Source organism: Amblyomma maculatum, chromosome 3 (genome assembly GCF_055883805.1).
Source record: "Amblyomma maculatum isolate TAMU_Amacu chromosome 3, ASM5588380v1, whole genome shotgun sequence".
NCBI lineage: Eukaryota > Metazoa > Arthropoda > Arachnida > Ixodida > Ixodidae > Amblyomma > Amblyomma maculatum.
This window is the reverse complement of record NC_139346.1, coordinates 205,342,397-205,393,744: the sequence shown is the minus strand read 5'-3', so window position 1 is coordinate 205,393,744 and position 51,348 is coordinate 205,342,397. Positions and strand designations below refer to the sequence as shown.

General features: G+C 44.6%; 2 protein-coding genes across 2 annotated transcripts in view; both read right to left on the bottom strand.

Moving 5' to 3' along the window:
* LOC146197502 (uncharacterized) overlaps positions 1-3,656 on the bottom strand; it is an 8,965-nt gene extending 5,309 nt beyond the window's left edge. Inside the window, exon 1 of the mRNA XM_084596486.1 lies at positions 3,038-3,656. Within this exon, the coding sequence (XP_084452612.1) occupies positions 3,038-3,656 (619 nt within the window). The remainder of the gene's footprint in view (positions 1-3,037) is intronic.
* A 16,984-nt stretch (positions 3,657-20,640) lies between these two features.
* Positions 20,641-41,016, bottom strand: LOC146197501 (uncharacterized). The gene is made up of 4 exons (XM_084597192.1): positions 40,901-41,016; positions 35,397-35,539; positions 27,673-27,823; positions 20,641-20,896 (listed from the first exon to the last, which is right to left on the bottom strand). Exons 1-4 carry the CDS (start codon positions 40,999-41,001, stop codon positions 20,641-20,643), a joined length of 651 nt encoding a protein of 216 aa, XP_084453318.1. The 5' UTR covers positions 41,002-41,016.
* Between the last annotated feature and the right edge of the window lie 10,332 nt (positions 41,017-51,348).

The window sequence follows — 51,348 nt, the reverse complement described above, 5'->3', positions numbered from 1 at the left end:
CAAAAAAAAAAAAAAATTGTATTCGCATGTCTTGTAGGCTGCCCATAACTACATAGCCTGTCGAGATTTGCTCAAGTGTCTCACTGGAGGGGCTGATGTAACTAGTTCAGCACTGGCATAACGCAACATTATTTTGACGGTTATGAACGTTGATATAAATAATGAAGAATACGTCACCAAAAAATATATACAGTTAATCTTTATCACACGTTTTTGTTCTGTTTCGTTGACGTTTCCACGACCGCATCTCACTATGTAAAAACAATATTACGCTGAAAATCTTCAGGAGTATAGATATGCTTGTAACACAATGTATAATTATGACAATTCTGGTATACTCCTTTTTATATTTAAAGACGCTCAAAGTAGCGAAAAAATATTGCTTGTACCAAGTTATATATATTATATATATATATATATATATATATATATATATATATATATATATATATATATATATATATATATATATATATATATATATATATATATATATATATATATATATATATATATATATATATATATATATATAAGCAGAAAAATAAACATTAACATATACCGAAGCAGACAAAGAATTAAGAATAACAACGCGCGGATTGCAGCTTTAGTAGTAGTAACTTTACACTAGAAATTTTCACATACACTGCATTAAGTTTTAATCTCTTGTCAACCAAATTTGGCAAAAAGAGCTGAGTGTGTAAGCGTGCCATTCTACGCCTTTGTGAGCAATATTTTCTGTGCTTTGGAAAAAAAAAAGCATTTTGTGCAAAACGAATTTCAGAATTCTTTATTATAGTCATCAGGCGGTGACCTACGACGGTATCAAGTACAGATTAAGACGTCGACCAGCCATTATTTGGGTGACCTTATGTGGAATAACCTGAAGGAGACTTCGTGCCGTTTTGTAACTACTTACAATGTTTCATCAAGATTTTAACCTATCAGGGGGAGCCGCTAGATCAGCTGAACAAAGGTAGAACAATTAGAAGAGCCTCAATCTCAGAACTTCTACCACAGGATGTGAGAAAGTGACAGCGCAACCCAACCACCCATCCTGCATTCCTTAAAGAGCTTGGAAGGGACAATGAACGCCCCCTCCCCTTTACCTGACCTTCGGGTTCGCCTGTTACTTCGCCGTGTTTGGGAGACCATAGCTACAGCTGGGCTATAGAACTAAAAGGTGCTCCGTCGAATGCGAAAACTTACTGTTATATTATGTTCCCCCTCGTAAATCACTATTTTCGTGCTACTACAGGGAGGAGTTCGCACATGACTTCACAGCATTAATGGTTAGCTGCAGTCAACATAGTATCTCTTCACCACAATTTTTCGTGTTCTTAAAAAGCGCGGACGTAGGCTAAAATGGTGGTGCTGATATTCTTTTTTTTTTTTTGTGTGTGTGTGTGAAGAACCTTACTGACCTCAGGTTTTCGGAGGGCACTAACGAGATCTTTTTGTTTTGAGAAGGGGCAAGTTTCGGGTTTCTTGAGATTGTCTAATTCGTTCACTCTGTAGGAAATAGCCTGTGATGCGCCGAATATATTCTGTGCTACCAGCCGGATTCGCATAACAAAGGAAACAGCACAGATATGACAAGAACACAACCACATGATCGGGCAACCATGCTTGAGGTGCGAAAATGGCGCAAAAAGGATATATTGACTGCTGAAATACACACGGATCAATAGGAGCGTTTCTGTTTCTTTATTTTATACCAATGTGACAAAAATGTCTAACTGCTCTCATGGATTATGGACGCCGCGGTGCGCATGCATATGATAAATAAATTTCCACCAGGAATGCGGGTATGAGAATGTATTAAATTTTTGCTCTTGTTATTGTGTCCTCGCAAATTTTTGCTTGGTTTTCGCAGTTCCTCGCTCTATCTTCGTTCTTCTCTTCTCTTTTTTTTTTCCCTGCGAAAGACGAACGCTCCTCAACTGGAGCAAATGTATCTGAGGTTAGACTAAATGGAGTACTTATCGCGCGGTTATAGCGCTTTATTTAATTAAGTATTTATTTATTTAGTCATACTAAGGCCTGTCATTTGGCCCTAAGAAGGAGGGGCAGGGCATAAAAATGCAGATGTAATAAGCGAAGGGCTCGAGAACAATATCGAACTGAACAATTAAAACAGGATTCTGTTTGAACCCACAATTCGCAGAAATTGCTTTCCAGCACTTCCATAAAAGCGTCAGAATCAAATATACCAACGGGGACAGAATTCCAGACTGCAACTGTTCACACAGAAAAAAACAAACTGCACTTATAAGCGTTTGTTCTGAGAAAAAATAGGGCTAATGAGTGCTGAATGAGCAGGGCGGGCTCTTCTGGTGCTAAGTGCCTTCACGCAGCCGGCTAATTGGATAATAACTTTGCCCCATAGGCTGTTGTGAAGGAACGCAAGACGGCTGAGTTTTCTTTTTACCCGTATCGTTTGGATATCTTTATATCTTAGCGTTTACATAGCTGGTGAATCATCCTTTTTATATCTACCGCAAATATATTGTACCGCCTTTCTTTGTATTTTCTATAATTCGCTAATGTCGTTTTTTAATAGGGGGGGGGTCCCACACTAGTACGGTATAATTATATTGATTCGAATATAGCATTCGCGTGTGTAACATAGGTGTATTAGCTACGAGTTGTAGTTATCGTTTGAGACTGGTTTGCGATTAGTTTAATTATACGTTGGAGCGCTAGGAAACACTTGCTGAACTTAATGGGAAGGTAACAGTCATCTGAGGAAGATATCATATTATTTATTTATTTTTTAAAGAAATACTGCAGGCATATTACATGCCCAAGCAGGAGAGGTCGTTTACATCAGATGTCATGTAGTTAGAAAACAAAACAAAGAATTTTACACAGCGATGAATTGATAACACAAAGAATACAGTGCACAGTAGAGCATATGACACTTCAATTGGGAGGCGATAAAAACGGCGAGTCAATCGGTAGGGCGTCCCAGTCTGCGATTGTTCGTGAAAAAAATAAAAATAAAAAGCAGCGGCGGTACGCCATGTATACTTACCCAGCATAAAGAACCAGCGAATGAAGGCGTCCAGGCGCAGAAATCCAGCCCTGATGGGGTCCAGATCCGGCGTGAACGTTCCGTTGGGGAAAGATGAACCCGAGAAGAAAGCGTATATCTTCTCCTCTTCTTGGATGCCGTTGGCGGCAAAGTCGAATGCGTTGGCCAGGATGAATGCCCAGATGACCACTATGATCAGGGTAGACTTGACCCTGGCTACCGTCTTGGCGCGCGTCCTCCACGGTATGAAGTTGGTGCGATAGAAGGCCGCGATCTGCCTGACGCTGGAACCCCTGGCGATGACTGTGACTGCCGTCAGTGCAGCGGTGACCGCGGCCACCAGCCACTTAGTGTAGACCCACCCCGAGAGGCCGTACAGGTAGCTGACCAGGTGTTCCAAGAGGAAAAGGTTGGTCATGAGTACAGTCATCACCGAGAGGGCAATGTGCAGCACTCTGATGGGGAGTGAGACAGTGAAGGTGCTCGTGTCTTCTATGTGTACACCGAACACAGTGAGACAGAACGATGCCACACGGAAAGGGTCGGAGCTGGTGTTACGTAGTCTAGCTGGTGGGTTCATGCCATTGGCGGCGGTGCGCTTGAAGAGGTCGGTAGTCATGGCCTGTTGTCTACTGGTAGGCGCCCCGAATGGCGCCTCTCGTTTGTCGGCTTTTCTGCACCTTCCACTTCTCCAGCGGGTCAGGATTTGTGAGTTTCACCCGCAGGAATGCCTGATGCTTCGTTGATGGCGATGTGCAATTTCCGTTTCTGCGCAGTTTAAACGTGCAGAGTTATTATATTTAGCTACACATGATCTTTATAGAAAAGCTTGCCGTCATCGATGCGTGTCACTTTTTTCACATTGTGGTTTAAAAGGTTATATTTTCGGCAATTTTCTGCTAAACATTGACCTTCATCTTCCCTACGGTTACAAGGACAGGTGCAACTCAATGAAAAACGCAATAGCCAGCTTCGCTCCAGAAATTTATCCGGGATTTCTACGAACCGTTTGGTGGCGAAAATAATCGATTCTTGGAAAATTAACAGCGCACACGAGACAGGGACAAGTAAGACAACACATTTTTTTCCAAGATGATTTGTCAACTAGCTCGATTGTCGGTTTTACTTGACAATCGTTTCTGCCCTGACTACCTATTCCAAAAATGCACGGACGTATAGATGTATCGCATATGCGGCTGTTTCATCGACTTCTTTCCAGTAGTGCAGTTCGTTTGCCATCACACAAAACGCACTTTTGGATAAGTTTGATGCCGCAGTACGACCATGATTTGCTCAGTGTTGCTTCAAGGTCGTCATGGCGCCAGTGTCTTCTAGGAAAACCGAACAAAATGCGCTTGTAAGAGTGATATGAAAGGAATAGTCACTACTCAGAAACAGCTTATTTTTACTTCTATATCAAACTTCAAAGACATTATGAATCTAAGGAAAATTATTGAAAAAGAAAAGCAACACCATTGCTGTCCTCACTCATTCTTTAGCAATAATTTATGACCTGATGGTAAAAAGATATTCCCATTTATGTTGCTCCATCACGTGCACTCATGCATATATTTTTGGAAAGTTTCGTCTGGCGTCGGCAAGCTTTACCGCCGTAGCGATCGCTGGGCACGCACTAGATATGCATTTACGTTGGTTATAGTTTGCCCGGCACATGAGTGGGAATACTGCGCAGGTGTAGGTCACACAGGGGGGGGGAGCTGTGCGCATGTGCACTAACATGCTAATTTTAATGGGCTTCATGTCAAGTGGGAGTTTCATACGGCTTTATAGCATAGAGATTAACTGCTGTAGAACATAGAGCTAATTTTCACATGTTATGAAATTAATCTCGCTCTTCTTCATCTCGCCGGTATCGCAATCGATAGCAATTTAATAGGAAAGTTATTGATGTAGCTTACCACAAGGAACTGGGAAAAAAAAATTACGAATCTTGTTAAAAGATTATTACACAAAACTGAGACGACCTCAAGTTCTAGTTGCAGCTTCGCCTACAAACCATCATATGCAGAAGCTTGCTCTTACCTATTTTACGGCGTTTAATCCGGATAACAAGCTATAACAAAGCGAGTTCGTAATGTGTCATTGCACGGAACGACGGGAATCGCTGGCGGGGTGCTCTCTGTCCGCTCGTCTCACTGACTCCAATACGGCGGTAACTTCCTCCCGATTGGTTATTCCTAGCGGTCACGTGACTGCGATCCAAGTTGTCCGACGCAGCGATTGCGGCTTGTCCTTACACGACATTGACGTGCTCCAGATGAACAAAATCTAAACAAAGGCGGCCGGTCTCGGACATTAGCGCTGCCTCTCACTCAGGCAAAGAATACCTCAAGAAACGAAAATAGGGAGCTGCCTGTATCTGTTCTTCCGAAGCGATGGTAAATATTTTATATCAAATTGAGGGCTGGCCTTTATTGACCTCCGCTCCGCAGTAGAGCAGATTGCAACAGGAGCGAAATAAGCAGTGAACCGCAACCCCATTCCGCCTGCTGCCCATCACCTATTTTTTTCTTGGGTGTCTCAGTGCGTTTTGTCGCTGAGAACGGTCTATGGAAATGCACTCTTCAATTTACCTTTGTACGACTTGGAGATAATGGGATAGAGAATAACGTTTGAGGCTGTCTCAGTGCTGGGCTCTTGTGCACAAAGGAACGGGTGTTGATTCACGGCATTGCAGGGAACTTCTACGAAAGCTCTCCTCCCACTCTCTCTTAATCCCTCCCAGCGACTCTCTTTTCCCCTCACCCAGTCCTACCCAACAGTATCATCTGAGTCGGCTTTCTTCGGTTCATAGACAGGCCCTAACTGCTCGTACGGCCAAGAAATGGGAGAGAGTGTCTTCGTGTCGTTGCGAGGACGTGCTCGAAGGAAAGACACGTGTTTTGTCCTGGACATGGCCTATTGCCCCCCTAATGACAGAGACAGTGACCATATTTGCTTACCTTCGCATACGCGTGCCCTTCGCATCACACGAGGAACCCTGGTGATGATCGATAAACAGTGCGAGCGGCTGTGTATTGAGGTTGGATGGCTGAGGCAGTCATCGGTGATTCCAGACAGATTGGTAGAGGCAAGATCTATGCCTTTAAAAATAAAAAAAAAAAAGTTTGACACACTAGAGCCTCTTACTGGGCTATGGCAGGAGGAGACAAATGATATTGTACAAATAATTGGAACAGTCAGCAATGTATGACGTACGATTAAAACCGAAGCAAGCTCAGTTTAAAAGCAAGTCAGCTAAACATTGTATAGTGTAAAAATTATTTCAAAGGCAGGCAGCGAAAAAAGGACTTAATTTATATGTGAATAAAATTTAAACTATTTCTTATTTGTGAAGTTTCAAACGTTTGAAGAAGGGGGCTTGTACCGGTGTCTGTCAACAAATACGCAAAAGCACAATACGTTCAACGTTCACCGCTGTCATCTACCACAAAGATATTTTGACGTCAGCGTTGAACCTCGCCTTGTTAGGTATTTTTTACTTCACCATACTACAAGGACTATACTCACACTTAAAGAAAAAAACTGCCTTCACCAGGAATCGAACCACTATCCTGCCGATGCAAAATTATGGGGCGCGGATGGGAAGGCGATCCCCAGACGAACGCGCAGGAAACATCGTAATTCTCGTTCTCTAGCGTAAGCGCTAGGAATAAGATTCAATAAATTATTTAAATCATAAAATGGGTGTCATGACTCTTTTAGTGGCATAACGTGAGAACGTTAATGGCATTCGTTTTTTTTTTTTTTGTGAATCCTTGTTCGCTTACATGTATTTTGTTACACGAATAATTAATAATCCCAAATTTTACTCCAGTATTATCTGAAATGTACTCTTTAGAGTACACTCGTACTCGATTTGGCCATCCGAGTTAGATACAAAGCCCCACCTATCCTAGCCATATGAACGTGCCGGTATGGCCTAGATATAGCGCGTACCATTCAGAATTAATAAGGCTGGACTCAAATTTCCTCATACCAACTGAAGTATAAATACGTACATTAGTTGGCATCTTCTGCAAAGTCGGCTAAGCCACGTGGGTACGTATCTTTAAATAACATTAGGGCAAATCACTGCCATGCCTAGCCTACCAAAAACGGCCACCGGCCAGAGCCATTCCAGTGCTTCTTTGCTGACAAAGCCGACACCAGCAATGCCAAAGCCGGATTTTTTTTAGAACGTGGCTTTCAATCCTGTCCCGTTAAATATGGGCAGCTTGCAAGTCAGCTATCGCTGGATCCATCTGGAGGAATATTTTATGTGGGTAAAGGCGAGGAGGGTAACGTGTAACGAGGAAGCTATTTCGAGAATACAGAAAAGCACAGTCGGAGAGCGGCCTGTTGAGCGCCGGAATTGGGCTGCGTGTACCTCAGTTGTTATAACATAAACTACAATGTGTGGTCTAGTATTACAAATGTAGGCATCGGTATATCGGGAAATGACATCACTACCAGGGTTGTCTTTTGATGCAGCTAGCGACAACATTCCTGTTAAGGAATTTGCTTACAATCTACTTGAACTTCATATAAATTGTTCTGAAGCGACAATTTCGGCTGCTGAGATGGAAGAAGGCGAAACGTTCATGCATTCCTTTTCATCAGTGTTTCGATCTCAGAAGCGTCTGCTAGTGTCAGTGCAGATGGCAAGAGCGAGTCGCCTTGCCACTATCCTCGCTGGAAACAAAAACGTCTGGCTTCGACCACGCTCAAACCAAGGCCTTTCCATGTAGCGTAGACAGACAGGCAGCCAAAATTCTAGATGAAAACATCTCATATGCAGCTATTGTCTGCATTCCTGCATTTAAATATTGAAGCGCTTCGTCTTGTGCGACGTATGCTAACCATGCGCAGAAATTCACCCTGACCCATGTGCTCTGGAGTAACGGAGTGACTGTAAAGGGCTCCATACATAATCACAATTTAGTGGAGAGTTGTCATGTTACCATCACCGAGAATGAGCCGACCGGCTTGGCCGAGTCGGTGTCCCCTGGAGGATTTCCCACGACCTCGGGAGCAAGGTTAGAGCTGGCCACTTTGAAAGAGGCAGAGGCGCTTATATATGCAGCACTCTGGGCTTACATTTTGATTTCTGATCGCCAATGCGAGGAAGGACGAGAAAAGTACAAGAGCTTTTTGCAGTTGCAAGTTCTGAAAGCCTGTGCTATGTTGCTTCGCCGAACGTGCATCCCATGCCAAATCCATCTAGGAAATTGGCCTTTCTGGCACCTTTCCCTAGCCCAACCGATTGGAATCGTTAGGACGTAGCCTCGACATGCCTGCGTGGGCATAAAGTTTGGGAAAATTTTCACCGTGAATGTGTTTTCTAGTGCAGTACTGAAAGTAGGTTCCTCAGCGTTTGGGTTTTTATAGACATCCACAATACTATGTACACCAAAACTTAGTCAAGTACTGATGGCACATATGACAATATTTTTGTTTTCGTACCAGAATGTACAACACTCCTATTATTTTGCCAGTAAGCATGAGCGTTTCTTAAACCTGAGTGCGCTTGCGATAATGTCTCAAGTTTCATGGAAAAGTGGGTAAGTTAGATACGACCCAAACCTCAAGAAGGGGTTTTGATCTGCGTCACAACCGTATAAGAAATTTGTAATGACGCACGCCGCGCGCGTCGATGTGCACAAAATCAGTCTCTAATGAATTTTTGTTTTTACTCAGGTACAAGAGTTTGTTCATGTGGTGGGGCAGAAAGCAGATATGCTGTGGTTTACAGGTCTCTTACAGCTGGATAACAAATTTTAATAAACTAGGGAAGTATATTAAAATAAAGCTATTAGGGCATATTGCTATTTGTAAAACTAAAGATTGCACCATACAAAATACGGTCTATGACCTGAACCTGAATGTATCTTTAAAACAAGTTGGGTGAGTAGGTAGTGGCTTGCTGCCTTCATTTTGTAATGATTTTGTTTTTACCGACGTAGATGCACCTGGAGACTACCTGGAGTCAAGTCAAGAAAAGTACAACTTTATTGCCAAAAGATGGGAGGTAGGGAACAGGGTGAGCATATGCGTCCGAGATCATGATGATTCACAGCCACATAGCTAGGGCTATGCCACGGCTCGTGTTTGGATGTTCTTCTCGTTGATGGCCCTTAGTTAAGAGAAGACAGCACACCAGCGGGTGTCTTGGGTTTCTTCTACGCGTCTGCGTCTGAAATATAACAGGCAAATGCAGAGTGATTTTCTCGCGTGCTTACCTTCTGTTAAACAGGTTAACAAATCGATCCGCTGTCCACAATTTGGCTATTGCGTTGGTAGTCTTTAATTAAGGAATACCAGTAGTACACCCATTGCCAGCCAGCCGATTCCACTGGTTATCATTATCATGACACGTACCAAGGAATAGCTCGGGACAGCAAACCTAGTGGAACAAAACAAATATACCTTGTTGGAGAACAAATAGTTCACCGCTCTTCTTCTTTGTTCTTGGCCGGACTTGAGTGGACCCAGCTGGAGTCAAGGGCAGGCGTCCATACAAATTGATACCGACGACTTCTAAAGGCGTGAAAGGACATGGGAGAGGTTGCAGGAGACCGGCCGGAGGTGAGGTAGACCGCTTGCGTCTTTGGCAAGGGATGCAAGATGCGACGTATTTCAGAACAGAGGTTGAGAGGCCAGACCAAACGGCTCTTGAGGCGGTCATAGGATTTCTGATAGCCAAGATGGCCAACGATGGGATCGCTCTGAAAAGCTTGCAGAATTTTAGGGCGTAGAAAACGAGAAATTAAGGTAACCCAGAAGTAGTTCAGTAGGCTGTAGGTGTGCCAAAATAGCGTGCCATCCCGTAACTTGCAATTGTTGAGCTGATGACGGAGATGGGCGTTTGGAGATTTAGTAACACCACTAAGACTATCTATCAGCTGTCGACATTATGGGTCAGCACGCTGGTGGTTAGAAAGATCACAGAATATTTCCCGCACGGGAGCAAGGAAGGCGGCGTTCATGAGTGTACGGTTTCAACAGTGTGGCTCTGAAGGCGCAAGCAAATATAAGGAGGAGTGGTATTGAGACGGTGAAGCAATAAGACAGCGAGAGAGAGCGTCGGCGTCCTTGTGCTGCTGGACTGATTTGTAAGTTACTGTGAAGGCGTACTCTTGAAGGCGGAGCATTCAGCGCCCGATATGACCGGACAAGTTTTTCACAGAAGATAACCAACATAAGGTGTGGTGGTCAGAGACGAAATTTTCGAACAACCCAAACGACGGCGAGACATTCTTTCTCAGTAATAGGGTAGTTTTATTCCGGAGGACTCGGCGTGCGGCTTGCGTAGGTAACAACTTTTTCGGTAGAGCAGTCTTGGCTTTGAAGGAGAACAGCACCAGTGTCATGCACACTGGTGTCGGTGTCCAAAATAGTTGGAGCTTTATCATCAAAATGGCAGAGGATGAAACCCGAAGTCAGAGCACGATTTAGAGCTTGAAGTGCTGATTAACAAGCAGGAGACCAGACGAAGGGCGTGTCGGTGTGTAAAGGTGAGACAATAGAGGCGATGAAGCGGCAGAAGTATGATGCCAATCCCTGGAAACTGCGGAGATCTTTGACCCGGGTCGGAAGCGGAAAATACAGCGCAGCAGCGATTTTCACAGAGTCAGGCTTAATTCCCTCGCTGCTTACGATGTGGTCAAAATATTTGATAGATTTTTACGCAAAGCAGCATTTCTGTTTAGCTGAAGACTAGTGCTGGAAAGTGCCGTCAATACTTCATCAAGATGAGTGAGATGATCAGAAAATGCCCTGAATAAATTACGATGTCGTCCAAGTAACAGCGACATGTTTTCGATTTGAGTCCCCGGATAACTGTGTCAATCATACGCTTGAATGTTGCAGGAACGTTACAGAACCCACAGGGCATTACATTATCAGAAGAAGAAGAAGAAGAAGAAGAAGAAGAAGAAGAAGAAGAAGAAGAAGAAGAAGAAGAAGAAGAAGAAGAAGAAGAAGAAGAAGAAGAAGAAAAAGAAGAAGAAAAAGAAAAAGAAAAAGAAAAAGAAAAAGAAAAAGAAAAAGAAAAAGAAAAAGAAAAAGAAAAAGAAAAAGAAAAAGAAAAAGAAAAAGAAAAAGAAAAAGAAAAAGAAAAAGAAAAAGAAAAAGGAAAAGAAAAAGAAAAAGAAAAAGAAAAAGAAAAAGAAAAAGAAAAAGAGAAAGAGAAAGAGAAAGAGAAAGAGAAAGAAAAAGAAAAAGAAAAAGAAAAAGAAAAAGAAAAAGGAAAAGGAAAAGGAAAAGGAAAAGAAAAAGGAAAAGAAAAAGGAAAAGAAAAAGGAAAAGAAAAAGAAGAAGAAAAAGAAGAAGAAAAAGAAGAAGAAAAAGAAAAAGAAAAAGAAAAAGAAAAAGAAAAAGAAAAAGAAAAAGAAAAAGAAAAAGAAAAAGAAAAAGAAAAAGAAAAAGAAAGAGAAAAAGAAAAAGAAAAAGAAAAAGAAAAAGAAAAAGAAGAAGAAGAAGAAGAAGAAGAAGAAGAAGAAGAAGAAGAAGAAGAAGAACGCTTGGTCACCGGCATTTAATGCGTTTGCACCCTGATCGCTTCAGAAGCATTGAACCCTTCTCATTTTTATGTGGGCTGGTAGCTTACGCTCTCGCTTTGTACTCTTAAAGGATGAGCTTAAGTGTCCAATAATGCACCACTTTACACTGATAGGGCGTGATAGGGGAATAATGTAGTAGGCAAAAGAAGCTTCCGCCATTGCTATCGCAATTCAACTAGCGTTAACCAGAGTTACACCGCATCTAATCTTTTTAAAAGAACCAGATGCACAACCGCAGTGTGACCACTACTAATTCGTTGCCTTGGTTTGGTTTGTAGGGTTTAGTGTCGCAAAGCTATTTAGGCTACGACAGATGCCGTAGTGGAGGACTTCGCAAATTTTGATTACTTGTAGTTCTTTAACGTGCAATGACGTCACACAGTACACGGGCGCCTTGCTTTTCGCCTTTATCGAAAAGCGGCGCCCCGATCAAGATCTGAACCCACGTCATTGGGTTCAGTGGTTCAATAGTCAAGCTCCTTAACCACTGAGCCACCTTGGCGGGGCACTAAAGTTTTGGTAAATTGAAGACGTTACCTCAGCGAATATGAAAGTGATACCCTAATTTGGTCTTCACCTTCAGTACTATTACTGCCTTCACTACTTTCAATAAATGAGATCTTCATTGTACGACGTATACTCTAGGTGACTGCGCCGTGCTTTATGTGAGCCGTGAAGGCTTGCAATACACTGCTTTTGTTTTGCGGTACAGCCACTGATAATACGGCATGCTTCTCGCGCACATGTTTTACAGTGGCCCCGGAGTTGTTTCTGGTTGTGTTTATACCGTGGACAACATGAATTTCGGAAAAGTTTTGCGGTGCCCTTTACTGCACGCGCTGCTTGAAACAGGGTTTTTCGGCATGCCCCAGTGATGGTGATGGTGGCGCTCGTAGAGGTGAGGCGGGCGTATTCTTGACGGCAATGCGAAGGGGCCGTGCGGGTGCAGGAGGCGATACACTAACGAGAACGTCGCAAGTGAAAGTGTGATGATCAAGCTGATGCTGCATGCCCACCACTCCAGCTAGGTCTCGCTATTTATTCAGCATAACACATGAGCACGTAGTAATTTTTAAGTTGTGTATTTTTTACTCTTGTATTTCGCTGCTCTTAATCAGTTCTGCACTTTGTTTTGTGCTCAACAGGGTATCCGACCTCACTGCATTTACTATGCTCGTTCTCTCCCTTTCTCTTCAGGGAAACTCGTGAGTTCGAGCATAACCGGACGACGGCGCTGCATTCTAAAAAAATCTTAAAGAATGTCTGCGTTTGTTTTCATTAAAGCACTAGTCAAATTTTTTTTTTCTTTTGTAACAAACATGAAGTTTCAGAACATATTTGCTTCTTTCAACAGGGTGAGACTGCGGGCGAAATGCAGAAAGTGTAAGCACAGTTGGACATTGGTCGCTCAATTCCAACCATGCGTGTTCTCCAACCGGAGAGACCTCTGTTGATAGTTTTATTTAAATTATTAAACTGTTTTCAGATCTTAATTGCGACTTCACGTAGTTAGTGATTAATGGATTGTACGTTCCGGCTCTGCGTTTTGTCCATGAGTTACGCCGTAGTGGATTGGTCCTCGTTAATTTCATTCGCTTGCAATTCTCTAATGTCCACGACAGCCTGGTAACGCTGATGTCTTCGTGTTTCAGCAGTGCTGCTACAACACTCGGATTAATTAATCCCTCAATCAATAAATCTATTCGAGGTGTCACTCAACGCGAAGGAACTGAGCGGAAATAGCATGCCTATAGAGCGACGAAGGGTGCTCCGGTGCGCAGTTTGTTGGTGACAGAAAAAGAGACGGCGAGGCTTGAGCCCGACAAGAGGAAGAATGCGGCGCTGAAGGCAGGTTGGAGCTCGGGCCGCGTTAGCGTTTATCGATCGCCAATTAAAAGCCCCTCTCCGGTGTCGCCAATGGTTTGCTTCCAGCGGACCACGAGGGCGTTACGCACATCCAGGTCAACGTCTTTTGTTACAGGGCAGTGAGCACTCCAGCGAAGCGACTGGCAGGGTTGAACTACTCCCGGTCTCGTAATGAAATTACAACGGCGGCAGCTCGCCTCGTTGTCGCCGCTAGACACCTTTTCCTCACTCTTTCTATTTTATGTTTATTTTCATCTTGTCCTGAGAGGCCGAGTGAAGCGAATCGGGACAAAAGCGAATGGTAACCATGCACTTATTTCAGTGTACGCAGCCAAGACGAGTGGAGGAACCTCTGCGTTGTGCGGGCCCTGCAGCACGAGCAAAAGAAGAAAAAAAAAAGAAAAAAAAAGAAGAAAATGTTGTCCTTTGTGCATGCTAGATTTTGTGGCGAGGGTTCTAGAGAAGTCAGCAACGCTGTCGTGTGGGTAACTATAGATGCGCGAAGTCGACAAGTCAGTGAACAACGCTGCATTGCCTTCTCTTCAGTGACCAAAAAAAAAAAAAACAAAAAAACAACCGCATTGTGCTGTAGGGAAAAGTTCAGTCAATTAAATCATTTTTTAGTGTTTTAAACGCGCAACCGACATTCAGGGCAGTGAGGCTGGCTGTAGAGGAGGCCTTTTCATTAACTCGGACCACCAGGTAGTTTTTTGTCATGCACCGAAATCCAAGCGTACATGTACTTGCACGTATATCTTCGATAGAAAACAGCTGTGGGGCCAGCAGTCAAGCCAGCAACCTCTTTGTCAGTCTCCAGGTATACAGAGACACCTCGATCGACCGGTGTTGTCTAAGGCACGTTTCACTACTGAGACACAACAGTGGAAACTAGTTTCCATCCATGGTATCGCGGCTACATCAGAGGGAAACTTAACAGCTGAATAGGCCAAGTGCCAGCAAAGTGTTTTTTGAATAAAGCAACATAACCCATTATTCAACTGGCAAAAATAAGGATCAGTCAGCACCGGGGAAGAAAATATTTTCGATCGGAGGGTGGACAGTGGGCCTTTAAGCTCCGCCTATAAAAATGTGAAACGACAGCGTTAAAGACTCGCAACTGATGCTTCTCTCGCCGGTATAGCTAATTCTTTTATTTGCGCCTGTTTTATATCTCATAATAAAGCAGGATGATTTCACTTCGACATGCCAGTCCACCCGACTTGCATTTCGTTTCTGGGCGCTAATAGGGTCTGTAATTTTATGTTGGCATTTCAGTTCTCTTGTTCACGTTTCGTTTTTCGATAAGAGTAAATGTCGCTGAGTCAAAACTAAGAAACGTCTTAAAATCGCCTCTAATCAATGGTACTATACTATTGTAAAACAACATCCTTCCCTGTCAATCTAAGGTAACTATATAGGGTTTATCCTTAATTTTCTTCTCTGTTTTTTTTTTTCCTTTTCATCAGTTTCGATTATTCATTCGCACCCTTAACATAGAACTGAACTAACATTACACGGCCGTACGATGTGTCTTCTTAAACATATAATCCATTGCATGTTGTGCCAGGTGAAATTTATTGTCTTTGGTACTGGCCTGGACAAGCGTGCATGACTTAATTAAAGAGAACGCGACCCGACCGACGCTGCTGCACTCACGTAATGCTCAGTGTATCCGACGCCGGAGCTGCGCATATTTCCTGGTGTCAGTAGAGTGCGATCGGTGAGTCGCAAAACACCCATGCAACTCAAAACCTGGCAGGCGTTGGCCACGTACTGACGAAATAATCACGCTCCCACTTCTCCGCTTCCCAACATTGCTCACGGCATGCGTGAGGCTCACGTAGAGGGCCCACACCACGAGGGCACAGTGAAGTGGAAGCGAACACAAAAAAGACAAGCGTAGGATGGCATATGATTGAAGCCTCGTCTCTACACCATTGGAGGACGTGATTCCGACAACGGTAGCACTGTCCCTCTTTTCGCATCGTTTTTTTTTTTTTAATGCATTTTAGTGATTTTCTGAGAGTAAGTGTCCCCATTGACATCGCGAAAAGAATTTGGTACGTGGCGTTTACCTCCTCTCGTGCGCCACAGTAATTAACTGCGACATAGCTCTCTACCATTTCTGAGGGAGGTGCTCCGCCCATGGGTGGAGGAGAAAGCGTGGTTCGTGTGCAACGGAGCACCACGAGGACAGAAAATAAAGACGAAATGGAAAAAGCGACTGCCTTAGCAGTGCTCACCCGGCATGCCCACTCGGCTTATTGCGCACGTTGCACAGACTTCCCCATTTCTCCGAGCAAGGATTTGAGAAACGACCCAGACTTACTTTCGTTTTCTATATGCCACCATTTTGGGAGAAAAAGTTTTGGAATTATGATAACGCCGAAGTCGCCGCGTCTAATTGACTTATTAGCAACATTCTCAGTCGATCGGTCTCAATTACAGAGGGCGCAAGATTAGAGCCCCGCTCTCACGAGCGCGCGGCCGATCAGGCTGGAATTAAAATAAGCTTTGGCCAACAGGACTCGGCAGCAGCGGGGACAGAATACGCGATGCTGTAATGAGAATTAAACGGAGCAAGAAGCGCGGCCCAGCGAAGGAGAGCGCGCACGAGGAGCGGATAATTGCAGCGGGCTTTCACCGGATGACTCACGAAAGCGGGAGTTTTTCCCTGTGGTTAGTTCTCCGGTAGGTATATTCGTACTAATCTACGGGCGAAAGTTCGTAAAAAAGAGATTACTTACGCTTTGTTCAAGGCGCTCTGCTACTAGAGCTAAACAGTAGAAGAGCGCGTGTAATTCAGAAGAAATTGAAATCACGATAGTAAAAAAAAAAAAAAAAAAAGAAAAAGATGGGATGGCTAAGAGTAAAAGCCATCGTGTTCGATAAGGTTGGCATGGTGCACTTATTTGAAACTATAATATATGACCACGGTCGTGAGCGTGTATCATATATTGAATTCGGTTTTATATGTGTTTGCCTTAATATCTGCTTTTGATAATGGTGAGAATTAAAGGTGTCATTGCTGAACGAAAGGCGCAACATTCAAGAGTCGCGTAATGCTCTTGCAAACGCGGCTTACTTTTTGTTTTTGGTTTTGGGTGAAAGTAAAAACGAGGAGGTGAAAACGCAAAAAAGGCACCAGCTGCTTACTCTTGCAGCTGTCTCCACCTGCGCTTTTTACGATATCATGCAGGTGCCTTCCAATAATGCATGTTTCTCTGGCCGGGAGTAACTTTTCGTGAGCACTAGCCGCCGTTCAGCGCACCGCATGCATTACGGGGCATCTTCCGTGCTTTCGATTCAAGAAATAAAGCATGCACTTTTGATGTATGTATCTTTTAAAATCTTTATTACTGCCGCATTGCTTCGCAAATCACGTGCGGCGATGTCGCCTCTTTTAAGAGCACTCGCCACAAAATGCATTCACTTCGGATTGCGCGGAACATTTCCATCCATATTAATCGAAAGTTCAGCTACATCAAAGGCGATGCACCACTTTTGGCCATTTTTATCTTTGTTTACAAAGCACTCAGGAGATCGATGGCAAACCCAAAAATGTTGGTCCTGTGGGTTTGAAGCGAGCGATCGAAGCAGCGGCATTAGTAGAAGTGCCGGGAGGTTTCAGTGTATCCTTGAACACAGCGTTTCCTTTGTCAGGACGGGCACCGCGTTGGCACGCGGCAGACAAGTGTACTGAAAGCCACCTATCGCTCATTAACTATGGTCCATGCTCTGCGCCTGCATCGGGCTTCCTTAACCTCCGCCATTGTACCCTGCGCCCCTATCTGAGCAGTTGTTTAATGCGACTCTCATGTCTCACTTCGACGAGCAGCGGGCTGGTAGCGTCGGCCTAGAAATGGATTGCGCTGCCGCTGATTGAATTGTGCACTCGAGTGAATGCGGGTTCACGAAGGTGTGGGCGCAACTAAGTCCGCTAGTTTTTCGTGCGCATTAAGTTTACCTCACCTTTCAGCACGCCTTTTTCCGACCCGCGTAATTACGGACGCCAGGGACGCGTCTTCCTTCGTTTCTTTGCTTTCACTTCATTATTTGCCTTTCTGTTTTGGTCACAAACAGCCGTGCGTATCTTCATGGCGAAGGTGTTCTCAATCATTTTGTGCGCGAATGTGTGCCATGTGTATTGTGTGTGCCAGAGTAGCAACAATCGCAGTGTCAACATTAACTTTTCAAACAAATATTTCGAGTATTTCTGCGCTATTACCGCATATAGAGAGGACATCACAAGCCTGCGATAATCACCATTTTGCTTTAGTTCACTGAATCATCCTGAAATTTGGCATTCTTCTAGAGACGGGCTTTTTGTCGCACTGTAAGGCAACCCAGCGCGACTAACGTGGAAGAAAGGAAGATATGTTCACTAAGAGTGCCGTCCATTCGCTTTCCGTGCTTTTGTCGAGAATTATTTCGTTGAGAATTGGTATCAATAAACTTTGTAGCGGTATTCTGGAGCAAGATTCAGATAGTTTTCCGATGTGAAGCGCGTTGCGTTCAGTAAGCGCTCGTTTGATTTGGTTTGGTAAAACTTTATTTCCCACAGTAGGGGTCCTGAAGGACACTCGGCTAGGCGCCAGGTGTAGAGGGCAGCTCCCACGTCGGCACAGAGAGCCCGAAGCTCTCCGCCGCCGCGCGGGCCTCCTGGACAGCCCGAAGCTGATCATGTAGTGAAGTACTTTTAAACACTTTATCCCAATGTTCCTTGTTCTTGGCGTAGGCACGTCGCTTGATGCACAGCCACACAGCATATGGTTTAAGTCTACACGGTTCGACAAGTAAGCGCTCGTTCGAACAGACTGTGTTTTGAATGGAGTTCATGAACACAGAGTCTTCGCTGTTGAGTTGAATTTATTCAATCAATATGTACACATACATCGATCTCACAACTCTGCGCAACAGCGTCGCTTAGATATACCGGGGATAAACGTTATGTTCTCTGCAATTCATGAGCTCGTAAATGGCACGTAAACGCTCATTTCTTGAGAACGCTCCTGAGACTCTTTCTGGGAAACACTTTGCGGACTTTATCACATCAATTAGTGGCGGCATTCACAATGATGAAGTGCGAATCTGTAGCGTTCTGTCTTTACGCACCTACCGCTTCAAGTGCCGGACTGATAATAAAGTGCAGCCTTGAGCAAAATGACAGTCGTGACTCGGTTTTCGTGCGTCCCATTTCGTTTAGGAAGGAAAAAGAAATTTGCAGCGAAAACACAGACAACTTCTTTTCTACTGAAAGCGATTAACATCGCTGATAGCCAACAACCGGACCTTTTCGGCGAACACATAGGGTAAATGATGCGCTTTTTGATCTTACAAGAAACAACTTTAAATACCCAAAAAGACGCTGTGGTACAGATTACTCCCTTTCATGTGTTTACCAGCTCGATACTGCGCCTTTGTTATAGCGCTAACCTCCCTTAACTCGCACAAAGGCGTTTCTGTGGACCTTTGCTGAAAAAAAAAGGCGATTAGAAAAGCAGGCAGAAACTGTGGTGATTGCGAGATGGCTTCGAGACTAGTTGTGGCGTAGCGCAGCGCACCATGGCGTCTCCTTGAGTTCCTGCCGCTGACTGTCGCAAGCGCTTCTTGGTCTATACTTCTTGCCTGTCAAAGGGAGTGTTCAAATTAAACATTTCTTGCAATAAACTAACGAAACGTTTTAGTTTAGGGGTTGTGGATTTGGCCTTTGCGATCTCACACAGTTCATAGGAGGATAAAGCGAGTGGAAAACGGCTAGAGTGAAAAGTGTTCCCTCAGCTACGCGGCCGGCTGTGGGGAGAAATATAGCATGAATACAGAATCCCACCACATGAGACGTACCGGTTTTGACCAAGAAATTCGTAATGGACTGCTGACATGGGCACGTGTGTGTCACGACTACGTTGGATCGGGATATGGAGACGACGAACGGCGTGCATTGGCACACTTTTGCCTACTGAATGCACTTTTCTGCCTAGCTGCAAGATTGAAAGGCAAAAAAAAAGTGTGCATGCGTTCGAACACAGAAAACTCAGTTTCGGGTGCCAAATTATGCCAGCTACCCAGCATGTGCGCACTTGAACGAGGGCAAATTTTCTTAAACGTGCTGTTATCTCGTATGATGTTCACAGGTGGCACAGTGCTCACAAAGGCGATAGACTCGGTCCTAGGCTCGTCCTGCATGTTCTGTGAACTCCAGCGTAGAAGCGAGCTTGAGATGAAAACGCGTGCCATTCCTTGAAAAGGTATGAACCATTGCATCGAAGTTTTGTTGCCGAAGAATCTTTTGACAGAACAGTAAAAATGAATTGATTAGAAGTAATTTTCTTGATGTATTTTGTGCCCGACAGTTAGTTTGTAGGTATTTTGAGGAGTAGCTAGGCGCGCCTTCAACAATCTTGCTTTAAGGAATCCGCACTGTTTCGAATAATCGCATATCACTCTTATACATCGTTAACCTGTAGCTTGACAGCAACAATTACACAAAAATAACGTAGTGATGCTGCCTAAATAACAATTTAGTTAAGATCAGACTAAAACAACTAACTAAATTAAAATTCTGAAGCGGTTTGTTTCATAAGTGAGGGTCCTCGTAAATGTCCCGTTATATTAACAGGAATGATAAACCATCTTTCACAAATAACAAAACAGCAGTCATGTCCTATTAGCGCTCTTTACTTCTTTTAAGTAGCCATAAAATAGCCAAAATAATAAACAACTACTCTTCACGAGTGTAGCCGCTAATATATTGTTTTCTGTTTTATTTTTTCTTCACCGCAGTAGCTGCGAATTGCAATTGCTGCGTGCTAGGCCAGTTTGACTTTTATTGTTCTTTATTAATCTTGGTATCACCCATAGACCTCTTCAAACGCAAGGGCAAAGGTGCACGGAGAAGTACGAGTGGGTTGTTAGTGGACGCATCAGCGCTTCTAGCCCGTGTAGTAATGCTAAGTGCCCGTCTTAGCTGCGGTCTCGTTTCCTTTTGATTGTTTATTTGTATTTCGCTTTTTTTTTCTGCCCTGATCGCCGCGATCTTTTCCCGATGATTCGAGTCAAGCTTCCTGTACACTCTGAGATAATTACGAAAGACATTTTTTTTCTGCCTTCCGGCGTAGCTTTCCTTCCCGCATTACATAAGCCACTATTCGCCATGAATGCAGCGGACTCCCGTCAGAGCAGTGAGATGGCGACCAGACAGGCAGCCACAGCGACGCCGACCGTGTCCCTGGTAACCGTGAGGGGGGTTTGTGGCGCGGCAGTAGAGGTGCCCTGGCTGCACGTCGAGTCGTACGTGTAGGAGGCGCAGTGCTCGTGTATCAGGGGGCCCGACATCTTCTCTGTGTAGGTACGGAAGAAGTCACGCCCCTCCTCGCCGCACAGCTCCGGCATGTGCACGTAGTAGCAGTGCACGTACTCGTTGAACGTGCTACGCATGTGTGAAACAAAAGAGACAAGGAAGTAAAAATTAAAAAAAAAAAAGCAATTATCACTGGCGCTGCAAATGTACACACAAAAAGCTCCAGCCTAAAACAGGTTTTATCGTTGGATAAAAAGACAAGATAGTAGAAAGAGCTTGAGAGATTGTGCTGCTTTCGACAGTGAAATCATTTCCGAAGCAAATAGTGGAATCATGAAGTGAAAGGATTTGACATCCGATACATCGAAATAATCACCATCGTACACAGGCCTGTCGGTTTGCCGCTACAAAATTGCCTATCCTCCTATTAAGCGGCTCGAGTTTACCTTTTTGCTTTTTACACTTCACCCCTCTCACTCATATCGATACACTCGTTATTACTGCTATAACTCCTAATCTAAGCATGCAGTGGGTTAGATTACATGCAAAGCTTGTTCACTCAGGGGTCAGATTCTAAATAAAAAAAAAACATGTCTGCTGTTTATTGTTAGTGTTATGCCGAGGTTGGTACTGTTTTCTTAACATTTTCATTGAAATGCTCGGAAACGGATGCAAATGAGGGGAAAGGCAACTGGAGTTGAAGGAGAGTCAATTGACAACTCATTTAAAGCTAAGCAGACGCTTAAGTATCTTTAAGAGCTGATGTGGCAGCACAGGAATATGTGTATTATTCATCGTTGCTATCTGATGGCTTTAATTAGATTCCAAATAACTGTCCTAATCACTAGTGCTAACCAGTACTACTGAGTAATAGTGTTACCGAGGAGGGCAGCTTAGTAGTGATAATTAGATACTTTAATTTTACCTAAGCATAGTTGTAATGTAATATGTGGTTGCTGTCTATGGCATCAGGTGAACGCATATAAGTCCTCTAATCTATATCGCACTCGACATGCACTAGCTCGCTCTCTCAGTTACTCAACCCCGCCATGGCGGTGCAGTGGTTAGTTCGCTCTACTGTGCCCAAGGATGTGGGATCGAATCCCGGCTACGGCGGCCGCTTTTCGATGGAGGCGAAAAGCAAGGCTTCGGTGTACTGTACGATGTCAGTGCAAGTTAAAGAACCCCAGGTGGTCGAAATTCACAAAGACCTCCACTACGGCGTCTCTCATAGCATGAGTCGTTTTGGGACGTTAAACCCCATAAACCTACCAACCAGCCAACCAACCGACCGACCGACCGAAACTCGATCGGTCGGTCGGTCAGTCCCTCCCTCCCTCCCTCCCTCCCTCCCTCCCTCCCTCCCTCCCTCCCTCCCTCCCTCCCTCCCTCCCTCCCTCCCTCCCTCCCTCCCTTCCTTCCTTCCTTCCTCCCTCACTCACTCACTCACTCACTCACTCACTCACTCACTCACTCGCTCACTCACTCACTCACTCACTCACTCACTCACTCACTCACTCACTCACTCACTCACTCACTCACTCACTCACTCACTCACTCACTCACTCACTCACTCACTCACTCACTCACTCACTCACTCACTCACTCACTCACTCACTCACTCACTCACTCACTCACTCACTCACTCACTCAACGGAACTGAACTCAATCCTGCCAGAAACCTCGCCGAAAATCCCACCAATACAACCGTCAAACAGCACCGCACTCCTCCTACGGCAGTCCTGTATGGCTCTGGATCCTTCTCATGGACTTCCCTCGAAATTTATTGCCAAATGTCACGGCCCCTATCGTGTCATGAAGCGAATCTCTTATGTCAGTTACACTGTGTAATCACTGACGCGTTCTCCTGATCTCTGCCGGCGTGGCCGTGAGACTCCATATCCAGCGCCTTAGGCAATGCTACAGCTCTGCCATCTCGCCTAGGCCGTAGGCTGGGTGGCTCTTCTCCCAGATGGCAATTGTAGAGATGGAAAAGAAGATTCAGAGCATCACCTTCAGCGGCATCGTTATTGTTGTGTGCAGTCGATCTGGCTATCCACGGACTGTTTTCGCCTCTGGTTATGTGGTCCCATATTCTTTAATAACCCCCATCTTGTCACAGTTAAAAAAAATGACTTTAATAACTGAACTTTTTCCAAGCCGCGTCTAAAGCAACGGATGGAGCCTATTAAAAAGAACAATTCCTCGGACACTTACGCCTTCTTACGTGTCCATGCTTTTAATGCGTTGTGGTGTACACAGAGTTCTGACAATGCCTGACGTGTTCACTAATGCCTGGCATGCAGTGGCGCCATCTGCTTTCAGCCGTTATGGCATCACACTCTCTAACCTTGACTATCACTAACCGTGACTAACCATGAATTTGACAATGACCTACCATTACGAACAATAACTTTGAATAACCATGTTTATAACTAATCAAATCATAATTATGATTAATTAAAATGACTGAATTCATTATTATTAATCTCTCGATGAGACAAGTGCAAAGAACGTTTTCTGGTTAAAGTTTCCGGTCTCTCACACCCCCAGAACTCACGCACGTACGCAAGCACTCAACCACGCAAACACACACACACACACACACACACACACACACACACACACACACACACACACACACACACACACACACACACACACACACACACACACACACACACACACACACACACACACACACACACACACACACACACACACACACACACACACACACACACACACACACACACACACACACACACACACACACACACACACACACACACACACACACACACACACACACACACACACACACACACACACACACACACACACACACACACACACACACACACACACACACACACACACACACACACACACACACACACACACACACACACACACACACACACGCACGCACGCACGCACGCACGCACGCACGCACGCACGCACGCACGCACGCACGCACGCACGCACGCACGCACGCACGCACGCACGCACGCACGCACACACACACACACACACACACACACACACACACACACACACACACACACACACACACACACACACACACACACACACACACACACACACACACACACACACACACACACACACACACACACACACACACACACACACACACACACACACGTTGTTCAAAGGAATACATTTAAATACATTTAAATAGTGTGTTGAAGTTTGAATTCATAGCCATAAAACCTGGCACAATGTGCGCTCACATCTAATTATGTTCTGTTTTTCTTCTGTGCTTTTTACAATTCTACAGCGGATCTCCTGTACTTGTGAGAATTTTCAACAACTTGGGTACCCTCGAGAAGTGAATATTAAACAGCTCGAAGATTGGTGCTTCTGCCTGTAAAGGGTGCTCCGTTGCAAGCAGGACGTTGCTGGGGGCAAGCCTGCTTTCAAAAGGGCACCCGTCCTTGGCCTACCGCTGACAACCAGCCGATTTGCTTCGTCTTCGAGCCGTATCGCCTGCCTCTGTCGCCATGATGTGCCCCCTATGGCAGCCTTTTCACACCGGTAGCGCACCTTTCGCTCGCTGTCAGGACTGCCTCATCTGCGCTGTACCGACCGTTCGCCAAGTTGTTAGGACTTCCATTTTAGCTGCTCACCTTCACCTTTCCACTGTTTCTTGACGCCTTGTGCGGCGTCTCACCGTCAACGTCAACAGAAGAAACTAGAGCCACAGTTCCCGGGGCAAAAACAGCGTACAATTCAAAATGTTTAAGTACTCGCATTTCTCGATCTAATGTTCTCGGTGTCTTTGTTGGCGATTGTCATCTTTTGGATTATCTCTTTGCACTGCAAGTGCCGAGCCCATTCATCCTACTGCTGTTAACATTACGCGAGTGGTGATCGTGGACGTTTTATACATCGTCGAATTTTTAGATCTACGTTCCTGCTGGCATGACTTTCATAATTGAGGGGATTTTTTGCCCCACCTTTATGCCGTCATTAACTGCGCCCGTGCTTACAGCGAATTCTCCTTGCCCTGAGACGCGCCATTCGACGAGTCGATTTCTCCCTTGATATCAAACTTGTCTCTGAGAACACTGCATTACTTCCATAGTGTGTCGCACTCGTCCCTATTTGCGCCACCTCTGTGCCCGGCGCCATAGTTTTCTAGCCTTCCTCCCCCTTCACCTCTCACCGAAACCTTGACCTGTCATTTGCAGTCATTATCATTCGACTCAGTATCACTGGAGCCGCCGTTTCTAATACCGCATTTACTGCGTCTTGTTACGTCACAAATGTCTCGGTCGTTTTGAAACCATTCAGTTATCTTCCTTTGACAGTGATTTGCCTATCTTGCTTCCTGTATGCCGAGTAGCACTGCCCCAAACTTTGCGATGTCATTGGACATTTTCCCCCGCTTCTTTGACCACGACCTTGAGCCGGCTAACCACAGTCACCTGCCCTGTTAAACTTGTTTCGTTCTTAATAACATCCTTTGATCGTGCGACCACTGTAGCGCACCGCACCGCATCGGCACCGGCACCTACACGCTGCTCACCGACAGTGCATCTGCATGTGTCACGTCCAGAGCATCGCGTCTAGAGCGTGACTTCACCAGTGAGCCAGTTGACGATATGCAACAACTTGAGTTTCTTCATTTGCTTATCCTAGGAAAAAAAAAATGCTTGAACCGATTTCGCGTGGACTATCGTCGATTTAACAAAATTACGCTCAAGGACGACCGCCCATCCCGCACCTCCAACAAATGAAGGGTGGTTTATTAGAGCGTGAGAAGAGCCGGCGACGAAAACCCCTTTCACAAAGTCATTGACAAAGCAGCGAAGCGAAAGCAGCAGCACACAGCACAAAATAACGCAAGCAGCAGTTCTAGCTAAACCATGTGCGTCAGCAGGCAGCTTCAAGAGCTTCGCCGTCGTTGACGTGAGCGCATTATCTTCTTCATTGCAATATATTTGTAAGCGAAGTCTAACGTCAGAGCCTGGAGAGCTAAACGCTCGCTTGTTACTGGGGCAAGGAGGATGCAAATCATTGCGACTATTTTTATAAGGCTAAAAGCACAAAAATACCTTCTAGTCTTGTCTTTTATCCGCTACACAGTTGTGCTAATCTTCTCAAACATTTCAACATATACACCTGGTTGCAGGATTGCGAATAGAGCAATTTAACCACCATTTTAATATACCGATTCACCTTCGTGGAAAGATGGACTCTTGGGAGAGTGAGCGTATGAGCGATAGAGAACATATCCGAAAGTGAATAAATGCCAAAATTACTGGCGAATTTTATTCGCTATACAGAAGCAGGGTTCTGTTTGGCTTCCATGTTAAGATATTTAATTTTGCTGTTTTTATCTCTTGGGAGAGCTAACACAGTATCGAGACCAACAGGTAGCATCATGTCATCAAGCAGGGACACTGGATCCTTCATCACGGCTGCTGTCAATCACATTAATTTCTCTATAACTACTCCTATCACCACTCCTATATAATCTCAGCATCTCCCCATTCTGAAACACGTTGCGGCTGATGTAATCCAGGGGGGGGGGGGGGGGGGAGGAAAAAGTGGAGGAAATGGGGCACTGTTACTGTTACTGTACCTTTACTTTTGACATGATCTTTGCCTGCACAGCTGATCCACACGATCAGGCGAGCTGCTGCGTATTCCCTTGCATGTAGCAGCCTATGACGTACACTATACTGATCACTACACTAATTTCCCTCCCAGCTGTAACCTAGAAACCCTCTTTTTGGATGCAACCTTCACCACACAGCTCCTACACAAACAAACGAAACAAATCGCTGGCCTTATCTGCAGAGTGGCCGCCTGTAACTATAGCCGGTCAGAGTGAGAAACATTTAATTGAGCAGACGCCCTTATCACTAGACGCTTGATTTATCACTTCCCCATGGCTTGCTCCCCAAAATGAAGTAACATACAGGTGTTTTTATTAGGGATGCGACAACAGGAGCACTCTCAGCTACCGCGATTGGTTAACACAAATTGCATGAACGCAAAGGGCACATCTACTCAAAGGGTGCCAAGAAATTCAAACAGTGCTACTGCAGGTGTGCACGGACCTAAATTGCGAGCCAGAGCCCAGCGCGTACCCTATGCTACAGACCCAAACCAAGCCTGACCTCACACTGAAAGAGCCTGGCCCAGACCGACCCGGCTCTGTGCTCAGACTTAAGTTCCGGGCTCGGCCCGACCTGCTATAATTGCAGCTGAAGCGACAGTACAGAAAAACAAAAACAAATTCAGGATGAATGAGTTTGTGTTCAGTTTTTACGTTTAAGATGACATATTTTAAGGTATATAGAGGAGCATATCCCATAAATAGAATTATTTTAAGCTATTTTAAAACGACAAGTTATGCACTGATGAAGGGCTGAAACATTTTCGGCTCTCCTGGATCATGAACACGACAGCGCTGATGTTTCTTACTTGCTCAACCTTTTAATTGCACTGGCTAATATATTCTTAGCAAGAAGATCAAGTTTTGGGCACCAGGCTTCCTTACTTACTTCTCCAAAAGCGCGCTCGCTCAAACTTTCAGCAAGAGGCCGAAGCCTCCAGTTATGATCGCGGAAAGAAACCCTTGTAGGTTTAAATTAATGAGAAATAACTGTTACATGTCGGTCAAGTAGTCTGATAAGACTGTTCTGTCTGCAATTTCTAGAGTAGATCGCTATCCTTCCCCCTTACTGTCATGCCTTACTAAGGCGCTATGATTAGTAAAAAAAATAAATAAATATGACATTTTCTTGATCTATAAAAGTGCGCTGCATCATGAGACTACGGTCTTTTTGCATTGTTGCAGCTGAAGCGTTTGTTAGCTACTTAGCGATGACGTATGAGCGCTGGAGGCAATCATTAAACCGACATACCAGCAGGTCTTGCGGAGCCCTTCCTCGACGTTGGCAGCCTCGGTCATGTCGGTGGACGCCTTGGACCACTGGATCATGCTCTTGTACTTTTGCGAGCACTTGCCGCCTTCCACGAAAAGACTCTTGAAGCACGGAGCCAGTCGGAGATAGTCTGCGTGCCAGTGAGACAGTTAGCATAGCACTGTACGGCTCGCACCGGACAGGACGACTAGATAAATGAACTGCCAAGTATGCTGTTCCTTCAACAGTCTCGATACAAAGAACACAATGAAGGTTGGAACCTGTGAGTCGACATCACGAACTTTACCTGTTTATAACTATGAAGACATGTAAATGGACTCTTTGTGATGATATAGTATAAATGTTTTAACGTTCCGAAGCAAATTAGTTTGGGAAACGCCGTAGTGCAGGGCTCTGGACTAAAAGCTTGACGACTTGTGATCGTACAGTGTCCGCGCGCCTTGCTTTTTCGCCTCTATTGAAAAGCGGCCGCCGAGATCATGATCGAACACTGGTACGCGGGCTCAGCAGTCTTTCGCCTTAGTGTCTCTTAAAAGAAAAGTTTTTTTTTCCTGAGACCATACGGCGCGGGACCATACATGGCAGCGCGGGCATGAAAAATATAAGATGAGGGTTCGTTATATACGGCTACGCAAGGAAGTCATTTATACTAAGAGAGCGTATAGGAATGCAGCTATTTTTTTAAGGTTTGGGCTGATGATTGCTAGAAATAAATTGTATTCGTTTATGGTGAGTTTGTAGAAAGGAGAGGAATGGGCAATCTGAGCCCACGACTTCCGATAGTCGTTTTCAGTGCTCTAGAGTCTCAGCTTGTCTTAGAAATGTGAAAATTTTTTAAGCAAGTGTAATGAGGATTTTTTATAAAGTGCGAGCCTTTCTAGGCTCACGGAGCAAAAATCTGTACGCGGCAGCTGTGCGCGTGATTTTTGCGTCGCATCTGTGCGCTGATGTGGCGCTTGCAAATAGCGGACGTGTGCGGAAGGAGTTAAAAATTGAAAAATGGAAACGATTGAAAGTAATAGGTAATGAATAAAATATATAAATAGACATCTATATAGTTAATTGTTAATGCTAATGACTAATAATGATGAATAATAATGACTAAATGACTTGTAAGGACCAATATGCAAAACCATGATTTGTAATGACTGCAACTGGTTGAAAGTGAGTACAAATGTTTAGCTATGAGTGGTAATGACTACAATAACTAGGCATGACTCATCATAAATGCGAAACGACCAGTATGTCAAACGACGACTTGAGATGACTGCAACTGATTCTAAATGAGTAAAATGACTAGGCATAAGTCATCATGACTGCTAATGATTACGAAACGACCAAAATGTCAAACAACGACTTGAATGTCCGCAAATGACTGAAGACGAGTAAAAATGCTTAGCGATAAGTGATACTGATTACAATGGCTAGGAATGGCTAATGGGATTCGATGGAGGCGAAACGAAGTGGCGTCCGTGTGCTGTGCGATGTCAGCGCACGTTAAAGATCCCCAGGTGGTCGAAATTACTGCGTAGCCCTCCACTACGGTCCCCCTCTCTCTCTATCCACTTTCACTCCCACCTTCATCCCTTCCCTTACGGCGCTGTTCAGGTGTCCACAGAGCAAGTGTGACAGATACTGCGCCTTTCCCTTCCTATGAACCAACCAACCAACCAACCAACCAACCAACCATAATGGTCGTTTCGTAGTCATGATTGGTCATTCCTAGCCATCAAACGACAACTTGAAGTGACCGCAACTGAGGCAAACGATGAGAGGCAAATGATAGGAGAGAAAGGGTAGCCTTTCGCCATTCTCCTCTTAATAGACATCTAAGAGACCCTCTAATATTTTTTTCGGTCAGTCACACGAGAAGTCACCAGCTAAAGGGTTTTAAGATATCTCATTTAAGATATTTCTAGACATTTCTAGACATTTCGTTATTACTACATTTTGTTATTATTTCCTTGCTTGCTGACGCATGGTTCCTCCTTGTTGATGTCAGAATTGTAACGTCTTTTTAAGAACCGCGAACGAGATTATGCATGTTGCTTCTCAGAAGATTCGAAAACATAAACCCTTATTCCCGATTAAGATGGTGATAACGTATTTAAAATGCACGGAACAGTATCTCTGTTGTTTTAATAATGAAGTGTGTTACATTGTTTACAGTTTTGCTTTCTGATGAGCTCGCCACCACCTACAAAAAATATACGAATAGCTACATCCTGAGAAAAAGACAGAATGACCGATGCACAACTTCACACACGCAGCAGTCCGAAGTGCAGAGAGAGAGAGAGAGAGAGAGAGAGAACAGGGGCGGATGCCGCTCAGCGATATCGCGCAGCCAATTTCGCGCGTCATCGTTCATCACGCCTCGAGGGTGAACGCGGATGCGTGTCTGGAGCCGAAACGGTGCAGACTGCGGCTCGCCCGCGCTGTGGCTTGCGGACGTGAACAAAAAGAACGGGAAATTTGACGCACGAAGCAGTTTGAGAACACCGGAATGAAAGTTTACCGACAACCTCATCCATTCCTCTATCCCTCTTTTGCTCCATTCTTTTCGGGCGAAGGCCGATTGAGCCCTTTTCTTTTTTTTTTCTTTTGCTTTTTATGTTTAGATTTTTCCCAGTTAAGCTTTTATCTTCTTTGGCAGCGGTTGACTTCTTTTGAAGCAGGTTTCGTATCAGTTTAATTTTCTACTTTATTCAACTTTCAGCTTTATATTGTTTTGTACGAGTGCTTTATATGCCCCGTACTTGAAGAAAAGGGGAGAAGGCTGTCCGGTTTTATACTTTTCCCCTTCCGCTTTCTATTTTTATCTGGTCATTGTTGTTGCCTTGTTTCATCTTTCTGAGCTTGTTTGCCTATTCGATCATCTCGTGAGACTCACGCTAATGAGGAAGGTGAATAAAAAAGAAAAGAAAGGCAGATCATTTAAATCTGACTGAACAAAAAGTAACGTGGAATCTAACATCACCGCAGTACTGCGCTCGGCCTATTCCTCACTTTGCCGTTCGCGACATCCAGGCACTGAATGGTACTTTTTTTTTTTTTTTTTTCAAGGTTTCTGGTGAGAACATTAGCTATTTTTATCTTCTTTTCTTACTTTTTTCCCGACGTTAATGCTGTCACTGTTTTCTTTCCTCTGTGCTCCTTGCCCCAGGGTGTCGAAGAGATGAACTCGCGCCCCTACACACTACGAAACACAAAGATGTCGCCTGCGCCGAGCGGCACTGATGGCTTCGTCGATGACTGCAGGCCGGGCTGCGGCGAAGCCGCTTGTGCAGGGAGATAGGCGCCAAAGCGGGCCACCCCGAAAACAGGCTTGATGCGATTTCTCGATTTCAGTCAACTTCGCGCGGCGTCGATTGATACAGAGGCGAGGGGTGCTGAGAAATGAACTTCGGTGGTGTGGCACAATGGGAGAAGAGATACTCTCCTATGAAAGGGCACGGAGTGTCCTAATCAGAAAGACTCGTGCGTCCACGAATCGAGCGAGCTTTATTTCCACGAGACTTCAGTTCACCTTTCTTAGAAACAAAATGCCTAATGACTTCAATATTTTACGACGATTACAATGAACGTGGTCGCAAAGGTGGTAGATTAAAAAACCATTAACGGAGAACCTAGAAAAACAAGGAAAGCTACTCGAAGGATTGCTTGCAAGCATTTTTAGTGGCATCGACGTTGACACAAAGATGAACTGTGGTCCAGAGGTAAAATGTTCTGCGGTTGAAATTACGATTAAAGAAAGAAATAAACAATGTGATAAAACTAAGGTAGAAGCCAGAATGCAGTGAATATAAAAAAAAAGTACAAGTACTAAAAAAAAAGCACCAGTGGGCAATAGGTATAAAAACACATAAGTGACGGCTTTATTTAAGCATAACACACAGTGACTTTCATTAATTTATTCAAGAATAATAAAAAATGATACCTGTGGTCATTGTACAGATTATCAAATGACAGGTCCGAATCCGAGGATGGGGGAAAGTCTGGAACTCTGAATGTATATGACAGCGGAGGGAGTGAGACAGTCAAATTAAATAAGATTACAAGCCCCCGAATGGGGGTGTCCTGAGATACTGGCAACCTTGTCGAAACGGTCGACATATGATTGCTGCGCGAAAGATCCATCACTCACATCGCTTAATGCTCGTCATCCTACAAGAACAACCAAAACTCAAACACCTCGATTGGTGAGGCACCAGAAGTTCGTGCGTAGCTGCAAAAACGTCGCCGATAGACGTCAGTTCTTCTGATGCAATGCAGGTGGGAGGAGTGAAACTTATAACTATAAGTGAACAGTTGGAGTGTCTTTTGAAAGCGTGATGAACTTTATTTCCGTCAGTCTACGCTGTTCGAAGCGAGCTTTAGTATCGAAGAAGCTAATCTTGCAGTAGCGAATATATGATGTGGCCAACTCTACAAAATAGAATTCCTTCTCGCGACTTCGTTAAGTTTGTTCATCCTTGGTGTAGCTATAGGTCTGTATTGAGCTATCGTCTCTTAAAAGCGTGCTGCCAAACGCCGCTGCTTTATATGGCAGACGTTTCGCATTGTGATCTAAACTAGACATATTTTAGGACAACATCAACATTTCAGAAACAATGTCCGGACGTGTTGCGCATCTTAATTTTCGCAAACAGCACGTAATAAACATTATCTTGCTGGCAGAAGCAGTATCCCATAATCGGTGTTTCACATATAGTTCATTTTTCCGAGCAGAATTGTTCATCACCCTTGGCAGGAATCAGTATTAGGGAAATGTTCCTGTTTTTTTGTTTTTACGAGAAGTGTTCTTGAATAAAATGAAAACAACAACAACAAACAAACACGGGGACACAACCTCCACCTTTAAGAGTTGGCGTAATGACGTTAATGACTCCCGTCTGCGGCTCCCTTTGCAGTTACTCGTTCGCGTACATACACTGCGCTACTCACTTTATTACCAATTCATCGGTTTGTGCATCTAACATCTTACACGTTCTTATTCGCATACTGTCCACAGTTGCCACGGTACCTGGCTACCAGTCGTAAGCGACCACTCAACATAGATATATAAAGCCACTTTTTCACCTAGTCGTGCAAACGTACCATGCTTGTGCTAGGAGTAGCGTCTCTGACTCGGCATGTAAGAGCCCGGGATGATTGATTCTTACAGGCCTTGGGCCTTCCCCCCTTAAATGCTCATCGCCTTTTGGCGGGCATTTCATGCTCATTTCATCACCAGTCCATAAGGATCAATTTTCTATTTTTTGTTTTTATTTCGTATGACCAGATGTAAGAATGACAGCAGCGTCAGACGAATGCAGCTTGCGGAAAGTCAGAAATTCTGGAGACGACAGTCATCACCACTCACCGCATGCAAGCTTCGGCCAACCTGGGACTGAGGCATACAGTCAATGCTGAAATACGATGGCCAAACAGCCAATGCTACGGACGTTTCAACGTCACGCCTTTGTTACCAACAAAGCAGGAGGTCGGGCAAGTTGTAACCGAACAGTGACTTGTGTAGATAGTCTAAATGTATCCTAAGTGGATAATGAATCCTTATAGTGTAGAAGCCTATTAGAGTTGTGAGAACTTCACGTAGTAGCCGCAACAGCAGTAAACAGCAGATACATGATCGGTTCAGTTCAGTTCAGTCGTTCAGTCATGTCCGACACTTTGTGACCCTATGGACCATATCACGCCACGCTTTCTGGTCTCTCGCTATTTTCCTAACATCACATAACTTCATCTGCAGCGCCTCGAAGATGCCATCTAACCGTCGCGTTCGCTGCCTAGGCCCAACTAATATAGCGCTATTAGCATTTCTGTTAAAAATGTCATGAAACGGTACATTCACTTGCTTTCACTGCTCAGACCGTTACTGTAACCCGTCTCTAGAAGCCATTAAAGAAACAAATAGATCGAAAGCTGCCCTGCATTGCTTGCTTCCTGCCATCTCGGCCAATGGTACGCCACCGCCTCTGTACCACAAAGATTTCATTGATCGACCCAATCAGGCGCATAAGTACCGATCATTTCTGACCGAATGGATCATGTGATACTGAAATACTTTTTTTTTTCTTTTAGTCTGATATTTTCAGAACGCAAAAATTTAAATGAGAAAGCTCCAAAATGGTGATGTACGCTACTTGTATCTTGTTCCACGCACATATGCGACCGCACATACCAGCATAGCGGTTGTTTGTAACTCAGCCGCTGGATGGCGCCGCCTACAGGAACCACGTGGAAAAGGCAGATCAGGAAGAAAGCTTTCTTTGATAACTCAAGAGGCAGCGCCCTACTTTTTGAAGCTAGATCTTGGTGCCTTAGAACACGCAGCTACAAAAAGAAATTTAACCATGAAGATGACGCATATGCTGTATGTGGGAAATCCTGTGAAACAATTGACCATGTTATACTCGAATGTAATCCGGAAGTCGATGCAGGCGCAGTCACTCTTCCTGAAGCTCTGGGGTTTAGAGATACCAGTGGCCGGGTGAATAAACTGGCGGTGGAAGCTAGCAAAAACGACTGGAAGATTGGTGGCTTAAAAGCAGAAAAGTGACATAAAGTTAGTAATGCAGAATCAGAAATTCAATAAATAGAATGATGGTATACTTAACCAATCTAAAACAATAATTAAGATATAGGGAGGAAAATGAGCATGATAGCAACTGCTAACACCGCGTTTCAAAGGGGACGCTCCTATATTCCATCCATCCATCCACGGGTCCAAAACGAAATTTTTTTACAGTCCAGCACAGTGAAGATGTCAGAATTCGTGACATCATTCAATCGCCGGTTATAATCACATGCCTTCTATAAAGAAAGAAAATTCTTGATTAAAAGAAAGATAACATCGAGCGGGAACCGAACCGACGCCGCGTAGGCTGCTAGTCGGGCGCACTACCGGTACACGACACAGGAACGTTCGCTCAGCGCGGTAGTTTAGGGGCCCTGTGCGACCGCGCCATACCTTACAAGGGGCCCTGTGCGACCGCATCAGATTACCATTACAGCAACACTAGTTCAAATTAAGACCGCTAATCAGCCGCATTGCTATGCAGAACCACTACTTAGCTCTACTATATCGCAAGTATACGATTTGTAAGTAGCACAACTATTACGTATTACTAATAAGCACTAGTAATTAGCACTCCTAATAAGACAATCACTTAGTAACAAATTCTAATCTCCCCACTTCAATGCTTTGGCACCAATACCTAAAGATACTCAAGCGTCCCCCAATTTCCTTCTTTTAAGGTGTTTGTCTCTCGCGGTTAGGCCACTGCACACATTTTTAAGTCTTATAGGACGTTGCTCATGTCCTAAGCTTGATAATGCTGCAAATATTTCGCGCCTGTTTGATAAAAAAAAAAAGAATTATTGAATAAAAATGGCCCCCTATACTCGGGCTCTTCGCTGCGCGAAATAAATCTAGTTTTTATTTCCTTTTATTTTGATCAGCATTGTAAGAAGCTAAAGCCAATGTATTTTGAATTGCGTAATAAAAAAAAAATGGCAAGATTATAAAAATATCAGATGTTGAACGTGTCTAACCCAAGTATCACGCGCGAAAGCACTGGTTTGGTATCGTTGTTGCAGCGGCATTGATATGAAGCTCCGTTTCAATTAAGTTCTAAGAACGCGCCTGCGTGGAATAGGGGCAACGTGTGATTTCTATCCTGTCATATGCGACGGACACTCACCGTTCTGCATGCGCCCTGGGCTGCAGAGCTCGTTCATGACCTGCCTCGTGCCGTGGACGACGTCGTTGTAGAGGATCTGCTTGAGCCTGTCCGAGCAGCGGGACATGTGCTCGTCCACGCACCTGTGTCCCAACTTCCACTTGCTGCTCGCCACATGCGGACATACGCATACAATAAATATAAAAAGATAAACACATATTCCGCGATCAAGAAAAGTTTAAAACTTTCCTAAGCACATTAGTGACGCACAGCCACCCATATGACGCGGACGTCGAACCTTACAGATGTCACAGTGCGTAGGGGATGAAAGAGTGGAGGTGGCTATCCATGACACCACGCGTGTCGTAACCGTCTTCCAACTAATTAGTGGTTGACTTCTGACTATTCAGCGTGGTTTCATGTGCTGTAACGCACAGTGGCACTGCGTTAACACGGATTGGTGCTTATTGTCTCGTTCGAGGGGACTTGAAACGTCATAGCCTACACGCTTCTATCCTATACGAACTGCGTCAAATAAAAGAAAACTGAATTAACGCGGTGCGAGAAAGCTGAAAAAGCAGTTGTATTTACACTCAATAGTTACTTGGATGATTCACTTTCCTGAATGCTCTTACTCCAAGCCGAGGCTTAATTCAAGCATGGCTGTGAATTCTTACGGAGAGTGAAAGTACCGACTGACTAACGCTGGGCAGCTGTATTTCCCACTGCCTCCTTATTTCGACTTAGCTCTCATGTTTTCATTCAGCTGGTGCGTGAGGCAGGTGGAGGGTGGAGGCTGACGGTTAAATTTAACCATCGACCTCCACCCTTCACTCGCCTTCTCAATCCTGAAAACTTAACTCTCCGAGGCTTACTTAACTCTCCGAGACGACTACTTTTTCACGTCCCAAAGCGACTCAGGCTATGAGAGACGCCGCAGCGGAGGACTCCGAAAATTTCGACCACCTGGCTTTTTTTAATCTGCACTGACAGCCCACTGGCGCCTTGCTTTTCGCCTCCATCGCAAAGCGGCCGGGATTAGATCCCGCATCCTTGGACACAGTAGTCGAGCGCCCTAACCACTGCATCACAAAGGCAGAACATATTTCGTGCGAAAGCAATTAACACATAATTCCGAAGGCTAGCTGGGGTATACCTAGAGCCAGGCCACTTTACTGGCTGTCATGTCGGGAGAAGAGGCGTGCAACGGAAACAAAACACATTAGTCGCTGATCATCCGCCGGCTACTGTGACAAAAAACTGCGAATGTCAACTCTGAGTACCTCACACGTAACGGTCAACCACTGAATTGCTGAAAAGAGAATGCTCACTTTAGTAAGACGCAACCAGCCGAATGCTGCTCACTACTAAATTTGTTAAAATAACTTTTCAAAGACAATAATTCAGTGACAACTTTTAGCCCAGGTGACCCTTCAGAAGCTTCCTGAAAAATAAATTGAATTGAATTGAACCTACTATGGAGATGTAACCATCAAAATGGTACTCACGTACTGCCTTATCCGTATTAATTAGTATTATTTGTACTGACTGATATCATTAGCTCTTTTTGTGTAAACTTCTGTCGCGAGCCAACCTTTTGTTATCTTCTTTTGTTTCTACTGACTTTTTCTTTATATGAATGTGAGAACTTCGTGATAAATGCTTTCACTGCTAACGCACGAACGCAGTTTATGGGAACATAAGTAAGAAAGATCACAATTGCACCGTGTTTTTTTCTTCTTAACAATGATTTCACAAAAATTATAGCAACCCAAGGACAGCAAGGACAGCAAGTGCCTACTCATGGACAGCAAGTGCAAACTTTCCTAACTTTATTTCAGTACCAATACAAGCTAGAAGTAACACACGTGTTCTTGCAAAATTTGTCCTACCGGAAGCTTGCTGCTGCAACCGGGCGCATTGCTGACACGGAAACTGCATTCCTTGTCTAATAGTCTTGCATTCCTCACCTACGGGGAATTTGCTTCAAAAGCTTTTGCGGCCGCCAACCAGCACCCTTCTGATTAAGCATTTTTTTTTTTTTGAGGCTAGTAACCTTCAACCTGATAAGAAGGCGAGAAGTCTTCACTCGAGTCACATGTTAAGGCTCTAACAACAGTGAGGGAAAGAAAATGTCATACTGTTGATTTGTTTATTTTTTTTTTGCTTTTCTATCTTGAGCAGAAAGTGCGGCCTAGCTCTCTGTTTAATGGTCACGCATTGTTTTTCAGACAGACAATAATAAACGAAAAATGAAGTCTTAAAACAAGCTAAAATATTTCCAGTCACCTCTCATAGCACTGAAACTACAGCGCTAAAGACCCTCAGGTAAGAACGTTATCAGCTGGTATATCGAGAACGAATATGGTACACATGAGAAAATTGTCACTGCCGCGAGTCCAGGACACCGGCTTGAATACACCGGTACGAATAGCAGGCATTTTACGTAGACCGCCTTAGTCGTACGGCGGCTCAGCGCATTACTCAGAAATATTTGAACAGACATTCGAAAACTGAATTTTGAACCCTTCCTGCAGCCATAATACTTAAGTAAGAAAACGTGTACTCTAGCTGAAAACACTGGCATTATATAAAATCAACGTACAGCGCATAATATGTTATCACCTGTACGCATGTGGCTGTTTGGATGGCTGCAATAATGTGGCTCACTTCATACTTCTAAACTGGTACAAGTAGACGACTTTACCGTCTTTGTGAAGCTGTTCTAAAGTGACACCAATCAAATTTTCTTACGGGTCTTGTGTTTTTGCGCTGTTTTCTTTTACTATGTTAACTCACCAATTCGGCCAGCAACCTACTTTGATGTAAAAGTTGTCGCTTAACCGGTATACTTCCTTCAAAAGGTATCCGGTAAAATGTTTGTAGGTCTAGATGCTCGCTAGTCTAGGCTCATAAGAACTTCTGTACAGCGCTTATATCTCACAGGCATACATGCAGTTGAAAACTTAGCGTTCTCATGTTTTAGGTCTTATCGCGATCATTATAAAATGCCGGCTCCTATTAAAGCTCTTCCGAGTGCACTCCCTCTGCTACGGGTCAGTACTACGCGTTATACACATAATTCATTTTTTATTTAAATACGGCCATATGCTTTTGGGGTTGCAGATTCACGCAGATTTTGAAAATAGGACGTGGAAAAAATTTGGGTTAAGACCCCTTAAGAGCGATAATGCAAAAAAAAGAAAAACATTTGAGGCTACGACCGATCCGGCACGTGATTAGAGGGCCCCCAGCCGCTCATAAGTCTAGTTTGACCTTTGACATTGGCCTTCGACCCTTGACTTTCGACCCTCACTACGGTGGACACTTTTTGGTCACACAATTTGTGCGTGCCACCCATGTGCTATGAAATGTTTTTGCATTAAACGACCTGAACCCGAAAAAGAAATTTAGTGTCATAGTGAGCAGCTGAGATGAGCAGCAGATCTGTACGCGGTTTCTGTGCTTTTATCTATATTTTGTTGTGCGGAAATTTCGGAAGATAAGCGGGAACTCCTCTATCCAACCCGAACGGCGAAGAGAACCACTTCAAGACACCTGATGGAACGCGGAACAGGAAATCGGACCCTCCAGCGCTCCGACTAATACTGGCTCTAGAATAAGGCAGGTCAACTCGTCCGATCGGACGCTGCCACGATCGAACTCTCAAAGACCAGGAAGGACGATTCACGCTAACCTAATGAAACGCCTGAGGATTTACTTCAGCCGATGATGGGATAGACGACATTATCTCCAGAAGGAAACGTCGCAGATACCTTGCGTTCTTCAGTCACCATATCGATGCCCTTCACTCTTGTTGCAGCTAGTCATTCTGCCAATGTAGATGCAGATCTCCCTGCAGCGGTTACACCCTCCTCAACAAAAGCAGCTCGGTCGAAAGAGATTTAAAGTTCTTCTGCAAAGGACAAATTCACCCATCGCAAGACCACTGGCAAAGATTCGCCGACGTCTACAGACGCGAATCACTATTTGATTTCCACCGTAGCCCAGCTGACAAAGATACAAAAGATCAGCATATGGTGGAAAAACAATGTTTCCATGAGCATCAACCTTCCTTAGCGGTCGAACGATGTAACTACCAGACGATTTCTGACAGAGCCTGCTGTTGAACGTGCATTCATCCACTTGCGTGAAAGGAGACTTTCAGTCGTTCTAGATCATGTCAATCACTCAGCTGCAGTCCAAAGTCCTTTGACACCTGAACCTCTGATCACTAAATCACAGCTCGATATGACTGCAAAATTTGTCACTAAGCGTAAAGAGGAGCCAGTCAAAAGTGCCACTGACTTCACACAACGGCCGACTTCCCATTAGTCGGATCAACCCCCAAGGCGTCATCAAAGAAAGTTTATTACACCGTGATTGCGCATGGTCACTTATCGGAGAGATGAATTTTAGCGGCTGGGATGCCAGTCATCACTTAGGAGTTGCAAGTTACACGAGTTGAAAGGCAGGCATAGGCTTCCGTAAAGTTTCCCTAAAAGAGAAATTTCAGGTCGCCAACGCAAGGAGTGCTGCTCCTAAAGGATGATGGAAGAGCAAAACTCTGCGACATTGATTCAAACCGTCGCTCAGACCACTGCAGAAAGCACGAAAGAGGCCGAGGTGAAAACCGAGGAACTCCTCTCTGAGGTTACTAAACAGACGCAAGAAGACACTCATGCACCCGCGCGAGCGCTTGCATAGCTTGTACAGACACAGAAAAAAATGCCTCTTCAAACAGCATGGCAGTGTCCTCTGTTTCAAAAGCACAAAAGAAAGACCAATGTGCAAGAGAAGAAGGCGCTTGAGTCCACTCAGTTAGTTGGCTTGGAGAGTCATGCATATATAGAACACGCTTCGTACTATACATAGGAACTTAGGCAGTTTTAACACCTGTGTTAGAAAAGCATTCTCTTCTCAAGGCACGGAGCGTATTGAAGATCCGCGCATGGCTTTGCGAGCGAAATATGAAGGAAGAAGATGGCGGATGGACCGGGCCATGCGAATAAACTGAACATGATATTTGGCTACCGATAGTAAACGAAATTGTACGCGGCTTGTGTGTCTTCCTCTGTGGGAGGCGTTGAGTCTTGATCTCCGATGTAGTCCGCTAGCTACTGTGTTTTCTAGAAGTAAAGCTTTCCCCTGTCGTGACCGGTTGCACCGACCGATGCAACTTGTCGTAGCACCGGATGCGCACCGCGTTCGCGATACGAACTGCATCCGCGATGTCAACGTCTTTGCTCAATAACGATATTTTCTACCGATCAATCCAACTCATAAGGCTGTCGGCATGTGTTCGGACTACGAGAGCGAGTGGTGTTATTCCAATCGGCGATTCGGAGCAAGTTTTCTTCCATCGAACAACCGAAAAGCGTGCTTCACAGAGTGATTTGCCTTCACATCCTGAGTTCCGAATGGACCGCGATGCATCTTGATCTTTCGCAGATTTGGATATTTGTTACAAATCATCGATTGTAATAAACCGCTAGAAATACACGAGAACACGCTGGGCGCCGTACCTGCAGAGTATGTCCAGCTCGTGCCTAGTCGATGCCAGGGCGAGTTCGTCGGACTCGGTGATGCTGCTGAGCTTGCGCATGCATGTGTCGAACTCCGCCATGCTGCAACTGGAATTGGATAAGGAGCGGCTGCGTCGGTGGGGGAAGGCGACCGCTGGTGTCGCCGGCGTCGACGTCACGGTGACAGAAGCTGCAAAGAGAAGGCGGTAAAAAATTACGCGCACAGCATGCGAGTGCGACGCACAAATTAAAAAAAAAAAATGCAGCTATGTTAAACAGCACTTGTAGCACACGTCACAAACAATGCTGCACAATTCAGTAGGGAAGCTAGAGTTGCCAAGCCCTTGGTTAAACTGCCTGAGATAAAAAAAAAGAACAACGCTCTCCTTTTGACTTGTGCAAAATATCTGCCATGATTTCCTGCTGTATTGATGTTATGACGTTTTGTATGTTTGTTGTGTTGATGCCTTTTCAGTAGCGCCTTCTGCCGTTGTGTCTCTCTGCTCTATTGTGTGGCGCTGTTTTTGCCTACTAAATATCGTGTACGATATTTCCCTATTCCCTTTCTTAAACACGAAAAGGCTGGCTTGTGCACACAGAGAACACTACTTCGGAACTGAGAAACTTGAAATGAATACATATGCACACGTAGCGACTGCCTTGAGCTCCAATCCACAATGGTGCGCCGCGACTCTGCTTGTGGTCAATTTCGCAAACATAAATTTCGGCTACGGAACACAAGCTTGTGTGGGGAACATTTGGAATAACAAATAAGGGAGTAATTGCTGATTGGAATCCACCTATGCCTGCGTTTGGGTGGATGTGAACGAGTAATTACTCGTTTATTACAAACCCACTCCACCTTGGAAATTCCCCTGAATATTCGCCCATTTAGAATCACTGTGCGTACACCCTTCTAAGAGATGGCAAGATATTCAGAAGCGCATAGAAGCTCCCTTGCTTCATTATTACCGCGGTAGCGTTGATGGCCTTGTTAGGAAGAAAATCCGGCATGGCAGGCGTTGTAAGCAAAAAATCATCGGCATGACTCTGGTATGGTAGTTGGCAGGTGACCTATATTCGCAAGCTGATTGGTCGCCCCATTGTGCGACGTCAAGAGACCGTATAGGGGCCTACCAACTGTTTTTTTATGTGGTTATTTATCACTTTAGGACATAAAGGAATTTGTAAAATGAAAAAGTGAGTGAGTCGCCTTAATAATCACTGGAGCTGGCACGAAGGCCTATTCAAGGGAGAGGTGCAGTAGTGTAAAGGAGGTCATATTTCGCAAAAAGAAAAAGAAAAAATGGCTATGAAATGAAAGAGGAAAGGATGGCCGTTCTAATGAAGTCCAAGGGTAAACGATGATGTGGCCTCTGAGTCAAAGCTATGTAAAATGACGGGTTGCTTGACGAACGCCCACTGCTGCCAGGTGCCGAATTCTCGTCGGCTTCAACGTATCTGCTTCAGTATCTTGGGAGTTGTATACAGGACACCCTGGGCACAGGTATAAGTATCGAAAATGAGCTCATGTTCGAGTGACGGCGGGAGTGAGGGCAACTCCGACCTGGATCATCGGAAGCGCAACCGCCTCTGCGCGGGTAAGACTGCGGGAAATATTTACCGCGCACGGAGGAACGAGAGAACGAGTGCGGCGCCGGAGCTATTTTTTACGTTTTAGATGGAGGGTAGCATCATCGACAGTGAGGAACCGCGGCATTGATGATGGTAGGATTACCAGGGGGGTTGCAGAATCTGCAAAGCTTTGCGAGCTGAGTAATCACGTGGTATTCATTAAATTCGAATGATTTGCGAGATGCGAGCCGCCAGATCATGTATGCTTTGGCAGTTTTCTGGGCTGCGACTGACGCGCTGTCGCTTGAAGGACGTCGGTGCAGACATATTTTTGGATGTAAGCAGCAAGGTAAAAACGGCTACAGAGCAAAGCGCGTTATGGACGGCAACAAGCTCTGCACAGAAAGATGAAGGAGGTTTTGCGAATTGAAATCTGGATACCTAATTAAACGCAATCTTCCAGGATCAGTAAACTGCAGCTGTTTCGCATCCTTAAATACTAGCATCTAGATATATATTGATTGAACCGCGGAGTAAGTGGGTGTCTTGTTCCGTGATCCGTTCATGAAGGCGCATAATATGAGGCTAGTCGGAAGAACTGGCGGTGGCGGCCACAGCATGGTATCCAAAGAGGCATAGGCGCGGAGTGCTCGCGGTGAGTTCAAAGAGGTAGCCTTAATGAGTATCCCGTCACTGCTGCAACATCTCGTTTGGTGTGTTGATTTGAGCATTCTTGAAGTGCCACAATCGGAGTGACGCGGGGAAGCAAATGATGGCTCTCATCTTCCTTCCGTTGACGACTTTCGGGCGATACCATTGAGCCCTGGTCAATTGCTGGAACTTTGCATGACGAATGAGGCGTGGCTGCAGAGCCGCCGCCACCAAGTCTCATGCGGCATGGAAGCTAGCGCCACTGGATTTAGGAGAAATGCCTCTGATGAGACTCATGGTGTGTATCGCGTTCCTGTGAAGGCCAGGCGGTCTCCGTTCTTGACTGATAGATCGACAGGGCCAGCATTTTCGATGTCGGGCTTTATTGAAGTACGGTTTTATATAGTTGGAAAAAGAATGACCTTGCAGCGGATTTACGGCATCCCAACTGGTTTCTAACTGGGAAACACGCATTTCAATGATAATGAGAAGTTTATTGCTACCTTAGGCTTCACACAAAAAAATATAACTATATAAGTTTCCATTTCTTCGCGAACACATGCCACCTAACGATGAATCATCCGTATTACACGCTGGAAACAGTCTCGCGATTTCCTTTAGATGATACGCAATTAAATTAAATTCGCAAGCAGTTGCGCTACGCCCTCCCGCCGGTATGCACCCTGGGATTTGCGGTACTTTGGCCTTAGTCCTCGCCAAGACAGCATATCGTATGCGTGGCTAGCAGTGTTGTTTGTTTGCACCTTTACTTGGTTCTTCACTGCACTTATTCCGGTTTTAAAAGACAAGCAGCCTCGTCCGATAGCCACCATGCGCTGACACTGGTGAACCGAGTAGACGGCACAAGATTTCGCAGATCCCAAAAAAGAATGCTCTAGAGAATAAACGCGTTGAAGCTGATCTGAAAGGCAACCTGCAAAGCTACGTTCATCGCTTGTAGCCTCCTGTCTTTGTAGATCAGTTTATTTTGGCGTAACATAAAATTTCAAGGCTTCAAGCCTGGCATCAGAGCAGGGGTGTCTTTTATTTTCTGTCAGTGCGGAATTTCGGAAAGGTCGCAGTCGGGTACATCTTCGCGCTGCCTCGGGAAGCCGTCCTTACGGGGAACCCGATATGAGGCTGTGAAAGATGTGAGCGAAGGTTTGCACAATACATCATTCGGCAGGAATGAACCGTTGCAGCGTGCATTTACTACGTGTCACGATTTCTGCCCCAATCACGATAATTGTTTTTGTTTTATGCCATGAGAGCGTCGGCAGTACAAAAGTGATGGATTATGATGAAATAGTTTCTGATAATTTGTTGCACAACTCTACTTGAGTAAATATATAGTAGCATTTCTACGACGTGCCTTTACCAAGATAAACTACGAGGTTCAACCTCGTTAGCCTTCAGCGACATTTTTCATCATAAAACAGAAACGTGCTTGAGATTATAGCGCTGCGGTGCTAACTGTACAGCTTGGATCTGTTCGCATGCGCTGCAGTTCTTGGGAAATATGGCCAAGTCTTAAAGCTGACCCTCAAGGGGTCCTCGATGGCCATTGTTATTTAGGGGTAAAGTAGCCGAGCCTCCCTTTCTTGTACAATTTCCTCCGCTGTCATGAAACAGCAGCGAACAGTAGGCAAGCGTTGCCAGAAAAGGCCCACGCAGAAAGAAAATTTCATATCATCGCCTACGTCAACGGTGGAACAAAAGGAAAAAAAAAATGCTCGCTCATTCACAGCTAGTATGAATTTTTATTTCGTTAAATGCCAGGTAAATACGTGGACATTAGCAGACGTTTTATACGATATTTTTTTTGCGAACCCCTTTGTAAGATGAGTTGCGATATCCGGAATCTTAACGTCCAGAGCAGCTAATTGAGGTTGTTACATCGCCATATCCGTCACTCAGGCCTTTCTCGGAGCATAAACAGCTGTGCGGTGACATTCGCAGAAAAAAAAAATAATAATAACACGCTACAGAAGCAACCAGCAGTACCGCGAAAAAGACAGGGGAGAATAATTTTGCCCGTGCGACATAATTAGAAGGGACTGAGGAGCTAAATCTTGAGCGCTTCTTTGGCAATGCTTCCAACGAATTTCCGGCGGGACGCGTTTACTGTAACACGGGGGCTTTAGACGCTCATTATGGGCTCCTCCATTTTCTTTGTGCAGTTAAGGTCTTCCTAATTCAGCCAATCTTCATGAGCTCCCGAGCCGTTCCTGATGATCATAATCTGCAAAAAAAAAAAAAAAAAAAAAATAAATAAATAAAAAAAATAGCGGACACAAGAGGGACTCAAGAAGGGGTTTAACAGCCTGCCTATAGAGCGGGAGTGAGCCTTAATCTTCAGTAGCGATGAGTTTCTAGTTTTAGAGCTTCGCTTGACATGCAGCTCTCCTTGAATAAGGTTCTTCCTGAAATCTAGGCAAAATAATGCAAAAAAAACAAACAAACAGCGGCGTGATAAATGAGTCTTTGTGACAGGATGCGCATCCCACCATAAATCATGAAGACCACGGACTTTGTTATTCCCCCAAAAAGGCTATTCGTGCGAAGACTTCGCCTTTAAAACCGGTTTCAAAAAGTTTAGGACATACAAGTGTGAAAACAGCGAAATTGAACTTTAAGTTTTCGTTCTGAGAAGGTTTTGTTTATCAAAAATTTGCTCTTGGCGTTGCCATTGTTGCTGCATTGCCGTTCTTCATTACATCCTTGTCCCCAAATACTGTTCTTGTGCAACACGGAAGTGTTTTCGTAGATCCTTTAGAAGTTGCTTGAGAAAACAAAATCTGGCCTGATAGCCTGCCTAAGCAGCAAGGCTTCCAACATCAATATCCCTGTAGCAAAGCCGACAAAAAGGTTAGACAAGAAGAGAGAGGAAGTTTCGTGTATTATACTGGTTGAAACAGCAAAGCAAGGAAAGAGGTGAGTGGTGCAAACACGAGTCTATTGTTTGTGACATCAGCCAGATTGCAACTGGCTCCTATGTCATTTGGAGGCTGCGCGACAAACAAAAATGGTGCAGTAGCGCTCGTCCGCGCTGATCCTTTAATTTGCACTCTATGCGCGGTGAACTTCGGCACTTTTCTATCCGCCCTAATTCGAAGGAGAAAACAGTAAAATTCAGAGTTGGGCTAGCGGCGCCTCTGGGTTTCTGAGCTTAATGTGCACAGAAGCATACCCCATGCATCACGCGCTGTTCCCTCAAAATTATTTTCGAGCTCGCAAAAGGCTGGCTGCAATACGATAGTCGTAAAAACTGTTATACGAATCCGCAACCTTTTCGACCATTGATTGTGGTTCTACTCTCTATACTTCAATTGTTGGCTATCTTGGTAAAAGCGCATTTGTCTGAGCGAGAACTGCAAGGATGAAAAAAAAGAAAAAAAAAAAGCTCTAAAACCAGCTTGCTTGTCACAGGACTCGAAGTCAAAGATAAGTATAATGATTTCAAGCGCTTCTGGCGACCTTTATGCAAGCTTCTCTTCTCGGTAGTCGCCTCTCTGCCGTAACTTTCCTGCTTCCCTTTACCAAGAACTCGGTGCACGTGCTCACCCAGCTATTTAAATATGTAAAAGAAACTGCAAAGTTCTTACCAGCTGTGTTTTGTTCTCAATAAGCATGTTGCACTGTGGCTAGATAAGTTTGTTATTTCATGTGATTCTTTCTTCAGATCTGAAGCGTCAAGTCTGTCAATAGAATGCCGGTGCTCTTGGGAATGAGAACTCGGCATCTAACAGAGCTGCTTACTTTCAGTCCTTCCAATGAGTGAGCGGTTTGACGGCGCGGTTATGCGGTTAAAATTTGGTCGAGGGGCATTGAGCAATTGCCAGTAAAAGAGCGTAACTGCGGCGATGTGTGTCATTTAATACACAATAAATTATTAGCCACAAAACGCCGCTTTCGACTTCGGCGTCCCCAATTCGAGCATCGACGCTAGATTGACGCTGCTTGGTTACCTGGATACGCGAGCCACTTCTAAATACTATACTGAAATAATTTTTCGACGCCTAGCAGCATTATATCCCAGCAAGAAAAAACTACAGGATTTCTGCGTGGTTTTCGACTGCAAACCTGTTGTGAATAATTGATTAATTGATTATGAGGCAGTGCATCAGGAAACACAGACAGGAAAAGGGATCAGCGCTTGTCCCTCTTTCTCTATGTGTTCTCTGGTGCGCTACCTCATAATCAATGGCATAACAACTAGCCCCATTATCCGCTTTACTAAACTTGTTGTGACAACATGAGTTTCTGTAGTAACTTCAGAATTTTCTGCGGGGGGGGGGGGGGGGGGGTGAAGCTGCGGAAACCACAAAAAACTACTACATAACTACAGATAACAGAAGCCTAATGCAAAACTACAAAAAAATCTGACGTTTACGATAGAACTACAGAATATTTTCGTATTTTTGACACGGTTATGTCGTTTTTTTTTTCGACTGGGTCTTAATGTTGTTATGCCTCTTTCGGCAAATATATCTTTGTGCTTCTAATTTGAGCAGCGACTTTCAGCCGGGAAACGAGAGATGAATGCGTAAATTCCTCCCCGGACTGCCGAATCATTGAAGCGGCCATGGGTGCTTGAGGAGCTTTTGTGTTGCGTTGTAGCTGTGGCTCTTCTAAAGCCTAAGCCAAAACCTTGCTCGGACTGCCTGGCAATTGGCTCCTCATAATTTGCATTGCTCATAGGGAATATTGACGTTTGTTAGAATGGGCAAGAAGATGGTTGAAATTAAGCGACTGTTGGGGTTGGTTTGTGGCAAGTCCTTTTTATAAAGAAGCTTGAGGTTCACAGTGCTTCCTAAAGACTTTGTTGCTTAGCTGTTAGTATATTTATATGGCATTGCTGGGTGAATGTGGCATTCTTGAAATTTATTTTGTGCTGTTTCCCAAAGATATCGTAAATTGTTTATGCACGTAAAGAATTTGTGCACTGCGATAAAGGTCATATTTAAGAACAAAAACAGTGGAGCTTCTGTCGAAAAATAGTTTAGCATTGCGTTTTCGAATGAATAAAAGATGGGCTGGAAACCCCTTTTTATTGATTTTTTTCCTTCTTTGTTACCGTTCATAAAGTTACTTGCTGGCAATAACTTTATGCCACGAGAAAAATTGATTGTTATTTAAAAAAATTGCTACGAAGAATTAACAGCATTGAACTTATTTATCATTTCCCTCTAGGGGTGCGTCAACATTTAGGTTAGATTCGGAGATACATTTGATACAAAATTACCCTTTAAAATCATTACTCAAGAATAAATTTCTTCTCAGATCTTTGACGATCACTAACGATAAAGAAAACACTATACTATTCTCTTCGGTACAGGGTTTACCTTTTACGTTGCATACTGATGCATTTCCGAACGAAAATACAAGTTTGAAAAGTTTTGAGATAAGCAGGGAGGCGAAACTAAAAATTGGTGACCGCGACTTGACAATATGAAAATATATCTGAAATATTTCTTTCTGCTTCTGCACATGTACAACAAAAGATCACGCACCGAGAATATCACGTTCTCAGAAAGGGCTACTTCTTACACCTCCTGTCGTAATAATATTTCGCATATAATAAATGGAATAAATACAAATACTCGTAGAACGTCATGGGTGCCATTTAATTCTACAACTCTCAGCATCAGCTGTGCAAGCCATAGCAGTTGGCGATTAGCTGATGCCTGCAGCATTTCGCTATGCTGCACGCACCACAAAATAATGACTAGTGTGACCTGAGTGAATTCTGCCTATAAGTTCTCCCCTATATAAAAAAGGAAAGCGGACAACGTTTACACTTGCTATCGCTGAGTTTCACGAGTCGTGCAGGAGGCGTAAGCGTGCTACTTAATTCCCTATTTGTGTTTGTCGACTTAATTCTCGACTCAGTACCTCTCCATGCAGGGCCCACTTGACAACTCGCGTCGTTATCCGGATGAAAACTCGAAGATTTTGTTATCAAAAATATCGACAACACGGCGAGTTTGCGAGAAGTGCACCTGTGTACATTCCCCAACCATGCTGCGCCATGTTTACAATCTGCAACCACCCTTCCGTAGAGCGCTCGAGCGTCGCACAACCCTGAAAACAAAGCGATACTTCGTCGCAGCTGCTATACGCAAGGCTTGTCCTCAAGTTGAACCATATGAATCTACAATCGAGATGAAATTGAGCGCTTCACCCGAACGCCGTCTTCTGTTGTAGAATTTTAGTTTATATTCTGAGGAGCAAATTTTTCAAGTGCTTTACATACACGAGGGTGACGCTGACTGCACACGTGCAGCTCCAATAGGACAAGGTAGCAACCAGCTGCTTATAAAAAAGAAAGAAAGTTGTGCTTGTCCCCCAAACTATTAAAAAAATTAGGCAAACGTTTAACACTGCTAAACCTTAGTAACCAGAGCGAAAGCGGCGGCACGTTTCGCTCGACCCGCCTCTATCCGATCTATGTCCGCTGGTTGATCGGATTCGGCTTGTCGTTTTCGCAACCTCTAAGACGCAGACAGTTCACGAGGCGTCTCGCCAGGATCATCCATAACGACTGCTGCCGTTAAATTGTCGAGAGCTGTTGCGATCTGTTGGCATCTGCTAAGAGCATTTGACCTGCTTTTAAACCGGTATCTAAGAGTCAATGCTTCATTCCCAGGGTTTGGCACTAGCAGGTATGGCGGAATCAAAGAAGAACGCAATCAGCCGTCTGAGCTATGCCATTTATGGAAGCATCTGCCCGATACCATGTGCGAGCTGAGGCCAACGAGGCGTTTCGTCTTTATTTTCAATAGCAGCGGAGACTGTCTTAACAGCGCGAGCGCCACGGCTCCACCGTAGCTGTGATTGAGTGACGTCATGGTTGTCGCGTGAATAGGCAGAAGCGAGCGCACGGTTACCTCGGTCTCGGCGGCGGGGTCTGCGACGGCGGCTGAGTGACGTCATAGCTGTCACGTGGTTTCACCTCGCTTCGGGGTCATATACGCGCAAATAATAATTATTGGCAGAATTTTTTTTATCGGAGAAATTTAGACAGGCAAATAAGGTGTCTCATGACGTCTGGCAGAGGGCTGTCTTGAAAGGGCACTACAAGGTATTTGGCAGATGGAATGCAAATTTAGTAGAGTAAATGAGTATACAAAATGAAACTGTCTGCAAAAACGTGCTCATACGTGGCATATCCTTAGGAGAAAGCATTCTGGGCGAACATGCATAAAACGTGACGTTCAAACTCATTTCGGATATGCTTTTACGCGAGTTCATGGGTTCTCAGTGCGGGCAAAACCTAAGTTCCGCTATTTAAAGAAACATGTAAATGAGTATCCTGTCCGCAAAGTTACACGTAAGAAGAAATGGTCTGTAGGAATAGAAATACCTTGTCCTTTACTTCTGATTTAATTTCGCACAAGTCTGTTTTCAGCATGGTCAAATGAATGCAGTCATGCGTACGGCCATTCACAGGAAACATGTCTACTACAGAGTGCTCGCAACGGTGTTTTTTTTTTTGTTATTGGACTGAAAGAGGAGAGGGAGGGGATTTGAAGTGAACTCAGCAGGTGTTTTAAACATGTACGGCAACTCATTAAGGTGTATGTCTCCTTCCCTTTCTCGAGCTGTGCCATACAAAGCTGCAAGGAAGGGACTTTCAAGAAGCGCTCAGTCAGCTGCGCCACGACTCTTTCTGTTTCCGAGCCCGCAGTGGGCTTGACTTGACTCTTTTGAGTTCCAAACGTCAGCATCCAACACGAGAACCTTGAGTACAAGGATTATATTTTTGTTTCAAGTTCAGCAGAAATAACTCTCGAGCTACGTTCCGTTGGATGTCAAGATCGACTGTCAACAAGAAACGAGATACAAGTTTTATATGGTGAGTCGTAGGAAAAAAAAATACCGTCGGTAGAGGCGCAAGGCGGGAGGATCTACTTGAACGTCGTTAATACTACGAAAGAGGCAAATAAGTTGCCTCTGCAGTCGCCATTTTTGGTTTCACGAAGGAGTACAGAAGCGCAGAAAAGCTTTTTCGGTGATCTCGTTTGAAAGAAACCGTCAAGTCAGCAGGCTGGTGAGCCGAGAAATAAAAAGGACACGCTGTGCTGCTGAGATGAAAAGAAAACTTTCGAGGGAGCGTTTAGCGCGGTCAGCAGTTGAGGGACGCGCCTTCAATGTACCTTGTACTGGTCTCAGCGCTGCTCTATGGTTCCATTCCTTCGTGCTCGGCGCTGTTCTGGTCT

Excerpts from the sequence above, each read along its gene's own strand:
- LOC146197501 (XM_084597192.1), bottom strand. The coding sequence starts at position 41,001 with ATGGCGGAGTTCGACACATGCATGCGCAAGCTCAGCAGCATCACCGAG. Across the intron at positions 35,540-40,900 it reads GAGCTGGACATACTCTGCAG|CAAGTGGAAGTTGGGACACA; the intron begins GTACGGCGCCCA and ends TGTGGCGAGCAG. Across the intron at positions 27,824-35,396 it reads CCCAGGGCGCATGCAGAACG|ACTATCTCCGACTGGCTCCG; the intron begins GTGAGTGTCCGT and ends ACTGGCACGCAG.